The sequence below is a fragment of the Lactuca serriola genome, chromosome 5 (assembly GCF_051521515.1).
Source record: "Lactuca serriola cultivar US96UC23 chromosome 5, Lser_US96UC23_V15, whole genome shotgun sequence".
Lineage (NCBI taxonomy): Eukaryota > Viridiplantae > Streptophyta > Magnoliopsida > Asterales > Asteraceae > Lactuca > Lactuca serriola.
This window is the reverse complement of record NC_136412.1, coordinates 310,657,885-310,729,973: the sequence shown is the minus strand read 5'-3', so window position 1 is coordinate 310,729,973 and position 72,089 is coordinate 310,657,885. Positions and strand designations below refer to the sequence as shown.

Here is a 72,089-nt window from a genome sequence, read left to right as displayed (position 1 = left end):
CTCCTTCCTAGGGTCCCTTTACTGCCTCTTGCACCTAGAGCTTCGAACCCCAAACCCCATTGTTGCCCATTCAAGCTCCTAAGCCATATTGAGTGATTTGAAGGAAGAAGAAGAAGGGGAATCATTGAGGCTTCAAGAAGTGGTCTTGGATCTGAAGCTTTGGGGAACATTTCTGAGTATCTGAAGGTAATAAGTTGTTCTCTCTTTTAGACCTTCTATGGTTGTGAGATTTGGGGCTTTTAAGCCATGGTTTGCCACCCAAGTGAGCTAGAAGCCGGATCTGGAGTTGCTACTTCAGATCCAAGTGTGTTATGAGCTGGGGAAGCATAAAGTATCAGCCCTTGAGTCGATTTTGGAGCCCCTTTGGCCTTAAACCCTAGTTTATGGTGGATTGTGCCTAGATCTCCTTTTCTACACGTAAAGTTGGCAACTTTACGTGGGGAATAGGCTTGGGAAGGGTAGATCTACAGTTTGGAGTCCATGCATGACTAGAAAGTCCTCTGCATGTAAGTAGATCCGAATGGACTCGGCAAGTCCTTCGAGTGGACTCGGCGAGTAGCATGAAGATAAGGAGGAACTCGACGAGTGGGATGAACAGCTCGTCGAGTCGGATGAAGATGGGCATGAACTCGGCGAGTTGGATGAACAACTCGGCGAGTTGGATGAAGATTGCCTTGTGCTCGGCGAGTCTGTTCTTAGACTCGGCGAGTCAGGTCGCGTAGTCCCAAACCCTTCGAGTTAAGACTCGAGTCAGCGAGTCGAGCAAGGACTCAGTGAGTTGGACAGGACAGGATTCGGGAATCAGTAGACTCGGCGAGTCAAGGGCTGACTTGGCGAGTCAAGTTGTGATTGGAATGACTTTGAGCATAGGGACTCGGCGAGTCAGTAAGTGGACTCGGCGAGTAGGGTTGACCCGGAAGGTTGACTTTGACCAGGACTTTGACTTTGGCAAGAGTTGACTTGGTTGACCTTTGAAGGTCAGTTAGACTAAGTGTTATGTTGTTATTGGTAGCTCGGGGAGCTAGTGAAGCAGCAGTTCGGAGTCAGTGGTCAGGTAGCGGTCAAAGGGATTAGCAGAAGCAGTTCAGCAGTATCAGGTGAGTTTCCCTTTGTATGAATGGGTCTACGGCCACAATGCCGGCCCATGTAGTTATGAATAGAAGACCCGGGGGTTAGCCCTAGGCACAATATGCTAGTATGATATTCGGGACGAGGTCCAATGATAAAGGGCGGGTGCCCAAGGAATGGTTTATGTGGTAGTTTATACTTGTTGTCTGTGTGATACTTGTATGTGCCTGGTAGAGAGGTGAGTGTGGGCGAGGTCCCGTATCTCACCAATAGCAGAGTGTGGATGGTGTTCCACATCTCAGTAGCAGCAGAGCAGGGGCGAGGCCCAAGTTAGGGAAGGAGTGAGGGTGGGCTGGGCCCGTACCTCACTATCATCAGGAGTATGGACGGGGTTCCATGACTCATCAGTAGCAGGACAAGGGCGGGGCCCAGAGATAGGCGAGGCCTTGGAACAAGAGCTGTTATATATGTTTAGCTTATGTGACGTTATGTGATACGTGTATGTGCTATTATATGTTAGTGGGCGGGGCCCTGTGACAGGCGAGGCCTAAGTGAAACAGATCTGTATCCGAGCGGGGCTCGAAGCCATGCGGGGCCGTTGTAGCGGGCGAGGCCCGAGGTAGGGGGCGAGGCCCAGGATAGCGGGCGTGGCCCGGTATGTGCAGTATATGGTAGGGTGGGGGGACTCACTAAGCTTCGTGCTTACGGTTTTCAGTTTTGGTTTCAGGTACTTCCGGTAGCGGATGATGGAGCTCGGGATGTTTGCATGGCACACACCATAGTTCAGACAGCCTGGGAATGTTTACTCTGATAACGAATATGTATTTTGGAAACTAATACTTTGTTTATGTTTTGAAATGATGAAGTTGCCTAACGTAATGTTTTATTAAAAGAAATTTTTAGTCTTAAATTTTGGGACGTTACAAGGTGGGTTGCGGGTGGACTTACCGTGCGTTTCTGGTGGCTCACAACCCACACACGACGAACATAGCGCCTCCTTCGGTCTTCGGCATAACTCCCGGTTTTTCGCGGTGTCGCTGACAGCGGGTTGTGGTGGCGGCGTTTCAACGACACGGTAGCAAGCAGAAAACGGTCATAACCATGTGATGGCGACTAAGAGAGCTCCATGATGGTGGTGGCTATTGAATAGCACCTTTAGGTTTAGGGTTATCCCAACAAAAAAGATGGAAGAAGCGTCGGGTTCAATCACGAGCCTTCATCCAAACTTATTTTCCATTTTCCAAGTTCGGCGCCTCCTCCCCAAAACCTTTTTCAAATTAAGTCCAAAACATTCCGAACAACCCCTGCCCACAAAAATCTTTACAAACTGAATCCAAAATTTACCCTTTTTCCCTTTCTTCCCAAAATCTATTCAACACAAGTCCAAATGATACCTTTTAAACCATAAATTCCTGAATTTATAACATTTTACTCCCAAGGTTGACACTAATAAACTATTATATATTTAGGGTTCAATAAAATAATATTAAATATACTTCTCATCGCAGGGTTCATTTATTTATTTATTTTATTTAATCTTATTTATTTAAATCCCAAATTAAAATGTTACATACGATGCTCACACGGTCGAAATGTGGATGCTATAGACCTCCTAATGAATCATACAAGGTAAACTCTTAGAGTACCTTCTAAAACTAGCCATTTGACTAAAAGTCATCCCATGTCAAAAGTTAATGATCAAATCAACTACAGCTGCCTTCCAAGTCATGGCTAATTAATGGCCATGTCATGGTCGCTCAACTTGATCCCGATCAAATCTGCTTTCCACACCGTGGCAGAAACTAGAAAACATAGTCGTGAACAGACCAGTCTCCACACTGTGGCAAGAAAGTCACCATGATGTGGAAACTGTACATGGAAATATTAATGGATTAAGCTTTTAACTCCTAATCCCAAGAGCTCCAAATCTCAGATCTGAATCTCCAAAAGGTCTTGATGGATAAAGCTTCCAACTTTATCCATTAAGACACCCCAATAAGTCAAGATATTTACTATAAAAATTTTAAGGATTGCACCAAAGCCATAAACACCAAAATGATTCATGCAAGACCACTTTCCAACCAACACCATGGTCTAGAAGCCAAAATATGCATCCAAAGCATTTGGAGTACACTTAAACTCCAGAGATAAGAAGATTGGGACTAAAATGCTCATAAAAGACCTAGAACAAGATATAGAGTAACAAGGAGCAAGCCCGAGACTTTATGTAACATCCGGATCCCCAGGTATATTATTTTATTAATTTATTTTGGAGTTTGTGGAGGGACTTGGCGAGTTGGTGCTTAGACTCGCCGAGTAGGGTTGTGAATTCTTATCCGGATCATGACCGGACTTGGCGAGTTCATTGGAGGACTCGGCGAGTCCGCGTTATTTAATGAAACCCTAATCTCTCGGGTTTGGGACCTATTTAAAGGCCCTTAGGGCCGTCATTTGCGGCTATCAGTCCCTTGAGAGAAACCCTAGAGTGCTTGAGCGTTTTGAGAGAGAGGGAGCCATTGTTGACCTTTGAGGTGTTGTTTAGCAAGAAGAAGGAGGTTCTAGCCAAGAGGAAGCAAAGGAGGTTGCCATTCTGTGGATTGGAGCTCAGGGCATCATATTTGAGGTAGTAATTCGGTTTCCCTTCTGCTGTTATGATGATCATGTGGATTTAGGGTTTCTTGGACCCTTTTATTGGTTAGATTTGATGTCCAATTAGTCCCTTATTGTGATAAGGCTTTAGATCTGGATCCATAGAGGTCCAGAGAGCATTACTCATCAAGCTTTATGAAGAAAAATGGGGGTTTTGACCTTGGGTTATGATATTTGGGGCTAAAACATCGTATAGGATCAAGTAGATGTTTCATGTGCATCAAGATATAAACTTTACATGATTATCATGCTTGGGAAGGTCGGATCTATGGTCTAACGGAACAGATCTGACCTCAGGAGGTCATTTGGGTTTGAGCATGACATGGACTCACCGAGTCCAAGAACAGACTCGACGAGTAGGGTTAAGGTTTCCCTGTAAATCACATAGTTGGTGACTCGCTGGGTTGAGGAATGACTCGGTGAGTCAGAAGGGATCTAGAGGTCGTAAGTATGCGATGGAACTCGCCGAGTTGAGTCGGGGTGGCCCCGCGATTCAAGCCAGGTGTCACTCGTCGAGCAGGGGGAAGACTCGACGTGTTAATCAGGACCAGAGGGGTACGGGTGGACACGGGTGAACTCGCCGAGTTGCCCAAGGGCACTCGACGAGTCGGGTCAAAGGTTGACCGTTGACCAGGGTTGACTAGTGTTGATTTGATAGTGTCAGTCAAACAAAGTCAGGAAAGTATTAATGAGAGTTGTACTTATGATATAGGAGGACTATAGGTCAGGAGATCGGGCATGAGTGATTATCCGACATCAGCGAGGTGAGTCTTCTCACTATGCCTTACCCGACGGGGTAATTATGTGTGACTAGAAGGTCTTATGTATGATGTATATGTGATGTATGCTATATGTGATATGTTGTGATATGAGTATGATGATGTGTACCGGAAGGTCAAGATGATATGGACCGGAAGGTCAACAGAGTCTGGGATGGAAATCCCATGAGACACTTGGATCGGAAGATCCTATGGCCTGGAAAGGCGTATGTGCGGTACGTGGTATTTTAGGGAACTCACTAAGCATTCGTGCTTACAGTGTTATGTGTTATGTGTTTCAGGTACTAGCGTGGATCGCGGGAAGGCGCCAACTTGATCAGTACACACTTACAGATGTCATGTTTTTGAGATCTTGGGTTATGGATTATGTTATGTATTTTGTGGAAACATTGAATACTTGACTTTTGGATGATTTAACAACGAAATGTTTTATTAAAAATTAAGTGAAAAATCGTTTTAAATTTTACAGTGTTAAAAATTGGTATCAGAGCCTTGGTTTGAGGGATTCGGATTCACCTTCGGGTGTATTTGGACTCAAACTGAGGATTTGAGAAATTTTTCGTAAGATAAACAATTTTTCTGAAAGGTAAAAGAATTAAAAAGATATGCAAGGAAGCAGTGTGTACGATCAGCCAGCGCCCGAACGGTGATTTCCCAAAATACCCTTACATTTTGTGTTATGAGATATATTGAAATGTGCTATGCATGCTAGAGCAGGCTAGGTATTCATATTAGGACTAGAATGGCCTGATTTGTGATGCCTTAGCCTAGGAAGATTTCTGCTGTCATGAGATGCTTTAGAGTAAGTAGGTAGCAGTGAGGTGCTATGAGAGTCTACCGAGGGGTAGTTTATGTGTGAAAAGGGATAGAGTACTTGTGACCTGGGATCCTTGAAGGAGGACTTGGGGTGGATGCTGGTGCGGTGTGGACGGTAGTATTGGGCCCATACTACTGAAGACACCGGGTCAATGCACAGTCCAAGTAAGAATCCTTAGGGTACCAAGGAACAAGTAGGATGGGTTTATCGAGTGTAAGTATACTCGAGCGAGTCCCTGATATTTCTATGTTGTATTTTAGAGGTAGATCATGGTTGGGACAAGCAGCACACTAGAGAGTAGTGGAACGAGTGACGAGGAGATCCGTAGGATCATCCACGAGGAGGTGGCTGCAGCCATCAGGGCTGAGATTCCAGAGATGTTCGGTTCTATTATGACCACCTTGATTGAGACTTTTGATGAGCGGTATGCTACTCTTTCTGATGCTGCTGTTGCAGCAGCCTCAACGGCCATTGCTGCTGCCAGGCCGCAGGGGGGTGACTCGTTGTTGTACCGGGAGTTCAGCAACACGAAGCCACCAGAGTTTGACGGGACTCAGGATCCGATAGCCGCGATGAGGTGGATCTCTGATATTGAGGGGTGCTTCTATACATGTTCATGTCTGGAGCATCTGAGAGTCCGGTTCGCGCTGAACCAGCTTCGCTTGGGGGCGAAGGACTGGTGGAAGTTCGTGATAGCGCACTACTCTCCAGCAGAGCTTGCTGCGGTGACCTGGGAAAGGTTCACCGCTATGTTTCGTGATAAGTACGTTCCCCCGGTGGAACGGGAGTGTTTGGCTCAGGAGTTCTTGACCCTCAAGCAGGGTAATGAGTCAGTTAATGCGATTACCTGGATGTTTCACGAGAGGGCGATGTTCTGCCCTGAGCACGTGTCGACCAAGCAGGCACGTATGAGCCGATATCTGAGCATTCTGAGGAGAGACATTCGTGAGTTTGTGGCAAACTCATCATACCAGACATTTGCTAAGCTTCAGGAAAATGCCTGAAAGAGGGAGATTGAGTTGGAGACGCAGGCCAGGGAGGAGGCCGAGTCTCAGAAGGTGGATCGGCGACCGTCACAGTCTCAGCCGGCAGCCAAGCGGGCCAAGCCCGCCAATTCAGGATCTGGGGGTCAGAAGGGCCGCACTTGCGGAAAGTGCGGAAAGGGTCATGAAGGACTTTGTAGGGCGGGTTCTTGCAACAGGTGTGACAAGGAGGGGCATATCGCCAAGGATTTCCCCAAAGGATTCATGGTCTGCTTTCATTGCAACCAGACTGGGCACCGGAAGGCGGAGTGTCCACAGTTGCGAGGGACGACACAGGGAGCATCTCAGGGATCTGCCCCTGCTGCTGCGAGAGCTAGTGAGGGTAGGCCGGTGAAGATCGAGGCGCCGAAGGCGCGAGGGAGGGCGTTCCAGCTGACAGCCGAGGAGGTCCGTGCAGCACCTGATGTCGTGGCTGGTATTTATTCTTTCATATATTTATTTTTTATGTTAAAATATTGTTCTTATATCATGATATGCGTAGGTACTTTCCTTGTGAATTCTTTACCTGCTTTGGTGTTATTTGAATCGGGTGCGAGTTGGTCATTTGTCTCATTAGCTTTCAGTAGGCACATCGATATTCAGCAAAAGGTGATGAGTCGAACTTTGTGTGTTTCCATAGCTGACGAGCGGGCAATGTATGCCACAAATGTGATTCTGGGATGTGTGCTTGAGATCTTTGGCGTTGGGTTCCCAATAGATCTAGTCCCGATTGCAATGGGGGACGTATGTGTTATCGTGGGCATGGATTGGTTGAGCCGTGTTGGGGCAGTGATAGACTGCGAGCAGCAGCTGGTGACGATCCGAGATCCTAGTGGGGGAGTGCTGACAGTTTATGGTGAGGGGACTCGTAGTGATTCAACATTCTGTTCGGCTGCCAGAGCGAGGCAGAGTTTGCAGCCGGGCTACAAGGGGTTTGTATCCTATGTGATGGATACGTGTGAGGCTGTTGGAAGGCCGAGTTCAGTTGATGATGTTCTGATAGTGCATGAGTTCCCGGATGTATTTCCCGAGGAGTTGCCGGGTGTGCCTCCCGAGAGGCAGGTGGAATTTCGCATCGATTTGATTCCTAGGGCTGCGCCTATCGCGAAGGCGCCATATCGCCTAACACCGCCAGAGATGCAGGAGTTATCCTCACAGCTGCAGGAGCTGTTAGGGAAAGGGTTCATTCGTCCGAGCAGCTCACCTTGGGGAGCGTCGATTCTCTTCGTCAAGAAGAAGGATGGTTCACACCGGATGTGTATAGATTACCGGGAGTTGAACAAATTAACGGTTAATAACCGTTATCCGTTACCGAGAATTGATGACTTATTTGATCAGCTTCAGGGGGCATCTTGGTTCTCCAAGATTGATTTGAGGTTTGGATATCACCAGATGAGGGTGCGTGATGACGATATCCAGAAGACGGCATTCAGGACGTGATACGAGCACTATGAGTTCGTGGTGATGCCTTTCGGGTTCACCAATGCACCAGCAGCGTTCATGGATCTCATGAACAGAGTGTGCAGGCCGACGTTGGATCGCTCGGTGATCGTGTTCATTGACGATATATTGGTGTATTCGAGGTCTAGAGAGCAGCATGAGGAGCATTTGAGGGAGATCCTCAGGGTTTTGAGATCAGAGAGGCTCTATGCCAAATTCTCCAAGTGTAATTTCTGGTTATGGGAGGTCCAGTTCCTGGGACATCTTGTTAACCAGAATGGGATTTTGGTTGATCCGGCCAAGATTGAGGCGGTGATGAGCTGGGAGGTACCAAAGTCTGCCTCCGAGATCAGGAGTTTTCTAGGGTTGGCCGGCTATTATCGGAGATTCATTCAGGATTTCTCCAAGATTGTAGTGCCACTCACTAGTTTGACCCGGAAGAGTGTTGCTTTCTCCTGGGGTCCAGATTAGCAGACTTCGTTTGAGACTCTTCGCCAGAAGTTGTGTGAAGCCCCAGTGCTATGCCTCCCAGAGGGAGTTGATGATTTTGTGGTTTATTATGACGCATCTATATCTGGGTTAGGTGCAGTGCTCATGCAGAGGGGGCATCTGATAGCATATGAATCGAGGCAGTTGAAGCCTCATGAGGTGAGATATCCCACTCACGATCTAGAGTTAGGGGCAGTAGTGTTCGCCCTCAAGATTTGGCGTCACTATCTGTATGGGGTCCGGTGTACCATATACATGGACCACAAGAGTTTGAAGTACTTGATGGATCAACCCAACTTGTGTTGGATTAATGTCTAAGTCCATAACTATAATTGGTAAGACTTGACCCGACCCGACATGGTCCATTTGGGTTGCATGGCATCATGCACTTGGATAGACTAAAATGAGAGAAATAACACTTAAGGTTTATTAATATATTATAAGTTATAATATATTAATAAGATTATTTAATTAGTATTCATCAATAATTAATTTAGAATTAATTATGTGATCAAAAGAAGACTAATTAAATATATGGGTTGATTGTGTAAATCATCCATACTTATATAGTGGGCTAATGCTCCATGGATTATCAAGTTGGGCTAAAACCCATTGGATGCTCCATGGTGTATTTGAACCCATGGATCCATGGAAATGGATAGCCATGACAATTAGGGTTTACCCTAATTGTAACACACTATATAATGATCTCTTTCTTGGGAAAATTGGCGACTATGATATGCATGGAGGGCAAGCCGATTATTGAAGTGTTCTAATTTCTATCTAAGTTATTCCAAGTGCTTATGGTGTTGTGTGAACCATTTGAGGTGTCACACTTGGGGCACTAGGCACTCAAGCTTCATGAAGACAAGCACCAACAAAAGGTATGTTATTCTAACTTGTGTTATTCAAAGTTTTGTATGCTAGAATAGAACAATACCTTGGAAAGTTGATATTTGCAGGTATAATAGAGAAAACATAGATCCAAGGTATTTAGGGTTGCATGTACACTTAGGAGTGTTAGATTGCTCAAAACCCAACATTGGTATCAGAGCCTAGGCTTGTTTTCTTGTTGTACTTGCTTAAACTGCTTAAAAATCGACTTTTGGTGCTGTTTGCCCAGCAGACTCGCCGAGTCCATGAAGGGACTCGACGAGTCCAAGGCAAAATGCATCCAACTCACCGAGTTTGTTCATGCACTCGACGAGTTGGACCCCCAGACAACATATTTTCGAGTTTTGGTGCTGGAATTGGTCTAGAATCATTACCTTTGACTGTTTTGGGCTTATGAAACTTGTTTTGAATGTGGTAATGATTATGTTAAACCAATTTCAATGCTATAATAAAAGTTTCAAGTTTATATGTGTTCATGTTATTCTTGAAAACTGTTGATTATGAATGATCATGCTTATGAGTTTTGCTAGATCATAGGAATTGTGTGCAAATTGTTTGTTGATATAATTCATGATCTTGTTGAAAATTGTATGGAGTTCATAACTTGTCCTCAAGTTATGAATTTTCAAGAATTTTATGTTTCCTTGATTTATGAGTTAGTTTAGATTGATAATGAAAAAATTATGTTTTAGTTGTTTTCAATCCATATTAGCCTAAAAGAAGTTCATAAAATATGTTTTTGTAACTTGTCTTCAAGTTATGTGAAAAGTCATATTTATGAATCTCAGAAACTCATAAAAGTTTTGTAGGTTACATAAACTGTAAGAGTTTTTTTTCCATTAAATAGTTTAATGACTCCATAACTTGTCCTCAAGTTATGGATGTTGAAGAGACACTTCTTTAAAGTGTTTTTAAAGAATAAGGGGTTACATTAAAATGAAGAGTCTTCATTTTAATGAACCATTAAACTCATTAGTTATGATTTAAAGAGTCTTGAAATAGTTTCAAAACTTGCCCTCAAGTTTTGGAATTTGAAAAGTCACTCCTCATGTATACTTTAATTCCAAATTGAACATTGAAATTTTAAAAGGTTTAAAATTCAACCCTTATACTATTATTATAATTTTAATTATATAGATATGTATAAGAGGAAGTCAATCTTACCGTTAGTAGTCCTCATTCACGAAGCCGGTCTATAAGGGGGGGTATAAGGTTACTACCTATAAAATGACAGTTTAATGGGTGTCCACTCTCACCCACCGTTTCCTTGACTGGTGGAGGGTCGTTAGCTAAACGGGTAGGAATGGACTATAATTCTCCCTTCATTAAAAGTATAATGAAAAATACTAAGTAACTAAACACTTATAAATTCCCAATCTTAGTTACTTAGGAAAATGTGAAAAGGTGCTAGCCCATAAAATTACACTTTGTACCTTACCAAGTCGTTAGTGGAGCGTGTGTGGTTAACCGACACACTAACATGGACTAGTAAGAGTGGCAAAGGGTAACTTGACTTTATTATAGATCGGTGGAGCGTGTTTGGTTAACCGGCACATCCATTAGGTAATATTGTTAAGGGTACCAAGTCAATTTGTATGGTTATTCACACTTTGTTTGTGATCCTCGACATCCCAGTCACAAATTTGAGAGGGCACAATCGAGATTCAAACATGCCATTGAAAAGTTCAATGTATCTCAAAAGATCTAGGAGTTTTGAAAACCAATAAAACCTAATGATAAAATATTTCGTTTTCATGGTGGAAATTGGTAAATCGTCATTTACCTACCTTCAACTATTTTATAATTTGGATTACGGCATCCCTCTTCCAGTTATAAATAGGTTGTTGGGTCCTAGCCTTAATATTTCATATTGGGTGTTATATTAAGGACTTTAAATCAACTAACTTGAATTTCTCCCATTATAGATGTCTAGTTTAGACAGCTATGGTCTTCCCAAATCTTTAGGAACAAGCTTCCTAATGAAGATGATATCCCAAATGGCAATCAAGGTGAAAGATCAATCCCTTTGTTGGGCGTTTGTGGGACTAGAAATCATACTTCACTTCATCCACCTCCTCCAATAAATCTCCCTATCCCACAAGTTTTAAGACTTGATAAGTTCTAAGTCACTCAATCCCTATTGGCAAGCAAAGTCTATATGTGCTTAGATCTTGGGGATTAAGCCACATATTGACAAGTCGGGAGAGTCGGGTGTCGAAGTCTCGAGGTAGCTGGCTGCTGACTTAGTTCTTCAGTCACTCCCTGATGACAGGTCGCGACAAGACCCTTAATGATCTTACATATTTGCTTGATGATGCTAAATCAACAGTGATTTGGAGCATTAGTAAAGCAAATTGGATTGGAAGATCTACTTTCCAAACCTATTTGGACATTGAAAATGGTGACATTGGAGGTCCAGGAAAAAACTTTCTCTTCCCAATGGAAAGGGATCGGCCATAGTCAACTCGGTTGACCAAATGGTAAAGAGAAAGGTTAAGTCTGTGATATTCCCATGTACCGTTTCCAAAGAGTCCATATGATTCTATTGCCAAAGGAAAGACATTGGTTGTGAAGCTGCTAAATTTACCTGAAACATCTTAAGGATGGTAAAGTCAATAGGTTTGACTCTACTTCAGGTAAAGTCCATTGTCTAACTCTATTAAGTTTCTATTCTGAGATTCTTATTGCATAATGTGACGAGGTCACATGTTGATGTTTTAAGAATCAAAGAAAAAGTGAAGAAACTTAAAGGAAGTATATGCTGATTCTGATCGCGAAGATGGATTTCGATCGCATGGTTCGGTGATCAGAATTTTGAGTTGTTACTTAAGAGTTATGATATATTGCTTAGGAATAGATAACAACAAGTTTTCCATATGGATTGTAAGGATAAATTTTTCCGCAAAGTTTTAAAATAATAAAAGAAAAATGGTTTTGATTTTATTTATTTTAAGTATCCTTACAATGGCATTTGTGAAAAAAATTGTTGATTATATGTTTCCATTGATAAGCAATATGGGTAAATGGATTTGATTCTTTCATTAGTGGAAGTGTCATAATTTACCAAATAAGGAAAGATTCTCATCACCCAAGTTTCAGTTGGATAGAAACTTGGAATCATGCAACTTGTATTGTATGATCATGAGAATTTTTTTATATTTGGGAAATTAAGTCTAATTCCTTGTTCACATGTATATGTGAATCAAGTGAAGGACAAAGGGATCGGATACACTTGGGTGTGCGCTGATCAGGTCCACCATAAAGTTGATAAGATTATTCATTATGATTTACTAAAGTTTAGTAAATATGGTTATACTTACAAGTTTAAGTATAGTTCTGGATCATTGGAGAAGTTTCAATGATAGACATAATGAGTAAGAAGAATCAAATAAGGCAGAAAGATAAAAGTTTCTCTAATCTAAAGAGATGGGAGAGTACTTGACTATCTTGTTTTATGATTATCTTAGTGATTATGAAACCATGTCACAATTGAACCTCTAAGGACACCTTAGTTCATTTTGTTTGGCTAAGCAGAGGAATCGTGAATTGTTGAAATGGTTAGATCAAAAGATAAATTATACTTCGTTCCAAAATTAAATCTTAGAGTCATACTCCAAGATTAAGCCTTGAGTGACATAATCTTAAGAAAGGTTTAAAACACTTGTTAAATGTAGAGTAAAATGTGTTCTTACTCTTGTACATTTGAAATTGGTAAGTTGTGATGTTTTGGATAAAACAAAGACCAACTAAGACCAATTGTGAGAAGTGTTTAACTTGATAAGAATCTGCACTAACTCTTGAATATTCGTTTTTGTCAAGGAATGGTTCTTGACAAAGAGAATCTTATATGTCAAGAGGTCAGTGGGAGTCTTAAAAGGATATTAAGATAGATTCAAGAACTAATCAAGAGTTTTGTTAATCACTAGACCACGACTTGAAGTTTGTAACCTATTGTGTTGACATATTCTGTGCCCATTCCAGTTAAAGTTGGTTTTGCATTAGAGTTCTGAGAGTTCTCAACTGGTTGCATAAAAACTTGGAAGCAATGGCGGGCCCTTGTGCTACCAGGTGGCAAGAAATTAAGACTGCACAAGTTCAGTCCATATGAATTTAGATTTGTCATTAACCTTGTCGTGTGATTATGGTTATTTCAAATTCACATGGATAGGAACACATACACCATCAAAATCTAAGTGTCATAAGGTTTCTCTCTGATTCATGAAAATGATAGTGAGGAAACTCTTTCACTAAGTAGATTTAAGTGGATAGCAAGTGTGAAGTTTGCATTCTCATGTCGTTAGTGGAGCGTGTGTGGTTAACCGACACACTAACTAATGAGAATGGCAAAGGTTTAGACTCACATGTGAGCTATCTAAGGAAAGGTTTACACTCCAGGTGTATGATTTGATAAAGTCTTATCAAGGCAATCTAGTATCAGAAATCTGACTGATTTCTAGGTACATGTCAAAGCTAGTGGGAGCATAAAATGTTATGCTAGTTAGATAATAATCATTATGCTAGTGGGAGCATGATGATTATTTTGAAAGTTAGCAATGTTAATTATAGAAAACAAAAGTTTCAACTCGCTTTGAAAAAGTTGTTTTACTATAATTAAGGGAGAGAAATTTATACTTCATTCCAATTCTACAAGCTTAGATTGAGATTTTAATCAACTTTAGTCAAGAATATATATGAATGTTATGTTGGAATGGTTCAACATAAGGAATTTCTATATATGTTGCTTTCTCAAAATTCGATTATGATTACGGCATCCCTCTTCATAGTTCGAATTATGAGAACATGGCAAATAAAAATTTTATAGCATGAATCGTATCCCATATGCTTCGGATATAGGATCCATTGCATGTGTTATAATATTCATCCATTCTAAATTTTCCTAATGCTTAGGGCGTTAAGAAGGGAAAAGGGATTAGAACTAGATATGACTAAGATGATTAAGCAATTGTCGAGAACAATTTGGGGTTTTCCAAAGTTTGGTTACTCATGGACAATTGGAAGTATAGAGTAAGGATCGTATTGACATATTTTGGAAAGAGGCAACTCTTGTTCAAAAGTGATGGTCAAGATGGGAATATGGAATTGTTTCCATAGGTGGAAGTTATTCTTTGAATCTGTGTAAGATTAAAGAACTTAATGCAAAGCAGGATGTTCAAAGGAATGTACTTTGAATTTGAGACTTCATCTTCATGGAATTGCTTTCCATTGGAATACTTTGTAATGTTTGTTGCCAAGTCTTTGTGACTTGTGTGAATATCATTACAAGAGGATCATTGCATAGATTACGGTAAATGACAAGAACTTGGTATTCTTACATTTACAATAAGGATTGGGATTGTGAAATGAGAATCATTGAAGTCATGTTCAATTGATATACATTTCACAAAGAGATGACCATATGTAAACATAGTGTGCATACTTGGAGTATGGCATAGTTATTGTTTAGAGAAACATAGTATGCATGCTTGGAGCATGGCATCACTACTGATTCAATTCAAGTATTAAGTTGATTAATCAAAACATGAATAATGAGTGATCAATATGGTGCTTAGATAAAAGGTGTTTTATTTACGCTCAAAGTGTTGAGGCCATATAGGACTAGTATTATTTTGTGTTTCACTTTGCATGTTTTGACTTCCAGAATAACTAGGTCATTCTCCCGAATGACCAAGTTATTTAAACCATCCACAGTCGGTCATATGTTGGAAGTAGATATGAATCAAGACTGTCGTGAATTTGGCTTGTATGATTTGTCTAAAGTGCTTTAGACAATGCAATGGTTGCTACAACATTCATGAGTACTCATAAGGGCTGAGTATTGGATTCAACCCACGCTCATTTGGATTCACTTCATGGATTTTATCACGAGTGAATCATGAGATGATAATATCTTATATTCTTCAAACCTAGAGATATGAGTTGTTGCCTATCAGTTGGTTATACATTGATTGTACGAAACCACATTGGTAACTCGATGCTATAAAACATGCCTTTGTGTATGATTCAACAAGTAGTCAGTACAAGCATATGAGTCGAAGTTTATCCATTCCTTTTACCCTCAAAGGGATAAAAGCGATATATGTGGGCCCCTCGATGATTTAGTGATGACAAATGGAAGTGCTCGGCCGGGCCAGGACTGATTTGATTTGTTCAATTAGTCAGTCGTCATAAATCGGAAATCGGGAAACAACAAATGGACAGAGAGAATGATTATAATCCATGTCTCAGTCCATATGATATCTAGAATGGAGGAATATATGATCACTTATCTAATGGACAAGTCATTGACAGAGGTCAGAGTTCATCGACAAGGTTAGAGATCGACAGAAGCTTTTGAGAGCTACGATTACTAGTCGGGTTCTGAAGTCGTACTTGCAATAATAGTTTTAGACTTATCCAAGTGGGAGACTGTTGGATTAATGTCTAAGTCCATAACTATAATTGGTAAGACTTGACTCGACCCGACATGGTCCATTTGGGTTGCATGGCATCATGCACTTGGATAGACTAAAATGAGAGAAATAACACTTAAGGTTTATTAATATATTATAAGTTCTAATATATTAATAAGATTATTTAATTAGTATTGATCAATAATTAATTTAGAATTAATTATGTGATCAAAAGAAGACTAATTAAATATATGAGTTGATTGTGTAAATCATCCATACTTATATAGTGGGCTAATGCTCCATGGATTATCAAGTTGGGCTAAAACCCATTGGATGCTCCATGGTGTATTTGAACCCATAGATCCATGGAAATGGATAGCCATGACAATTAGGGTTTACCCTAATTGTAACACACTATATAATGATCTCTTTCTTGGGAAAATTGGCGACTATGATATGCATGGAGGGCAAGCCGATTATTGAAGTGTTCTAATTTCTCTCTAAGTTATTCCAAGTGCTTATGGTGTTGTGTGAACCATTTGAGGTGTCACACTTGGGGCACTAGGCACTCAAGCTTCATGAAGACAAGCACCAACAAAAGGTATGTTATTCTAACTTGTGTTATTCAAAGTTTTGTATGCTAGAATAGAACAATACCTTGGAAAGTTGATATTTGCAGGTATAATAGAGAAAACATAGATCCAAGGTATTTAGGGTTGCATGTACACTTAGGAGTGTTAGATTTCTCAAAACCCAACAACTTGAACATGCGGCAAAGGAGGTGGTTGGATGTGGTAAAGGATTATGATTGTGAGATCCTGTACCACCCGGGCAAGGCTAATGTGGTAGCCGACGCCCTGAGTCGTAGGGCAAAAAGTGCCTCGATATGAGACATTTGTATGAGATGAACTGTGATGACTCCGGTGTTGGACACCATTCGAGGGGCCCAGGCGGAGGCAGTGAGACCGGAGAACCATAAGAGGGAGAGGGTTATCGGGTAGGTGTCAGAGTTCGTTACCGACAGCTGAGGGCTTATGACTTTTCAGGGTCGGATTTGGGTACCGTTTGTGGGCGGGACGCGTACCATTTTGATGGAGGAGGCGCATAGATCGAGGTTCTCGATCCATCTCGGGGCCACTAAGATGTATTTGGACCTGAAGAGGGAATATTGGTGGCCATGTATGAAGAGGGACGTCGCGTGGTTCGTTGAGAGGTGCTTAACCTGTCGGAGGGTTAAGGCCGAGCACCAGAGACCGCATGGTAAGTTGTTGCCTTTAGAGGTTCCCGAGTGGAAGTGGGAACAGATTGCCATGGATTTCAGCACCAAATTGCCAAAGACCGCGAGGGGCATCGATGCAATTTGGGTGATTGTAGACAGGTTGACGAAGAGCGGTCACTTCCTTGCTATCAGTGAGAGCTCTTCCACTGAGAGGTTGGCATAGATGTATGTGAGGGAGGTGGTATCGCGGCATGGAGTGCCGATCTCAATTGTCTCAGATCGAGATGTGCGTTTCACTTCCAGATTCTAGAAGAAATTTCATGAGGAATTGGGTACGAGGCTGCATTTTAGTACCGCATACCACCCACAAACTGACGGGCAGAGTGAGCGGACGATTCAGACGCTTGAGGACATGCTTCGAGCATGCGTGTTGGATTTCATCAGGAGTTGGGACATGTATTTACCTTTGGCGGAGTTTTCCTACAACAACAGCCATCATTCGAGCATTGGTATGCCACCGTTTGAGCTGTTGTATGGGAGGAGGTGTCGAACTCCTATTTGTTGGGGAGAGGTAGGGAAGTGTGTGATGGGTAGTACAGAGATAGTGCTTTAGATGACAGAGCAGATTCAGCAGGTCAGACAGAGGTTGTTGACCGCTCAGAGTCACCAGAAGAGTTATGGGGACAGGCACCGATCCGAGCTCGAATTACAGGTCGGCGACTTTGTATTCCTGAAGGTCTCTACTTGGAAAGGAGTGATCCGATTTTGGAAGAGGGGCAAGCTGGGGCCCCGATATATTGGTCCTTTCAGGGTGATTGTGAGAGTAGGCAGGGTAGCCTACCGGTTGGAACTACCTGCAGAGTTGGGCAGATTCATGACACCTTCCACGTGTCACAGCTGAGGAAATGTATAGCCGACGAGTCGGTAGTGGTACCATTAGAGGATATTCAGGTGGATGCGAGCCTGAACTTTGTTGAGAGACCGGTGGCTATTAGGGATCGGAAGATCAAGGTTCTGAGGATCAAGGAAGTGCCTCTAGTGCAGGTCCAGTGGCAGCATCGGAAGGGGTCAAAGTTGACTTGGGAGCCGGAGCGTGAGATGCGTGAGCAGCATCCAGAGTTGTTTACAGAGTAAGACTTCGAGGACGAAGTCTGATTCTAGTGGGGGAGAATTGTAACATCCGGATCCCCAGGTATATTATTTTATTAATTTATTTTGGAGTTTGTGGAGGGACTCGACGAGTTAGTGCTTAGACTCGCCGAGTAGGGTCGCAAATTCTTATCCGGATCATGACCGAACTCGGCGAGTTCATTGGTAGACTCGACGAGTCCGCGCTGTTTAATGAAACCCTAATCTCTCGGGCTTGGGACCTATTTAAAGGCCCTTAGGGCCGACATTTGTGGCTATCAGTCCCTTGAGAGACACCCTAGAGTGCTTGAGCGTTTTGAGAGAGAGAGAGAGAGAGGGAGCCATTGTTGACCTTTGAGATGTTGTTTACCAAGATGAAGGAGGTTCTAGCCAAGAGGAAGCAAAGGAGGTTGCCATTCTGTGGATTTGGAGCTCAGGGCATCATATTTGAGGTAGTAATTTGGTTTCCCTTCTGCTGTTATGATGATCATGTGGATTTAGGGTTTCTTGGACCCTTTTATTGGTTAGATTTGATGTCCAATTAGTCCCTTATTGTTATGAGGCTTTAGATCTGGATCCATAAAGGTACAAAGAGCATTACTCATCAAGCTTTATGAAGAACAATGGGGGTTTTGACCTTGGGTTATGATATTTGGGGCTAAAACATCTATAGGATCAAGTAGATGTTACATGTGCATCAAGATATAAACTTTACATGATTATCATGCTTGGGAAGGTCAGATCTATGGTCTAATGGAACAGATCTGACATCAGGAGGTCATTTGGGTTTGTGCATGACATGGACTCGCCGAGTCCAAGAACAGACTCGACGAGTAGGGTTAAGGTTTCCCTATAAATCACATAGTTGGTGACTCGTCGGGTTGAGGAATGACTCGGTGTGTCAGAAGGGATCTAGAGGTCGTAAGTATGCGATGGAACTCGCCGAGTTCATAATTGGACTCGAAGAGTTGAGTCAGGGTGGCCCCGCGATTCAAGCCAGGTGTCACTCGTCGAGCAGGGGGAAGACTCGACGTGTTAAGCAGGACCAGAGGGGTACGGGTGGACACGTGTAACACCTGCAGATTCGGGCTAGTCAATTAAGACAAATTTAGCATTAAAAATGACTTTTTGATAGAAAATTATTTAGGATAAATAACCTTAACCAATTTTATAATGTATGTGACAAGGGTTCCGTACATACAAAGATGCTAAAATCTGACTTTTATGAAGAAGTGATACTTCTTCGAAGTTTCGCGATTAAACTGACACGACTCTGCATATCGTAAAAAATGAATTTTCGATAGATTAATTTTTAGCCTAAGTGATCTAAATTAAATTTGTAGTAGTGGTTAAATCATGAGCGTGCATATAAAGAATGTCCAAATCTGACTTCACAATAGGAAGTTACGATTTTTCGAAGTTTCAACGCAACAATATACGACTCAGAAACCTAAGTAGAGATTGGTTTACTGTTAGTAAAAACAATCTAAATGAGAGTTGAGGATCTCATCCATATGGTTCCGTCGATATAAAGACAGTCGAGATCGGATATCATATAAGACAGTTATAAATTTTTTAAGGTCTTTAACAGTCCAAGCCTGTTAAAAATATAGCTTTAAAAATAAAGTTAAAATTAGCTGACAAAGTCTAAATTAAAGTTGTATATCTCATCTAGAGCTTTTCGGGGATATAAAAAAACATCAAAAATGGCGCTCGTATGAAGAAGATACGACATTTTTGAAAATATGGAAAATCGCATGCACGAAGTGCGCTGCGCACACCCATGACGTGGCACTATGAGAGGACGTCACGTGGCATGGTCGGAAGCCACTTCCTATGAGAGAAATGTCAATTTGGACCCACAATAACGCAACATGTGGCTCCATAAGAGTGTGACACATGTGACCTTCTAGAAGGGGGTGAGGTGGGCGAATGGCGACCCAATACGTGGCAGAAGCCCAATGGAGCCACCCAGGCCCTAGTGTGTACATACTTAGAGTACGCGGTGCACATGGTTTTTCTTGCTTATAAATATCCACCTTCGTATATGCTTTCACCTCCACACCCATACATACTTCTCTCTCGAGCGATACATACTTCTCCAACTTCCGGTTTTCATCAAGAACCTCTGTAAATTAATCTATACTTAGTTCATGTTAAGTGTAACTTTTAATTATAGTCATAGTTGTTATTATGAATCTATAATTAAGGTTTATTAGTAACTCCAAGTTGTTATACTGATTGATCTACTTACAGGAGTGATGTCTTGGCTGGATTTAGTGAGGTGTTCAAAGTGGGATTTCCAAACAATATACTCTGTATATACCATACAGACCCTACCTCCGATATGATCCTACCTGGTTATTCCTTATTTAGATCTTGAAGTAGACTTTGGGATTGTTGAGGAATCTAAATCCTTAGGATAATAGTTCCATGAAGTATGAAATTAGACTCAGACTTAGCGTTATGTACATCTAGGTCCTTTGGAAAAAAAGTATCAGGGGAAGCTCTGCCCAATTCACCAATCACCAGACACTTTGTCAAGTGAGTGCATAGTCCATTTCTTGAACATGATTTAATACAAGTATTAATTAAAATATTAAATATCTGTTGGAAGTCATATGTGAATTAGGTGCTTATTTCCTGGATTATGTGTTAGGATATATAACGTGCTATGTGCGAGCTAGATATGGTTCTATTTTATGTTCGAATAAACAGATAATATTATATAATAATATTCAAGGTAAAAATTGTTGAGAATATAAATGATTAATAATACCTAATACTCTTATGGAATATATATATATATATATATATATATATATATATATATATATATATATATATATATATATATATATATATATATATATATACACACACACAAACACACAAAGATAGGTTAGTGTTGCCCAAGAATAGAGTTGGTATTAAAAAGTTGGTTTAAGCACTGTAATCTAGTCTAGGGATAAACTTACACTTATGGAAGATACCTAGTTGATATTAGGTAGTCTTATTAGGAGAATATGCGTAACCTAGGAATAGAGAGTAAAGTTTTGTTCCATGACATTATCTGGTGTCGATGTACGGTGATTTTTCTTTCTCTCTTTAGAACTTGGTTCATATTCACTTTCTCTCTCTAGGGATTTCATTCATAATCACTTTCTCTATCTTGAAAAATCCAAGTTCTTGTAATCTTTGTTGTTAATTGATCAAAGATGATGAGTTTGCATTATGATTTTTGGATCGTGACAATTGAAGATGTCAAATACAAAGTTAGTGAAAAGCAATTTTATGAGTTATTGTTGAAAGGCGAGTTTATTATAATTGAAACTTTGATTTCTTATGGAGACATGAAATATGATCATGGAAAATTTAATATTTCAACCTCTTTGTAAGATAGAAAGTTTGGCTCAAATTTCCATGAATATGTTATGTTGGCATGGTAATCAAAAGGAAGGAAAAGAAAAAGAATTATTCAAAATGGAATATGTTTCTCTTATTGAAGACCCAAATGATCTTCATGCTCCTAAGTTTGTTGAAGATGTTCTTGAAGAAGTTCATCATATTCATGATGTTCTTGATGTTCAAGACAAGGGAATTCAATCTGATTTTCATGAATATGTGAAAGTTTTTCGTTCAATTAGAGTTCAAATGTATCAAACTCCAAAAGATTTGATTCAAAATTGCAAAGTTGAAGTTGTCAAAAATGATATTGTTCTTGAATTCAAAACTTCAAGATCCAAAAAGATGAAGAAGATAAAGAAGAAGAAGATAAAAAAGAAGAACATTTGGGTTTCTAAACAAAATTCTTCAAATGTTGTCTTGAAGCCGAAATCAATAAAACAAATTTGAGTTCCAAAGCAACAATCATCAAATTTTGTAATGAATTCGAATTCCAAACCCAAAATTGTTGACAATTCTCAAAATCGTTATGAAGATGAAGTTAGATCTTGGAAAAATGAGAAGAATAGATTGTACAATGTGCATCGTGGGTGGTATAATATGAAATTTGGACATTTTCTTGTTCCAACCAAAGAACCTAGATCTTCAAGGATCGATTTGAGTATTGCAAATGGAAAAATGATTATCAAGAAGATTTCTCATCTCAAATGGATTCCAAAAAATTCATGTTCAGATCAATACCTTGTTCATGAAGATCCGATGATGAACGATTCAGGTTTTTTTGAAATCCAAATTCAATCTTATATTCAATTCATGCTTTCGTTTTTGATTTTTGATCGTTTTGATTTGTTGGAATAATTTGTTTCGATCCAATAAATTTCTTTTTAGATCAAGCCCAATCAAAAATAATTTGAGTACTGCTCATTTAATTCTAGCCCAATCCACTTTTCTTATTCTTTTACTCTTCATCTATTCGATTTATCTGCTCCAAAAGTACATGACTTTTTCTTGTTCGTCGATTCTATTATCAATTCCTTTTCTCATCATGATTCAAGTTTTCAAATTGAATTTTGTATCTCAGAATCAAATGAGTTTTTGATCTAAATCCCTTGATTGGAATTGAATGAGCGTTCGATTGGTGTTAATTGTAGTCAAAATCAAGTTTGATAGTACTGATTGTTCTTTCGAGATGTGCATCGTTGTGATTTCAATTGATGAGATCGAAAATTGATTCAAGGGGTTGTTGAGTCTGAGTTGAAATTGAAACTGATTTCGATGGTATTGCTTGGAGTCAAGTGAATTTTGGGTTTTTGTAGTTAATAATCGAATGTAGTTAAACTGATGTTAAATGTTCCTATTTGCGTATGGAACAAATTGAAAAATTAATTTCGGGTCGATGAAGCTTTAAAAGCCACAGATTTGAAAGTCCCTTGCTTGGAGTTGAAGTTGAATTCGACTGGAATGATTCATGGGTTTGATAGTCGAAAGCAATTCAAATCTCGATTTTCATTGATTTGAACTGATTCGAAAGTTAGTCTGGTATTGATTGTGTTTTGAAATCAATTGCAAAATCAAAACTAGGGATGTCAATGGGGGCAAACGGGACGAGGAGTGCATTCCCCGCCCCCGCCCCCGAAATTTCCCCGTTCCCCCGTCCCCGCCCCCGCCCCCGAAATGTTCAGCCTTCGTACCCCCGCCCCCCACCCTGTTCCCCCGCCCCGATTGATTTTGGGTTGCCTTTTTGGGCTAAAAGAAGTTATTTAGGCTAAAAGAAGCTACTTTTAGGTGACAAATAATTATTTATAGCAAAATTTTACATGTTAAAAATAAAAAAGTTATAGCATTTCAAAAACATTATACTAACAACTTAAAAACATGTTTTTTTGATGAATTTTGGAAGCTCATAATCATGTTATTGTTTATTATATTTATATAATTAATATGTGTAAATATATGTGTAATTTATTAATGGGGTCCCCATGAGGGTTTCAGGACGGGATTCCCTACCCCGTCCTATTCCCGAAATTAAAATGGGGGTTAACCTTTCCCCAACCCCCGATTTTTTTTTGAAAAACTTCCCCCAAACGGGACGGGCTCCCACGGGAGCGGGGTCCCACATGATTTTTGACATCCCTAATCAAAACCCACATAAGTCGAATGCAGATTGCTTGGAATCGAAATTGAACCATATTGAAATCAATTTTGGTTAATTTTCGATCTTGTTCTACTTTGCCTGCTCGCATTTTGGAGTCGACTGGAGTCGATTAGAGTCGAAATCGAGTTCGACTGAAGATTGCTTTGCTTGATTTCACTAAGTGATGTTGCTGATTGAATCGAAATTGATTGGAGTTCGTTTGAGTCATAAGCATTTAACATGGATTTGAAATGATAGAGTGAAACGTCTTTCGATTTGTATGGTATGATTTAGAGTGGAGATTGAATTCAACTAATGTTCTTGTTCACATCCTGGAAACGTACTTGGAGTCGAACTCAATTTTGACTGGTATTGGGTGTTGAGTACAAGTCGAATTCGTTTTGGGTTTTCTAGTCGAAAACCACGTTGCTTGTGAGTTGAAAGCAGTTGCGATACAAATCGATTGTTGGGGTTGCATTCAACTGTTGCTACTGCTTGTTCGCATCAGGATCAACTGGGCAAGAACACAACACTTTTCAATTCAAGTCCTTTATCTTTCAATATTTTGGCAGTTTCTACCGTATTTCGAATTTGGGTTATTTTATGTGAAGAGTGAAGTTGTTTCAATTCGAATACCTGAAGTTTCATAATTTAGACAATTTATACCCATTTTTAATTGGGGGTATAAATTTGTGAAGTGGGAAGAATTTTCGGATTAAGTCCTTACAGTTGATGCGAATTAACACTTTATGCCCAATTTCGCATTTGGGGGTAAAGTTTTGCATTTGAAGCTGATTTGTCGCAACGAGTCCCTACGGAATTTGCGAAATTGAAAATTTTCACCCAGTTTTCAAATTTCTTGCAACTCTTATCCAAAAGTCAAAATTTCCACAAAATTTGGAAAATTTTCTTGGATTTTCGTGATTGTTTTTGGTGGACGATTTTCGCAGATTCATTATTGTCACACATCGAGGGGGGGGGGGGGGTTGTCATGTTTATTCCTCGAGCGTTTCTCATCATTTGTGGGTTTTATATTCATTTGTTGAATATAAAAGGGGGAGACTGTAGAAATGGGTATTCGAAGCTTCTCAGATATTCCTTTTCAAAGCAGTTTTAAAGATCAGTGATACTTCGAGGGGGAATTGGGTCTTGATCGCTTGGAGCTCATTTGGAAATTGAAGACGGCTATAACGACCCAAAGTTCAAGTCCAAAAATTTCGTTTCTAATTAATTGACTTGTAAAAACATTCATAAGAAAACACCATCAAATCATAACTTTTCATAAACACCACAACTCGTGTCTGAAAGCCATTCACAAAAGCAGGAATAATGTCGGAGTACAATCCCAAGAAACTCTAGTGCGGAAAACCAACATGTGTGTGTATGATGTGCCGCTACCACGCCAGCTCCTTCCCCTTCGCTGAAGAGGTACCTGAAACCAAAACTGTAAACTATAAGCACGAAACTTAGTGAGTTCCCCCATCGTACCACATACCATACAATCACATAACATATATACTGCCGGGAAATTCTGGGGTGCCCGACCTGCCCGGTACGGCCATTCTGGGGCGCCGACCTACCCGTATGGCCATTCTGGGATGCCGATCTACCCGTGCGACCATTCCGGGTTGCCGTCCTATCCGTGGCAAGCCATTATGGGGTGCTGACCTACCCGTCGGTCCTAACAACCGACTCTCGGGGACTATTTCACCCCATACTGCTACTATCACATATATCATAACATAACATACTATTAGACTTTGGTCCTAACAACCGAACTTGGGGACTGTTCCCCTCCTACTACCACTATCACATATAACTCCTACTGGTGGGCCGACATTGTGGCCGTAGACCCACCGCTACTGGAAGGTAACTCGACGAGTTCCTCTTCTATAAGAACATCGAATGATCCTTCATCCGACTCGCCGAGTTGTATGAACAACTCGTCAAGTTCACCTTCATCTGATGAACAAGTCTGACCTCGACTTGCCGAGTTGTATGAACAACTCGTTGAGTTCATCCTCAATATTAAGGAGATTTCCTTGGACTCAACGAGTCTGTTCTAGCACTCGTCGAGTCCCATGAACTCTAGGTCTAAAACTAAGTCCAATGCGTTGGGTCACTCTTTCTGTCCTGCTACAACCCTTCTAACACCCAACTGAGTTCTTTTGACCCTCAACAGATGTGGGACTCAAAGCCTTGGACTCGTCGAGTCCCAGGAACGGACTCACCGAGTCGGTAACGTCCACACTATATATCCTCGATTTCTGATGAACAACATTTGATCAAAAGATAGATCCAAGCTTCTACAATCGTTCTAGCACGTAAAGTTACAAAACTTTACGTGCATGCATGGGAGTTTGAGCTCAAAAAGACATAAAATAAGCTCTTATGATGCATGGGACCTTTCATGGGTGAAAAAGCAGCCCCCAACTGCCTTGTGACTCCCTTAATGACTTGATTCAGAAGCCCAACCCCCAATCATGTTTGCAATCATGGTTGGTCATCAAAATGTCTTATAAAATCCCTAAATCTCCCCAAAAAGGGATCTAACAAATGAAAGAGCAAGGTTACAACTTTTTACCTTCAATGAACTGTAGAAGGTGCAAAAACTCGGGTTCCCTTGGTCTTTACTCGCTTCCTCAAGCTTTTATCCTTCCTTGTTAAGACCACAAGCACCAAAACCCACCAACAAGGCTTAGATTGCTTCAATAACGGCTAGGGTTTCAATGAGAGGTGTTCTGGGAGCATAAGAGACGTTGTAGCCGACATAACATTGTTTAAATAGGGTGCAGACCCTCGGATTAGGGTTTTTCTCTAGACAGGGTCTACTCGTTGAGTCCGGGACCCGACTCGCCGAGTCCATCGCTTAAATACTGTGTCCCATCCCACTTCTTCTTGGCGAGTTGGCCCTTCAACTCGCCGAGTCCAAGGCCAAAAATGAAAAATACTTAGATAAAAATAGAAGAAATATGTACCAAGAACCAGGTGCGACAAGTCTCCCCTACTTATTTTAGACTTCGTCCTAGAAGTCTGTTGCTTGCTCCTGAAACAACTCTGGTTAGTGTTCCATCATCTCGTCCACCGGCTCCCAAGTCTATTCCGAGCCCTTCTGGTGCTGCCAGTGCACCTTCATGAGTTCCACTCTCTTGTTCCTCAGATCCTTCAACTTTCGGTCGAGGATCGCCACATGTCACTCGATGTAATTCAGGCTGCCATCAACCTGAATGTCCTCCAAGGGTACCACTGCTGAGTCCTCCACCAGCAACTTTCGCAGCTGAGAAACATGGAAAGTGTTGTGTATCTGACTGAGTTCGGCTGGCAGATCCAGCCTATACGCCACCTTGCCCACCCGGGCTATAACCCTGAACGGTCCAATGTACCTGGGGCCAACTTGACCCGTTTCCTGAATCAAATAACGCCCTTCCATGGCGACACCTTCAGGAGAACTATATCCCCGACCTAGAATTCCAGGTCTGATCGGTGCTTATCGGCATAACTTTTCTGCTGACTCTGAGCAGTCTGAAGCCTGCTCCGGACCTGTTGAATCCTCTCTGTCGTCTTGAGCACTACTTCAGTGCTCCCCATTACCCTCTGGCTAACCTCGCCTCAGCATATCGGGGTCCTGCACCTTCTCCCATACAACATCTCGAAGGGAGGGCGGTCAATCCTCGCATGATAACTATTGTTGTAGGAGAACTCTGCCAATGGAAGGTAGGTATCCCAACTACATCCAAAGTCCAACACACATGCTTGTAGCATATCCTCCAGAGTCTGGATGGTTGGCTCGCTCTGACCATCCGTCTGCGGGTGAAAGGCGGCGCTAAAGTGCAGACGAGTACCCAGCTCGTCATGAAACTTCTTCCAAAACCTGGAAGTGAACCGCACATCCCTATCTGAAATCACAGAAACTGGCACCCCGTGCTGCGCCACCACCTCCCTGATTTAGATGTCAGCTAACTTCTCGGCCGAGATGCTCTCCCGAATCGGAATAAAATGGGCGCTCTTGGTCAATCGATCGACGATGAACCAAATCGAATCCACTCCTTGCGCGGTCCTGGGAAGCTTTGTGATAAAATCCATCGGGATGTCTTCGCATTTCCACAACGGAATATCCAACGGTTGCATCTTGCCGTGAGGTCTCTGATGCTCGGCCATGACCTTCCTGCAGGTTAAGCACCGCTCCACGTACCATGTCACATCCCGTTTCATGCAGGCCCACCAATAGTCCAGACGAAGGTCCCTATACATCTTCGTCGCCCCGGGTTGAATGGAAAATCGGGATTTGTGCGCCTCCTCCATCAGAACCTGGCGCACCCCCCATGGTACGGCACCCACACCCTACAGTGTAGTGTCAGTAATCCTTGGTTGTCATAGTCGAAAGAGGAGACTTGCCCCACTATCCGCTCGCTCTTCCGATGTTCCTCCTTCATAGCCTCCTGCTGGGCCTCCCGAATCCGCTCCAACAGTGGAGTCACCACTGTCATCCTCAGACAGATATCCCTAATCGGCGCTGCCTTGCGGCTAAGCGCGTCGGCCACCACATTGGCCTTTCCCGGATGGTAAAGGATCTCACAATCGTAATTCTTCACCACGTCCAACCATCGATGCTGCCTCATGTTTAGATTCGGCTGATCCATGAGGTACCTCAAACTCTTGTGGTCCGTATAGATGGTACACTGAACCCCATAGAGGTAATGACGCCAAATCTTGAGGGCGAATACAACAGCCCCCAGCTCCAAATCATGCATCGGGTAATTAGCCTCGTGAGGCTTCAGCTGCCTCGATGCGTAGGCGATGCCATGCATTCTCTGCATCAGTACTGCGCCCAAACCTGAGATGGACGCATCACAGTACACCACAAAATCCTCCATGCCCTCCGGCAGGGCTAAGATTGGTGCCTCACACAATATATGTCTTAGTGTCTCGAATGCGGTCTGCTGCTCAGGCCCCCAATGAAGACCACTGCCTTCCTTGTTATCTTGGTCAGGGGTACGACAATCTTGGAGAAATCCTGGATGAATCTCCGATAGTAGCCTGCTAATCCTAGGAAACTTCGAATCTCAGATGGAGACTTCGGAACCTCCCATCTCATCAGGGCATCCACCTTGGCCGGGTCCACCGAAATCCCGTTCTGGTTGATGAGGTGCCCAAGGAACTACACCTCGCACAACCAAAACTCACACTTGGAGAACTTAGTATACAAGTTCTCCCTCCTCAAAGTCTCCAACACCTCCTGCAGGTGCTCCTCGTCCTCCTCCTGCATCTTGGAATAAACCAAGATATCATCAATAAACAATATCACCGACCGGTCTAACATCGGTCTACACACGTGATTCATGAGGTCCATAAATGCGACAGGAGCATTGGTGAGCCCGAAGGGCATCTCCACAAACTTGTAATGGCCATAGCGTGTCCGAAACGGAGTCTTCTGTACATCCTCCTCTCTGACCCTCATCTGATGATATCCTGAACGTAGATCAATCTTGGAGAACCAAGATCCTCCTTGAAGCTGGTCAAAGAGGTCGTCAATCCTCGGGAGTGGGTAACGCTTCTTCACCGTTACCTTGATCAGCTCCCAATAATCTATACACATCCGATGCGACCTATCCTTCTTCTTCACAAACAGAATCGGGGCTCCCCAGGGAGAACTACTCGGTCTAATGAATCCCTTGTCTAACAGCTCCTACAGCTGTGTAGACAACTCCTGCATCTCAGGAGGAGCCAACCGATATGGTGCCTTGGCTATCGGAGCCGCACAAGGGACAAGTTCGATCCTGAACTCCACCTGCCTCTCCGGAGGTATCCCAGGCAACTCCTCGGGGAAGACGTCTGCAAACTCTCGCACCACGGGTACATCACCCACTGTTGCCTTACCCACCTCCCGGGTGTCCATGACATAAGCGACATATCCTACGTATCCCTGCTGAAGGTAGCGCCTTACCCTCACTGCCGAACATAAGGCTGGCCCTCACTGTGGTCTCTCACCCTGAATCACCAACTCTTCCCCTCCTGGGGCCCTGACTCGCACCAACTGCTGTACGTAATCTATCACTGCCCCATTGGGGCTCAACCAATCCATACCTATAATCAACTTGTTCCCTCACAAAGGTATGGGAACCAAGTCTACCAGGTAACGCTCCTCGAACAATCTCAAAACACAATCTCGGAAGACCTCCGATGCTCACACTGACCGATCATCCACAATCTTGACCTCTAGAGAGCAATCCAACATGCCCGAAGACTTAGGGAACTTCTTGCTAAGCGCAAGAGAGACAAATGATAGGGTAGTACCCGAATCAAACAATACCTGAACTAGGATACTATTCACATGGAACGATCCTAAACAGAGCACATACATAACATATCAAAATCACAGCAGTCTATCATAAAAGCATAAATAAGAAGTCATACCCGTCACCACATCGGGTGCAGTACGTGCCTCCTCGGAAGTCAACTGGAATGCTCGACTCCTCACCACCGGAGCCTCTGCCTTGCCCTGCCGGCCATCAGTAATCCGCAGGGTCGCTGGAGCTGGCGCCTTCACTGGCGCTGATGCTGTCAACTGGGAGCAGTTGGCCTTCTTGTGTCCCCTTTGGTTGCAGTGGAAACACAACAACTAAGACGTCCGAATAACTGGTGCAGGGGAAGTATAATCCTTGCTGAAGTGCCCCGTCTTACCGCACTTGTAGCAGCCCGACGATCCCAATCTACATGCCCCCTCATGTGGTCTGCCACAATTCCTGCAGCGGCCCTGTCCTGACTGGCCTTTCGGCCTACCGTCTGATCCCTTAGGCTTCTTGCCCGAAGCCCCAGTCGTCTTTCCCTCCTCTATCTTCCTCTTCCGACATGCTCCAGATCGATCTCCTTCTCCCCTGCCCTGGAAATCATGGAATCCAGGGTAGGGCACGCTGAAAAACTAACATGCTCCTGAATGTCGGATCGCAGCATGTCATGCTAGCGGGTCCTCCTCATATCCTCATCTCCTGCATACTAGGGCACCAACAATGCCTTCTCCCGGAACTTGGCGGTGATCTCCGCCACAGTCTCCGTAGTCTGCCTCATGTCCAGAAACTCTCTGGCTAGCTGCTGAAGCTCTATAGCTGGCACAAAATCCGACCTGAATCTGGTCACAAAGTCTGACCACGTCATAGCCTCAACATCCGAGGCTCCCAATGAGTCACCAACAGACTCCCACCAGTCTCTAGCTCTATCTCTCAAACACCCTGCTGCATATCTCACCTTCGACTCCTCAGGGCAGAAGCTGGTCAGCTGTGTAGACTCAATGTCCGCAATCCATCGTCTGGCAGCGATGGGGTCCTTCGCCCCATGGAAATCTGGCACACCACTGCCCCTGAAGTCCTTAAAGGACAATGTGCGGGACCCCGACTGGCTAGTCGCCATGTCACTCCTAAACGCCCTAAGGCGACCTCCATCAGCTCGACAATCCCTTCCTTGATCTACCCAAATACGATCGGGGTCGCATCAAGGATGCCTCTGGTGATCTCATACACAATGAACTCGCATAGCCTCTCATCCACTGGTTCGGAGCCTGAACCCGAACCGGATCCCTCTCCTGAGCTACCAACTACTGGCCTCTGTCGTAGTACCACCATTCTAAAATAAATAGAGACAACCGTTAGTGATGCTGATACATCAAGAGGGATCACATCCACTACAAGTTCCCCGGTCTTGCCTCAGCCTTCCTCAATTCGGGTACGGATCCTCTGCTTTCAGTCGTACGGGCTCATACTACCTTCCACATCTATCCGTACTTTCCTCAAGGACTGCCTTGACTCCACCAAGTCCCTTTTTTCCCTTGCTGATCTCTGCTATTCTCATCCTAGGCTTACCCTAGGGAAAATCTCTGACTCCACCCAGACCGGCCCTCAGCTGCTGAAGGCCTCCTAGTAATGCCAATTAGTCATTACCTGAATACCATCACATGTAACGGGGCTCGGATAATCCCTTGAGTAAAAGACTTGTCCCCACAACGGTTAGTCTCAAACAAGAGCTGCGCAATAGGGCCAAATCCAGCACTCTGAGATTATTCAATCCTGATCACATGTGGCGTGACGTATTCACCTAATGGATAACTCCCATCATTCCGAGTCCCACAAAGCACGAAGCAAGCAACAATCAGACGCAGGAAAACTACTTAAGCAAATCTGTTCTCATAGTGAGAAACTGTATTAGCATACAATGCTGAGCTCATACTACCAGGCATAACCTGAACAAACTATCCTATTACTGTCTACTCAATACTAGCATGCAATCCTCATAAGCTGAACCACATAAAGCAGGCACATAAGGCATCATTCCTAGATCCTTAGTCTTATTCTAGCATGTTGTTCTACTAAAACTGATAAACATAATATAAACATTGTATGGGTACTTTGGGGAAAACTTACTTGAGCTCGGCCGGTCGCGCACATCACACATCTTGATCTTTCTTAAAACTCTTTAACTTAGCTTTCAGAAAATCATTTTCTTTGTAAAAATCTTTTAATCCCTTGGTTTGAGTCCAAACACCGCCGAAGGTGTGTCCGAATCCCTCAAACCAGGGCTCTGATACCAACTTATAACGTCCCAAATTTCAAGTCCAAAAATTTCGTTTCTAATTAATTGACTTGTAAAAACATTCATAAGAAAACACCATCAAATCATAACTTTTCATAAACACCACAACTCGTGTCTGAAAGCCATTCACAAAAGCAGGAATAATGTCAGAGTACAATCCCAAGAAACTCTAGTGCGGAAAACCAACATGTGTGTATGATGTGCCACTACCGCTCCAGCTCCTTCCCCTTCGCTGAAGAGGTACCTGAAACCAAAACTGTAAACTATAAACACGAAGCTTAGTGAGTTCCCCCATCGTACCACATACCATACAATCACATAACATATATACTGCCGGGCAATTCTGGGGTGCCCGACCTGCCCGGTACAACCATTCTGGGGCACCGACCTACCCGTACGGCCATTCTGGGGTGCCGATCTACCCGTGCGGCCATTCCGGGGTGCTGTCCTATCCGTGGCAAGCCATTATGGGGTGCTGACCTACCCGTCAGTCCTAACAACCGACCCTCGGGGACTATTCCACCCCATACTGCTACTATCACATATATCATAACATAACATACTATCAGACTTCGGTCCTAACAACCGAACTTGGGGACTGTTCCCCTCCTACTACCACTATCACATATAACATATCATGCCAGCATATAAACATATCAGGTAGTAGCAAGCCTAGATGATATCACAAAGACAATCATCTAACATACAACTCCTACTGGTGGGAAAACATTGTGGCCGTAGACCCACCGCTACTGGAAGGTAACTCACCTCGAACAAGTAGCTGCTGATAATTCGTGTGGGAAGTCTCTGTCTGTTGCTGCTCCGGAAATCCTCCAGCTACAATCCCCACAAAACACTTAGTCAGAAACTGACATCTACTCTTATGGTAAAATGACTATTTTACCCCCAATCCAGTCCCAGTCAAAGTCAACTTCAAGTTGACCCGACTCGACGAGTTGGGCCGTAAAATCATCGAGTCCCTAACCCTTTACACGTCCTCTTCCATGACTCGACTCGTGAAGTTTGGCGATGACTCGACGAGTTCCTCTTCTATAAGAACATCGAATGATCCTTCATCCGACTCGCCGAGTTGTATGAACAACTCGTCGAGTTCACCTTCATCTGATGAACAAGTCTGACCTCGACTCGCCGAGTTGTATGAACAACTCGTCGAGTTTATCCTCAATATTAAGGAGATTGCCTTGGACTCGCCAAGTCTGTTCTAGCACTCGTCGAGTCCCATGAACTCCGGGTCTAAAACTAAGTCCAATGCGTTTGGTCACTCTTTCTGTCCTGCTACAACCCTTCTAACACCCAACTGAGTTCTTTTGAACCTCAACAGATGTGGGACTCAAAGCCTTGGACTCGTCGAGTCCCAGGAACGGACTCACCGAGTCGGTAACGTCCACACTCTATATCCTCGATTTCTGATGTGCAACATTTGATCAAAAGATAGATCCAAGCTCCTACAATCGTTCTAGCACGTAAAGTTACAAAACTTTACGTGCATGCATGGGAGTTTGAGCTAAAAAAGACATAAAATAAGCTCTTATGATGCATGAGACCTTTCATGGGTGTAAAAGCAGCCCCCAACTGCCTTGTGACTCTCTTAATGAATTGATTCAGAAGCCCCAACCCCCCAATCATGTTTGCAATCATGGTTGGTCATCAAAATGGCTTATAAAAGCCCTAAATCTCCCAAAAAGGGATCTAACAAATGAAAGAGTAAGGTTACAACTTTTTACCTTCAATGAACTGTAGAAGGTAATATGTAAACACATTTAATAAATTAAATGGTCAAATTTGTAGAAAAAATAAGAAGCTGCCTAAACGTGAATAATACGAAAATATAATTACCCTCACAAGTCAGTTTCTCATTTTCTTTTTTTAAAAGCATGTTGTATGGTTCTATCATCTATGAGTTATATTGATACTATGGTGAACCAACCCCTTTGTCTTTAATTTCAAATGATTCTTAATTAATTAAAAAAAATTGGTCGTAAAATTCAAAGGAAAAATAAATTTTATGTTGAAGTCCTTTGACATATTTTTAGTTAATTTTGGAGGGAAACCGAAATGAAGCATTGCGACTGTTCACGAAAGGCACAATTGTTAGGAATTTCGACTATAAAAACAAATGTTTTACCCTCGTTTTTATTTTTCACTTTTCATATACTTCAAACATAATCATAGAAAATGTTCATTCTCGGAATCATTGCTTGTAATTCTTAAACTCGAGAAGCTCCATGGAGGATCTTAGCCATTCCAGCCTAACAACGATTATAGTGGGAGTTAATTGTCCTTAAGGATAGTGATAGTATTACATTTTCTATTCTATTTTTCATAATCCAGTTCTAACATATAATTGTAATGAGTGTTGTTGTATGTACCCCTTACTTCATAGAATTCTTCCAAGCATTTCCTTTTTTTTTTTTCTAAACCATTTTTTATTAAACATATTTTGTCTTTTTCTAGTTTTTTGTTTTGTATTTTTGTTGTCTTTTTTTATTATTATTATTATTATTATTATTATTATTATTATTATTATAACTATTATTATTATTATTATTATTATTATTATTATTATTATTATTATTATTAAAAATTGATTTGATTAGATGTTTTTTAATAGTCTGAATGAAAAAAAATAATATATGAATATTCCGAACAGAAAAATAACACATAGATAGTTCAGAAGGAAAAACAACACAGAGATAGTCGAACAAAAAAAATAACACACTGATAGTCTAAATGACATTAATAATAATACAAAAATAATCCGAAGGGAAAAATTTATTTTCGATAATAATAATAAGACAAAATTGCAAAAATGGTCCCTGTGGTATGCATTTTTTGGGGGTTTTAGTCCAAACCCCGACTTTTTTGGATTAGTGGTTCTTCTGAGCTAGTTTCATTGCGTTTTTGGTCCCTCTGAATAGTGAAATGACTATAATACCCTTGGGGTATTTCTTTTCCATTTATTTTCATTTCTTTTTAAATCTAATATTAATTTATTTATTTTAATAATTACAAAAATAAAAAGGGTCTCTCTCTTTATCTCTCTCTCTCTCTCTCTCTCTCTCCCTCTCTCTCCACCGTATACCCCCATATAATCTGCTATATACCTGAAGAGTTAAAGCACTTGTATGCTTCGTAACCAAGAAATTGGTCAAGTTGACAAGATAGGCTAAACCGGAATTAAACAACAGACACCACACAATGTTGACATCTTTTCTGGCAAGAGCTATAGTAATCCCAACCACATTATCTTCCATTAACAATGTTGCAGTAAGCAGGATCACAACAACTACTGGAGCCATGTACAACAAAAGATTCATGAAATTTAGCTTCTCCCTATTATCATATTTCAAATCAATCCAATATGTTAATATGTTATGTTGCTAATCAATCAGATGCAATTACAAGAGATCGATAAGAAGAAGAGAAGATTACTCTTCCAAGGATAGCAAAATTCCTTGAAGCACTGGATTTAATGCTCTTGAAGCTGTGGCGCCAAGACAAATAATGAAACCAAATAAATGGAAACTCGGTTCACTCTGTCATCACGAAATGAAATAATCAGACAGATGAGGATTTTGAGTTTTGAGAATTGAGAATTGAGAATGAAATTAGGTATTTTTACCCCACTAGCAATGACAACGTCGGTGACGACATGGATGAGAGTTACATAGGAAACGGGCAAATACCTAAGCGATACATTTCCGCAAACGACGGAGGCACAAAACACCAAACTGAGGGCGAAGATCTTGAAAAACTGAACCTTAGACCTAAGAGTTTGGAGATGCACCATCTTCATCCAAACAATGGCAATGTAACTGAGCAAAGAAGAAGCGGTCATATGACACATGGTGAGGAAGATCGGGTAATTGAATCCATATTTGTTGAGTAAGTATTTGTTGAGAAGGAGTACTCCAATGTTGGATGTGTACCATGATAAGACGAGGCCGATCGTAAACCACTATGTATGTGACTTTGTGCTGTCTCCCTTCATTAAATCGAAGGATGGAGGTTGCAGGGTTTGGTGGGATTTGAGTTTTGTGGGTTTATGTAACACCCCGAGTTCAGAAGTGCAAGTTCAGGGTTCATGGTGTAATTGAGGAAGATTGACTCGGCGAGTCTATGGATAGACTCGGTGAGTCGAGTCGCGATTTTGGTCACGTGCTTAGTGACCAACTCGGCGAGTCGGCGGCTAGACTCGGCGAGTCGGTGCTGGAATGAGAAACCCTATTTTCAGGGTTTACACCCTATTTAAAGAGCCTTATGTTTTCCCATCAACCTCTTTGCTGCCCATTTGAGATCCAGAAAACCCTAATTCGTGAGGAAACCCCATTGTGAGTGAATTAGAGCTTGGAGGAGGATCCTTGGTATTGAAGCTTGGAGGTTTGGAGGCTTGTATCAGGAAGCTTGGGAAGATTAGAAACCTATAGTTTGTTGGACTCATTTCAAGGGTAAGGAACCATTTCCTTAAGCTATTTCTTCATGGATTCATGTATGGTGATTGATATGAGAGCTAATTCGAGATAGAAGTTTAGATCTAAGGATGCTACTTCAGATCTAGGCTTGTGATGGTCCTATATGTCATAAAGTTCATGTTTAAGAGTTATTGGTGAAGCCCTTTTGTCCTTAGCCTTAGCCCTAGAGTGTTTTGAGCTTACATCTCCTTGGTTTCATGTAAAGTTTGCAACTTTATGTGAGGGCTAGGCTGTAGAAGAGTGGATTTATAGATTTGAGTCCCTGCATGGCTTGAAAAGCCTCTGTATGGGATGAGAACTGAAGAGACTTGGTGAGTTCCATGGGTGAACTCGGCGAGTTGGATGAAGGTGGGCATGGACTCGACAAGTTGGAAGAACAACTCGGCGAGTCTATTGAAGATTGCATTGGACTCGGCGAGTCTGTTCTTGGACTCGACGAGTCTGGTCGTGGGGCCTAACCTTTTCTGGTTGATCGGTGAATCGGTGAGTCGAGGGATGACTCGGTGAGTTGAGCGTGAAGGGATTCAGAGTTGTTGGACTCGACGAGTCTTGGGGCGACTCGGCGAGTTGAGTCGCGTCATGGGAAGTTTTCAGAGCATATGGACTCGACGAGTCAGCGGGTTGACTCGGCGAGTAGAGTCAGTCAGGAAGGTTAACTTTGACGGAGGACTTTGACTTTGACCAAGAGTTGACCAGTTGACTTCCAAGGGTATTTTGGTAATTATTGGTATTTATTGAGTTCAGCCATTTGGTATTGATTAGTGGTGGAGTTTGTATCGGAGGTTGGAGTAGTGTGATCTTATCTTTTCAGTCAGCAGTTGCGAGGTGAGTTATCCTCACTATACCAACAGGGTCTAAGGCACCAAGGCCGGCCCTTTATCGGATGGAAATCCGGGTAGTTGTTACGTTATTGCTTTGCTATATGTTTGCATCCTGGTAGTTAGGATGGTGTATGTTAGAGACCTGGTTAAGGTCGGAATCCTGGTATATATAGGATGATATTATGTTAGTGACCGGTTAGGTCGGTATCCTGGTTAGAGTGTGCTATGTATGTGATCTGCTAGATCGGTCGGTTAGTGATGAAATTGCTATATGATTATATGTTTATGTGCACATGGTTGGTTGACTAGGGTTGGGTTGAGGCGGATCCTACTTTGTGCTGTAGGCCAACATACCCAGGGCGGACCGGATATTCCGAAGGCCCAGCGAGTGGTCTGGATAGGCTGTAGGCCCCGCGAGGGCGGACCTGACATGCCGAGGCTCGGAGAGTGGACCATGCCGAATGAAGGCCCGGTGCGGGCGAACCAGTCATAATGTAGACTCACAGAGTGGACCAGGTGGGTTGAAGGCTCGGTGCGGGCAGACCAACCACACTGCAGACTCGATGTATATGGCTAGACTCGAAGGGTGGACCAGGTGGATTGAAGGCCCGGTGCGGCGGATCAGTCACACAGTAGACCCGAAGTGCATGGCTTTTCTGTTATGATATGATATGTTATGTGTATGGTATATGTGGTTGGTATTTTGGGGGTAACTCACTAAGCTTTTTGGGGTTACAGTTTTCAGTGTATTGTTTCAGGTTCTTCAGGAGATCGTGGTAAGGCAAAGGCGTGATCGTACCGCTCCTCATGTTTTATGTACTTATGATGTGGTTCTGGGAAATACTCTGATATTAAATGAATTGAAAACCTTTTTGTAATGAATTAATGAAAATGGGTTGTTTTTGAAAAATTCAAAATTGGTTGTAAATTTTGGATGTGGGAGATCTGGGGAGTTTGGTGAGGGTTCTGGATGGATCTGATGGACGAATTTTGCAATGTGGATTTTAAGTCAACTGTGTGAGAGAGAGAGACCCAAATTAATTAATTATTTCCTTTTTCATTTAAATTAAATAGAAAAAAATATAAAAAACATATCATAAGGGCATTATAGTATTTTCAGTTTTCTGAGGGACCAAAAACGCAGCGAAACTAGTGCAAAAGGACCACTAATCCAAAAAAGTCGTGGTTTGGACTAAAACCCTAAAAAAATGTATACCACAAGGACCATTTTTGCAATTCTGTCTAATAATAATAATAATGATAATAATAATAATAATAATAATAATAATAATAATAATAATAATAATAATAATAATATATTTATGAAAAATAATGAAAACAAAAAATAACAAAAATAAATAAAAAACATAGTAATAGTCCAAAAAAAATTAATATTACGTATTCATTAAAAATATTAAAAACAAAAATAACAAAAAAACATTAAAAAAAAAGCAAAAATACAAGAAAAAAGAAAAAAAAAAGACAAAAATGGGAGGTAGGAAGGGAAATTTGGAAGGTGCATAAAAAACCCCAATTGTAAGGTGTGGCATCCTCATTTTCACGGTTAGAAAAGACCGATTTTTGTTTATGCTTTATAAAAATAAGAGTAATTCTTTTAATAAAAATGTTGCGAAATTTGTTCCCAGTAAAACATGATAAATACATTATCAAAGCATTTCCGAGGAAATATATTTTTATTCAGTTTAAAACATTTGGGATGTCATCGTCAATACAGAAACATAAACATAAACAGAACTTACATTCATTTACACTAGTTATCTACATCTCTTTAATCTCTCAGTGTAATGTGACTTCATATCAACACCTGTAATATAAATAAACTGAGTGGGTCAGGTTGGAAAACCTGGTGAGTACATATGGATTTCAATCACACGATGTTATATCATATATATAATTTAGAACTCACAAAATATACAATTTCACCATATATACATAAGCAACTCTTACCCCCGTTAATCCTTACAACGAGACTATCCATACTCTCGGGCCTTAAATTTTACCTCTTACTTAACCCATAATCTTGGATCTAATTCCTGCTCTCAGATTAATAATTGTGCCCATTCCATACTCTCGGATTAGGGACACGTATATATATATATGTGTAAATCCATTCTCCCGGATTAACGACGAATGACTATGTCCTATCTATACTCCCGGACTGAGGACGACTGACTATATCTTAATCCATACTCTCGGACTAAGGACAATTGACTATGTCTTAATCCATGCTCCCGGATTAATGATAGTTGACTATGTCCAATTCATACTCTCGGACTAGGGACAATAACTGTGTCTAATCCATGCTCCTGGATCAATGACATATACTAAAGTTCTATTCTCTGAGTATAACTGACTTGTACTCATAAGAAAATACTACCCAATATTCCTCATAATTAATTTAGGTTTACTCTTTATCCTAAATCATCATATATAACCAGGTATGTTCTTTAACACGTATTTCAGGAAACATCAATTAATTTGCACATAAACATATAATTAATACTTCAATCAATACTTGTATTAAAATCATGTTCATGAAAGGGACTATGCACTCACACATAAACTCTTCAACAAATATTTAACTCTTTAACATATATTTAATACTTTAATTAGTACTTGTATTAAAATCATGTTCATGAAAGGGACTATGCACTCACCAGGTTTCCCAACCTGACACACTCAGTTTATTTATATCACAGGTGTTGATATGAAGTCACATTACACTGAGAGATAAAGGAGATATAAATCACTAGTGATAATGAATGTAAGTTCTGTTTATGCTTATGTTTCTGTATTGACGATGACATCCCAAATGTTTTAAAATGAATAAAAATACTTTTCTTCAGAAATGCTTTGATAACGTATTTATCACATTTTACTGGGAACAAATTCCGCAACATTTTTATTAAAGGAGGTGCGCCGATTTTTATAAAACATAAACAAAATAAGTATTTTTTGGCCGTGAAAATGGGGATGTCACAGTTGGTATCAGAGCATTAGTTTAAGCGAACTAGGAATATGGATTTATTTCTAGACTTAAACTTAGAATGCTAAGCGATGATCGTGAGGAGTGTGTCCAATGATATGCATTGTATGATCGGATCTATGGTCTGTTGCCGACCAAATCTAGAAATTTTATGTGCTTAGGTTTCTAAACGTTTAATTATGATATTAGAACTGGCATGTAACTTTTTGGAATAATAAGGAGGAGTGCGCGTCTAATTCTTCCTCTATTTATATTCTCGTCTCGATACACCGAACGCCTGCTTTGGTGTATAGAATGTCATGATAAGGACTCATAGCAGACTAAGCAAATGGAGGAAATGAGAAGGATTATGATAGTGAATGACACTTATTGGAAGATATCGTAAGAGATGTATCTTTCCTTTAGAATGCGTCTAATAAGTAATACGTCTAGTACGGGAGAAGTACACATTCGATTATCAGAAGTAAAGAGCTTTTGGTATAATCCATGAAGTTATCCCGTCATATGTCATTTCCACCACCAACCGAGTTGAAGCAAAATTGATGATGGAATATACGAATGGAAGAAGTCCTAGTAGAGCCTAGGGAAAATTTTGTGATTGTTTGGACACATTTGTATTGTTTTTGTGATAATAACTTGGAAAACTGCGAGACAATACTTGGGACGAGTATGAGTAGGTGTGAATGGTAGTAGATGCCTATACTATCGGAAGCACAGGACTCGCATTTGGATCAGGGAAGGTCACAAGGTTACCAAGAAACTAGTAATTGGTACCGTTTTATTCAAGAATATCGTTACCAATCGTTTTGGTAATGACTAAGAAGGTGATTGTTATACCAACCCTAGCGGTCATATCAAATTGAGTCCGACTACGATAAGTATGATAAATAGTTCAGAGAATCAAGTCCGATGTAGCAACTGACTTAAGCTAAAAGCCTGAAGAGAAAAACAATCAAAGTGATCAGTAGAGGTATCGCGATAGTTGCTTGTAGCTAGAAATGGTACCTTTTAAGATGAGATTGGAACATGAACGAAAGTATAGTCTGTTCTGGAAGACTCTAAGAGACCTGAGTCTAAGCGTGGGAACATACGATGATAAGTCATTAGAATATGACACATCGGTCCATTTTAGTAATAAAATAACTTATCTTAAGTTTGTTAAGAAGAAGAAGCAATCTCCAGTAAGGATCGAGATTGTGACTTGAAGGTCATAATATGGAGTCTAACGTGAGATAGGGAGCAAGTGCAAGACCGAGCACCGCCTGCAATCAAGAAGTCTTAGAGTTAGATATTCGTTCGAAGAAACATCAAAGTTACAGTTCTTACTTAGGATGAAGAGATAACATATGGAGTCATCATGTGAGCATATTTCGTTGATGATTCCGGGACGTAATAATCCTAAGGGGGAGATAATTGTAACGTCCGTAGATCTGGTCTAGTAAATTTAGAGATATTAGGGGTCGAAAATGACTTTTCAACAAAAGATTATTTAGAATACATAATCTTAACCAAGTTTTATAATATGTCTCAAGGGTTCCGTACAAATAAAGAACGCCGAAATCCGAGTTATAACGAAGAAGTTATGGCCCGTCGAAATTTTACGACAAAACCGGCACGACATCGGGAGACGTAAATAGTGAATTTTTGATAAAGGAATTTTTATCCTTATCGATCCAAATAAAAGTTGTAGTATATGTTAAACCGAGAACATACAAAAAAAGAACGTCCAAATCTGACTTCGTATGAGGAAGTTATGAATTTTCTAAGATTTGGCATAACAGTGCACGGCCCGAAACTCGAATTTTAGTTCGAGCGGTTTTTGGCCTACGCGACATAAATGAGAATTGAAGACCTCATTAATAGGAACTCAACGGTAAAAAGACGGACAAAAACAGAGTCCGTATGTAGAAGTTATGAATTTTATGCGGACATTTAACAATATAATCTGCTCGTACTGTTAAATTTAAGATCGGTCGAGAATTAGCCAACGGAGTCAAAATGAAAGTTGTAGATCTTATTTTTACCTACGCGTGGATGTAAATAACGTCAAAAACAGAGGTCGTATGTGAAACTTACGGATTTTAGAAGTCGAAAGTGTGTTGTGCGAAAATGGGTGATGTGGCACAATCTTGGCCATTGCTTTCTCCCTAAGTCTTGCCACTAGATGGTGACATGTGGCACCAAGTTCATCCATTTTCACCCTATAAATAGAACCTCTCCCACCCTCATTTTCTTCACACCTTTCCCATTCTTTCTTCTTTTTACTCTCTCTCTAGAACCTCTCTCTAGCCTCGAAACCCGTCGAAAAGCCTAGGGAACCTCCCTAGCACGAGGCGGAAGCCCCAGAGTGCTCGACGGCTCCGAGAGGAAGAACTTTTCGGCTTGGGAACGCTGCTCCAAGAAAAGTCTGGTTTTCTATAAAACCCGTTGTAAGTGAGCTACGCCTACGCTATTTTTAATATATCGTTTATTTAATTATACTAACGTTATTAAGAACTTATAATAAGTAATTGGCTATTATTATGGGTTATATAAGTATTGTTTAACGCTTATATAATAGTAATAATAGCTAGACTATTAATTAGTCTCAGCGAATAATAAACTAAACTCTAGTCGTAATAATACTAGGTTCCGTCAAAGGAAATTATTTTTTTAGAAACGAAGCGCTGTCTGAGATCGGAATCACCACCTTATCAAGTGAGTGCATAGTCCCTTTCATGAACATGATTTTAATACAAGTATTAATTAAAGTATTAAATATATGTTAAAGAGTTAAATATTTGTTGAAGGGTTTATGTGTGAGTGCATAGTCCCTTTCATGAACATGATTTTAATACAAGTATCGATTGAAGTATTAAATATATGTTTATGTGCGAATTATTTGATGTTGCCTGATATACTTGTTAAAGAACATACCTGATTATATATGCTGATTTAGGATAAAGAGTAAACCTAAATTAATTATGAGGAATATTGGGTAGTGTTTTCTTACGAGTACGAGTGAATTATACTCAAAGAATAAAACCTTAGTATATGTCATTGATCCGGGAGCATGGATTAGACATAGTCATTGTCCCTAGTCCGTGAATATGGATTAGGCATAATTATTCATCATTAATCCGAGATTATGGATTAGTCATTCGTCCCAAGTCCGAGAGTATGGATTAGGTAAAGGCGTTCATTTCTGATCCGGGAGTATGGATTAGGTAAAACGGCTAATTTTAGGTCCGAGAGTATGGATAGTTTCATTGTGAGGATCGACGGGGTGGAATAAGAGTTGTTTATATATATATGGTGAAATTGTATATTTTGTGAGTTTTAAACTATATATATGGTATAACATTGTGGGATTGAAACCCCTATGTAATCACCAGGTTTCCCAACCTGACCGATTCAGTTTATTTATATCACAGGTGTTGATATGAAGTCACATTACACTGAGATTTTAAGGAGATATAAATCAATAGTGATAATGAATGTAAGTTCTGTTTATGTTTATGTTTCTGTATTGATGATGACATCCCAAATGTTTTAAAATGAATAAAAATATTTTTCTTCGAAAATGCTTTGATAACGTATTTATCACGTTTTTGCTGGGAACAAATTCCACAACATTTTTATTAAAACAAGTACTCTGATTTTTATAAAGCATAAAGAAAATCGGTCATATCTAGCCGTGAAAATGGGGATGTCACATAAGGCTAGAGGGAGTGACTCGCCATGGACTCGCTATACCACCCCCTCACCTTTGCTAGAGGAGTCGCCAAAGATGGGCCACTACACCCTTAGCGAGATGAGAGAGAAAGCAAGAGAAGATTGTGATTGGTGGTTGAGATTTGTACAATAATCGAAGAATACTAGAAGAAAATAATAAGAAAGTAAATTACTAAAATCGTCCCTATGTTTTGGTCAAAATTGCACGTTTGGTCCCTAACTTTTTTTTGCGCTCGGATCGTCCCTGTGGTTTGATTTAGTTGTGTTTTTCGTTCTTTACATACATAAAGTTAGCGACCAAATGTGTAATTTTGACCAAACTATATGGAAAAAAAAATGTAACAAAATCAAACCACAGAGACGATTTGAGTGCAAAAAAAGCTAGGGATCAAACGTGTAATTTTGACTAAATCATAAGGACGATTTCAGTAGTTTACTCTAATAAGAAAGATGATGAACCTGGGTGATTTTAGGCCTTCAATGGACTATAGTCGAAGCTTTAATATGTTATTTTGTTGTTGTTGTGTTCTTTTAATCAGAAAATTGGGGAAGATAAAGTTGTCGTTTTAACAAGAATTAAAGAGGAATATAAAGAAGTTACACATTTGGTCTTTAAAATTTCAGCAACTTTGTATTTTTTGTCCAAAAATAGATACCTTTTTATTTAATATTAAATTTTTGTGTTTTATAAACATATAATTTATTTAATATTAAATTTTTGTGTTTTATAAACATATAATTTATTTAATATAAAATGTTTGGTTATTAAATAATATAATTTATTTAATTTTGATAAAAAAATCAACGAGTATTAGGAGTGCTATCACTCCCTATGAAATGCTAACGAAAAAATGCTAATGAGATGACACGTCAAAAAATGACATGGCAGCAAAAAAATGATGTGGCATGGTTATATAGCCACTTTAAATAATCAACAATAATAAATGAAGATCCATTTTGGTATGTGTCAATCTCATGAGTTTTGACACTTGTCATTTTATGATATTTTTGAAATAAATAATATTCACATGTCAAGTCTTAGGTTTTTCAAATTTTAAAATTAAAAAGTCACTTAATATTTATACATTTATATATGTAAAGTATTAAATGTCATAAATATGATATTAAATTGCAATTAATATATTTCTTTATTTCTTATTTCAAAATTTTATTTTAAAAAATATTTATTATTTACAATTTAAAATTTAATTTCTTTTTAATCTGTGTAATAGATAAGTTTGACACCTAGTTTGTAAACATACTATCATTGTTGGATCCATAATATGCATCAAATGATTATATGATGAATTTTATTCGGAGAATCCATTACACCGGTATACCCTTTGCATACAATATTTCAAAATTTCAGCACAAATCTCTCGGAATGTTGAACCTTTCCAACACTTATTTAATTATTTGGAACACATGCAATAAGTTATTAATTTTATTCCTTTTAGCTTGAAGACTTGGTTCTGATAGGTGGCATATGAAGGTTGAGATGTCATAATCATTATACATCAGTTTTCCACATTAAACTAAGAAAAAATATCCTTTTACAAACAGGATAATTGTTTAAGATGAAACTTGTGTACGATGATGATAGGATATATCACACAAATATTAATCAAAAGCAGTTAAGCATACATTTTATATGCATATAACCATTTTATATATACTTGTAATACATATTCATCCGAAAACTCTAAAAACTATATAGGCCAGAAAGATCATGAATTCTATACCGATTGAACATTAATGCTTTTTCTTTTTTGATTATATATCATGCATGCAAGTTAAAGAAAAAGAACGGAACTTATCACGTTCTGTTTATGGTGAATAAATTCTAATCATTTAGACAAACGGAGTTACATATGATACAAAATTGTTATTTTGTATTGCAGATGACACAATGATCAAGAATCAGTCTAGCAATGATGCTTCCGTCTTCTATCCTCAATCCACGACTTTGCTTGTTCCAGAGGTGGACACCATAAGATGAACTGCATAGTTGACCCAACTTGGCTTCGATCCATCTAAGATGCTTCCTGTTTACCGGAGGTGTAAAATAGCCTCCTATACGTGTCCAATCAACTGGATAAAATGCCTTTGGAGGTAATACAGTAAAATTCAACTTGAGTGTTGTAGCTTCTCTTTGGATCACTCTTGATACGAGATAAGGTCCATTATAACCCCATTTGTTGCCATTAAATGTTAATGCGAATTCCTCCATGAATTTGTATAACAAAGGATGGTGCTTGTCGAAAATCAATACAGCATTATTCAATCTAGTCCAGTTCCCAGACGTGGCTGTGCTTTGTGCACCAATGGAATTGCGCACACTGCTAAAATCTTTCAATATGATGAAGTCTGTATCCACGTAAACACCTCCATACTTGTAAAGAATCGCCAGTCTGATCAAATTTGACAGGTTCTGTGCTAATGGAATTGTACCAGTTTCTGTTTTCCCATTCTTGATATGATCAAGCCAAGATTGTGCTGGGGTATTCTTGAATAAGAACTCCAAGTCTGGTGTGATGGCTTGAACTCTAAACCCACGATCAATGAATGGTTTCAAGATTCCAATCCCATAAACGGAGTCCATAGTGTTTGATAGTATCATCAAACAGCTTTTAGGGTTAGACTTCAACAAAGCATCTATAGCAAGAACTTCTCTATCTCCAAAAACCCTCAAAGATGGTGATATCCAGGTCATAAAGAACCTAACCTTGCATCCATCTTTAAAGAATTCTTGAGCCCGGTTCTTGAATCTTCGAGTCAACGGGGTTGACTTGAGAATATCGAACTCAGGAAGCTTTTCTTTGAATATCTTTTCTTTCCTGGTGTGATTGAACAGTGAAACCGACGGCTGCTTGTGATCATCTTCTAAAACAGTTTTTTGAGCATCTTCTTTAAACATGTGGATCGGTTTATGGATGGAATAGGAAGTCAACTTTACATGTCGTACGATGAACGTCGGATTGTTTAAAAGAGGAGGATGAATTGGACTTATGGTTAGAGGTAAAGTATGAATAGGATGATAATTAGAAGGGAGTGTATGTGTAGTAATTAATATGTAGGTGAAAAATATTGCTGCAATGGAGATGGCGGATAAGACATGGAATCCGGCACAGCGACTGAGGCTTAGCCGCCGTTGCTCCGCTCTTTTCAGAGAAGAAGTTTTTATCATCGAATATCGGATTAATTGGGTATTGGCTATTTTCAAGAATAGAATGCAGGAGACTAATGAAGTTCCTCAAACTCTTAGTTTTAATTATACTTTTAATTTAAGTGGAAGAAACATGCGGGAATAGTTTATGTCTCTGGTATGCATGGAATTGGTCGTTGACGAATGCAAATAACAGGTGGACATGTGAAACTTATAATTCCGTATCCGATATTTTTTTAGGGTCGTGATTTTTCGATCGTATATTTTTCATTCCTCCACTGAAAACATTATATATTGACATTTATACCCTTTAGTTTAATTAATAAATAATAAAGAGAGAAACGTAATTTCCAAACTCAACCCTCCTTCCTCCTTTGTTGATGTTTCTTTAGCCTTCTCTATACAACATGCTTCTTCATCCCACTCCTTGATCTAAACTTTCTGTCGTGATGCTCCAAAAATTGACGCTCTCGTCCCGTCGTTCATCCAAAAATCGATTGGTGTATACGTGTTTTCCTGTTGATATGCTCGAATCAATCGGTTTATGTGTGTATTCATCTACAATTCCCATTGGTATGCTTAATCAAAGGGCCATCTTGACCTATAATATCCATTTGTTTGTCTACAATTCCCGTCGATATGTGTTCATCTATAATTACTAACTAGAGTTTGGACTGTCCGTGCGATGCTGCGGAAGTCCAGTATATTAGAGAACGCAACACAACATGTATAAGGTTTGTGAGAGAAATTTTGAGACAATTTTTAACATAATTAATTTCAACCGTAGCCCAAAAAATTATGTAATGAAACAAAGCGTAACTTTAATGTGCAAGGTAACTCATTTGTATCTCGTCTATATAATATAATTTACAAATATTAACAGTGTCGTAAAAGTTTATAACGTTTAAATAAAAAGTAATATTAATAAAAATAAAAAATATAAAAAATTTATGTAAGAGACTAAAAATGTAACTTCAAAATATAGTAAGGGACAAAAATCGCGACTTGTAAAATACAAATAATTTAAGTTTAAATTTATAATTGGTAAAAATTGTTAAATAAAAATTTCTTAAAAGGAGAAAATATAAATATGAAAATTTGCTATGACAAAATACTAAATCTCTATTTTAAAAAGACTTATTTTTTTTTATTTGTCTTAGATGTACTATAAAATATGTAACTTAATCTGATTTTAGACATTTTGAATCCATACATACATAGTAAAGGAAAATGAATAGTAAAAAGCTCTTACATCATACATATATATATATATATATATATATATATATATATATATATATATATATATATATATATATATATATAACTAGGTTCAAGTATTCTAACTAATTATTGTACATCTATCGTATACTATGAAAATGATAAAAAAAATATGTTGTTTGATAATATAAATACGTTCAATCTTACATAACAATTGTTATTAACACACATTTTCACTAATTAAATTGTCTATAAGGTTATTATACACTTAGTATTATTATTCTCATTTCTGTCAGAATGTTTTATTGGGTCATATTCTGTCAGAATGAAAATGAGTGAAAAATGATGTGTGAGAACACAAAAAAAATTAACGAGAATGCATTAAATGTCAATATTCTTGTAAGGTTGAACGTATCCGCCTTGCTAAACAAATTATTCTCTTAGTAATTCTCATAGCATATGATAGATGTACAATAATTAGTTTGAATAGAATAACCTAAGCATATATATATATATATATATATATATACATATATATATATATATATATATATATATATATATATATATATATATATATATAACGTGTGTGTGTGTTAATTTGACGGAGAGAAAGATTGTTTTTTGATTAAAAAAATCTATTTTTTTGGTATTCTAATTGATTTATTTAATGTTTCAACCATCTCTGATGGTTTTTACAAATGTTGCTTTTTTTTTTTTTTTGTTTTCAATGTTGTGGATGTGGATTGAATCATTTGTTGTAGTTACAAAGGAGGGAAGACTAGCATTACAGTAGCAACAACAAGAAGAGTTATTATATCCGGCGATCCAGGCTGAATACTTCGTAAATAAGAGTAAATTTTCTCAGGCACTCTCGAATTATAGTTGTAGGGGCTTGAGAGAGTGAGAATGTGAGATAGTTTGGATAGGCGAAGGGGAGAGAGAAAGAGAGGCCACATATTCTCTTATGTAGCAACATTAAGCTTCAATTGATTGCTTCCACATCTCACACCATCCACTAGTTTTTCAAGTTCTAATATCTTCAACACCAGAGGATCGGTTGAAACCAATGTTTGTACTATTGACATTCTTCTTCCTCTCCGTATATATAACCACCTTGCCAAATGTTTGAAACTCCCCCATGAATATCGCTTCTATCTATGTCATCTGATGTCTTACTCACGTGGAATATCTTGACCATGTTCTGCTCATATCTTCAATTCAGCGTTCTTTGTTGTGGTTCATCTCCCCTTTAAGGTGACAAATATATTCCACATTCAGTTGCACCCCTAAATTAAAAACACATTTCAGCTGATGGTAATTGGAGTTCGTTAATAGGTGCTTGGAGTAGTTTTTATGGTGTGTTACTTCCAGCTGAAGAAGCAACCCTGAAGGAAGAAGAAGCATCATCATGCGTTATTCAGAGTTTCGACAAAACCTAGAATCTCTCTCTCTTTAATACCTAGAAACTAAAATGGGGGTATAATTGTGTAATGCCCACGTTTCTGGCTAAGAATAAACCGAGAGCGTGCATATAGAGAACGTCCAAATCTAACTTCGTTAGAGGAAGTTATGATTTTTCTAAGATTTGGCATAATAATATGCAGCTCGGAAATCAAATTTCAGATTGATCAGTTTTTAGCCGACACAATCTAAATGGAAATCGTAGCTCTCGTTAATAGGAGCTCAACGATATAAAGACAGACGAAAACAGACCTTGGATGACAAAGTTATGAGTTTTTAACGGACTGTAACTGTCTAGGCTTGTTAAAATATAACTTTAAAAATGAAGTCAAAATTAGCTGATGGAGTCTAAACGAAAGTTGTATATCACGTCGCTACCTACACATGGATATAAAGAATGTGAAAAACGGAGCTCGTATGCGAAAGTTACAGATTTTAGAAAATAATTAATTTTCTTAATTAACTTCGGAGGTGACACATAGCTGAATCAGGACCGTTGCTTCCTCCCCACGCCTTGCCACCGAATCGCGAAATGTGTCCTGTATGCCCAACGTACCAGGCTTGGTACGCCTCGCATACCGAGTACGCCCAGTGTACGTCGATATTACGTCCCGCGTAATGCAAATTTCCGGCCTATAAGTAGAGGCGTAAATCACCTCATTTCCTCACACCAAATCCAATATTTCTCTCTCAAATATCCTCCTTAGCCCCCCCCCCCCTCTCCCTCCCCCTTCCCTAGCACTTCCCAAGTGTTAGAGGTGAAACCTGGAGTGCTAAAAGACTCCGAGAAGAAGACATTTCGGCTCAGAAGTTTTGCCCATGCAGAGCCCGACTCCTAGCTAAAACCCCTTGTAAGTGAGTTATGCTTACCCTACTTTAAGTATAACTTATGTTTAAGTTCATTATAGTTATTATGAACCTATAAACAAGATTTATATGTGATTCAAAGTCGTTATATTGATTGATCTATTTACGGGAGAGGTGTATACAATGGTCACGTTGGGCTTGGTTGTTGGATTTCAGAAAAACTATATGCCGAAATGGTCATGCCTCCCAACTGTCCTGCCTGGCTGATCCTTGCTTGATAGATCATGACATAGACCTTGAGTTAATGATAAATCTAGACTAATAATTAGTGCAATAAATATTAGACTAAAATCTTGTGATAATGATATTAGGTTTCGCCGAAGGAAAATAAAATTGTTAGAAGCGAAACGCTGCCCGAGTTTAGAGTCATCACTTTAACAAGTGAGTGCATAGTTACTTTCATCTTACACATAGATATGAAGTATTTAATATAAATTACGTTCCATTTGTGCATATTATCCGTGTTTTATTTGATGAACAAAATATACATGTTTTATTTGATTTAAACTGTATATGTATTTTATACCTATAATTATGATCGGCAAAGATGGATAGATACTGAAATAAATGATGAGAGGCCTCGATGTTTAAGTTGATTCAGTCATCTAGCAGAGTATAGATGACGACCACGGGCTATCTAGACAGTCCAGTGGAATGTTGGCAGGCTCGCAACCTGTAGGTGTTTAAACTACGTGTTCACCAGTTGTACTCCATACCCCTCATGGTTGCCTTGTTGACATATATTGCTAAGGAATTCCCTAAGCAGTGTTGTCCACCCCGATGAAAATCCTTAGGCTAGGTCCCTTAATTTAGATGCTTTAGGGATAGAAATTGAGGATAACAGGAACGGGTAATCAGGTTGATTGATTTGATGAAATTAATAAACTTAATTATTGTGGGTTGAAAACCCTATGTGCTCACCAGGATCCCAAGCATGACCCACTCAGTTTCTTGTATTACATGTAGTGGAAATAGAGCACATGAGTGATGATCTGATGAGAGATCAATAGATTATAGGCCATTAGAATAATAGATGTTGTAAGGCCTATCCTATTTCTGTTTATGCTTATGTACTGTATTGACAATAACATCCCAACGTTTTTAATATAATGAAAACCCATTTCTTCGGTAATGCTTTGATAATTTACTTATCATATATTTAGGAACAAATACCGTAAAATATGTCTTCAAAAGGATACTCTGATTTTCAAATAAAGCATAAACAAATCGGTATTTTCTGGCCATGAAATTGGGGATGTCACAGTTGGTATCAGAGCATTAGTTTAAGCGAACTTAGAATTTATAGGATTTCTAGACTTAAACTTAGAATGCTAAGCGATGATTGTGAGATGTGTGTCTGCTATATTTAGGAAATATATCTAAATAGACACGAGCACTAGATTATTTTAGTAACGATGCCTAAATTACTTTTACGTGCTAAATGATTTATGATACCTTATATGCATTATATGTTATTATTTGAACAAATCTATGGTCTATTGCCGATCGGATATTGAAACTTTATGTGTTCATATTTCTAAATGTTCGACTATGATATTAGAACTGACATGTAACTTTTCGGAGTAACAAGGAGGATTTAAACGCCTATAAAAAATAAAGATCTAAATTCGCCTGCTTTGGTGTATAGATCGACATGGTGAGAAACCGAAGTGTATTCGAAAACGCTAATGGAAATGCAAATGCTAATCAATAGCCTGTGATTGAGCGTGCACCAGAGGTAGCAGTTGCACCTGAGCCAATCAAACTGGCATGGGTACAAGCAATGATGCAAATGATATTGGATCATCAGATGGAAGAGACAAGGCGTCTACTTCAACAGAATAAGGATGAACCTACTGTACCCATCGTACAACCAGAGCTGAATATTAAACAATCAGATGAAGGAAACTATATTGTACCCATCGTACAACCAGAGCTAAACATTGAACAATTAGATGAAGGAAACTATAGTCAGAGTGTCAGTCAAGCTGAGCCACAAATGGTTAGAAGAAACCACCGCAATGGAGTATATAAAATACGTGAATGCAAGTACAAGGATATCATGGCATCCAAACCACCGAGTCTTTTTGGATGCCCAACGCCGGTGGAAGTCATGGATTGGATCTCCAAGATGGAGATGAAGTTTGAAAGTTGTGACTGCATTAACAAACAGAAGACCGTTCTTGTAGTTACATTATTAACGTCAGGGGTGCTGAGCTGGTGCAAGCTACTAGTTGATACCATGACTAATGGAGAAGCTAGCAAGATGTCTTGGGAAGGATATTTGGTGCAACTAAAATTGCAGTATTGCTCTGAGCGGGATCTACTGGAGATCAACAACGAATTTCAAAATCTAAAGAAGGAAAGAATGAGCATCACCGAGTATGCTGCAAGTTTTACGGAGAAAATGAAGATTGTTCCTTATTTGGTTCCAACTAAACTCTCTAAGGTCAACAAGTTTGCCAATGGATTACCAGCAGAATTTGGTCCAATGGTCAAACAAGCAACCACCTTGAAAGTCGCCATCTGGGTAGCTAAGAATATTGAGACCCGGATAAGGGAGAAGGTTCTGGAGAGAGCTGAGGTAGGAGAGAAAAGGAAGTTTGATGGATTTTCAAGGTCCAACAAGAAAAGAAAATTCTCGAAGTCTGGACCCAGCCGACTTGTGGCTCAAAGCATCCACTACTACATTCGCTTTACCCAGATGGTAAAGAATCTCGCAATCATAATCCTTGAATACGTACAACCACCTACGCTGCCTCATGTTCAGGTTCGACTGATGCATAATATGCCCCATACTCTTGTGATCTATATAGATAGTACAATGGACCCCATAAAGATAGTGTCTCCAAACCTTGAGGGAAAAAACCACTGCCCCCAACTCCAGATCATGGGTAGGATATCACGTCTCGTGCGGCTTCATCTGCTGCGAAGCATAAGCTATCACCCATCCTGTGTGCATGAGGACTGCCCCCCAGAACAGTGATGGAAGGATCAAGAATACCACTAAATCCTAAATTCCCTCCGGGAGGGTCAAAATCGGGGCCTCACATAGCCTCTCCCGAAGGGTCTCAAATGCCGACTGCTACTCAGGGCCCCATCGGAAATCCACCCCTTCCTCGTCAGACGGGTAAGGGGTACCGCAATCTTGTAGAAATCCTAAATGAATCTCTGATAATACCCTACCAAACCTACGAAACTCCTGATATCCGAGGGAGACTTCAGAACTTCCCACTGAACTACAGCCTCGATCTTGGCCGGATCGACCAAAATCCCATCCTGGTTAATGAGGTGCCCAAGGAACTAGACCTCTCATAACTAGAACTCGCACTTCTAGAACTTGGCATAGAGCCGTTATCGTCACAAAACCCCTAGAAGCTCGCGAAGATGCTCCTCATGTTTCTCTCTCGTCTTAGAATACACCAATATATAATCAATCAACACAATAGCGGAACGATCAAACATCAGCCTGCATACCCGATTCATCAAATCTATAAACGCCGCGGGCGCATTAGTGAGGCCAAATGGCATCACCACGACCTTGTAATGCCCATAACGACTCTGGAATGCGGTCTTCTCCACGTCCTCCTCCCTCACTCTAACCTGATGATACCCAAACCTCATATCTATCTTGGAGAACCAAGATGCACCCTACAACTGATGGAAGAGGTCATCAATATGCGGGGAGGGGATAACAGTTCTTCACTTTTAACTTATTCAAATCCTGGTAATTAATGCACATCCAGTGTGAACCATCCTTCTTCTTGACAAACAGTATCGACACTCCCCATGGAGATCTACTCGGTCTAATGAACTGCTTGCCTAGCAACTCCTGCAGCTGAGATGACAACTCCTGCATCTCAGACGGTGCCAAACGGTATGACGCCTTGGAAATTGGAGCCATACTTGGCACAAGGTCAATACTGAACTCGACCTGTCTCTTGGGAGGTACACCGAGAAACTCCTCCGAGAATACATCTGCAAACTCCCTGATAACCAGGACCTCTAAAACTGAAATCTAATTTCCAACACACATATACACCACATAAGACAAGTAGCCAGCACATCCATATTGAATATACTGACAATCCCTGGCCGCTGAATAAAACCCTGAACCCATCCTGGTGCCCTCTCCATAGATAACCATTTCTCCCCTACTTGAGGTTCGAACTACCACTCGCTGGCCCTCACAATCAATTATAACACCAAACCGACTCAGCTAATCCATGCCCACAATCACGCAAAGATCCCCCTCCTAGGAATAGGTATTAGATCGATCAGGTAAGGTACCCCAAGGATCTCCATTACGCAACCCTGATACACTGATGACGCAGAAACCCCATGTTCATTGGCGATAGAAACCCTTGACGGACACTAACTCCCCAATAGGCATATCAATCTCTCTACTGAACGAACGAGATACGATGGACCGACTCGCACCCGAGTCAAACAACACAAGAGCAGGCAAAGAGTTCACTAGGAACGTACCTAATAGAGGCACATATATAAGCATAACACAAAACATAATCAACAAGATAACGGATAGAAACATACCATGAACAACATCTAGAGCTGCTCTGGCCTCCTCGAGAATGAGTTAAAAAGTGTAATCTCGAGCCCTCAGGGGCTCCGCCCTCCCCTGGCGCTCATATGTGATCCTCAAAGTAGCTGGTAGCGGGGCCTGCGCCGGATTGGAGGCGAACAATGGACAACTGACCTTTACATGGCCAACCTGATCAAAATGATAGCAAATCCTGGTATTCAGAGCTAGGGCCAGATGGCAATCGCTCGCATGGTGCCCCTCCTCGGCACATTTGTGGCACACATCTCTTGATCAACAAACACCATCATGAACCTTACCACACTTCCCATAAGTGTATCCTCTCTGACCCGCAGATCTAGAATCAGCGGCCTTGAACCGCTTCGGTGCTAGTTGCGACTACGTCGGGGCCGGTGTCTACTCTCTCGTCTGAAGCTCTATCTCAATCTCACGCCGCCTAGCGGCCTCTTGCATCTCCAACAAAGAATCATATCGATGGGTGGGAACAAACTGCCTAATATCCATCTTGAGCATGCTCAAGTAACGGGTCATCTGAGCCTGCTCCGAATCAAACTCAGGGAAAAACATGGACCTCTCTATAAACATCCTGGTGATCTCCATCACCGACTTTGTCCCCTGCCTCAGGTCCAAAAACTCATGGGCCAACCTTTCACGCTCCACCCGCGACACAAATCTAGTACGAAACATCTCGGAGAACTGCTCCCAAGACACAACAGCTCTCTACTCAGCAAAATACGATCCCATAACAAGTCTTCTCTAATCCTTTGCCCTGGACCTCAGGAGGTTCAGAGCGCACATGACCTTCTGGTCATCTGGGCAAGAGCAGGTGAAAATGCATCCCTCAACATCAGATAGCCATCTCATGGCTATGATCATGTAGTGAACTCCATTGAAAGTCACGGGCTTCATATTGTCGAAGTCCTGATACTGAAAAACCGCCTAACACCAATCCCTGTAGCCGCGATAGCTGCGGTGGCTATAGCAGCAACAGCCTCAGACAAAGTAGCATATCTGTCATCAAAGAACTCCATCATCACGGTCTGGATTAACCAAAAAAGCTCCAGTATCTGACCCCAAACAATAGCCACAACCTCCTCATGGAGGATCTCCCTAATGTTGTCCTCAGACACAGCTGGCCCACCCCGACTGCCAACTCCCGATCCCAATCCAGATCCAACTTCAAATTGTCTCTTCATCACCATACTAAAAATATACCAGGGAGATATTAGATAACATGCATATCATAACAGGGAACCAACTCCTAATAGAGCCCTAGGGTTTGTGACTTCCTTGTTACGCGTACGGGTCCTGTGCTTTCAGTAGTATGTGCCCATACTACCTTCCACACCTAACCATATTTGTCTTACATGATCATCACAACAACCCTAACGATACACACTAGCATGCTCATAAACTCAGACCAAACAATCGACATACGCATGTGCTTTAGCCTTACTTCCTAGAGGAACAGTTTACATAACTCACATGGCCGGCTGACCCCACACAACTCACCCTACCACTAACTGCCACATGACCCTCCCTGGGTGCCAGATGACTATCGCATGAATACAATCACATGTTGTACAGTTTAAACAATCTTAGGCTAACAGATTCAATCCCACAACGGTTAGACTCAGACAAGAGTTGCATAGCAGGACCAAATCCTTTATCCTAAGATCATTTAAACCATAGCATGTGACTTAGAATATTCACTCAATAGCCAGTTCACACGTGAAAGATGAAGGGTTTTGAGCATTCTAACACTCCTATGGTGTACATGCAACCCTAGATGCCTTGGATCTATGTTTTCTCTATTATACATGCTAACTTTCAATTTTCCAAGGCATCATTCTAACTAGCACACTATGGAGTATATACACTACAAAAATCTAGTTTGATGACTTACCTTTGTTGTAGTTTTGAAACCTTAAGACTTTAAGAGCCTAGTACCCCAAGTGTGATGCATCAAATGCTTCACATAACACCACCAACAATGGATGACTTGAGAAGAGATTGTCTTGCACACACAAAATCGGCTAGCCCTCCTGTATCTCACTTAAGTGCCGATTCTGGTAGCCATGAGGTTTCTTATATAGTGTGATACAACTAGGGTTACACCATGCAAACCCTAATGTGCATGACTTTCCAGATTACTTAGGCTCCATGGGCTTTCACCTCCATGGAGTATCCATGGGTCACCACATGGGTTTAGCCCAACATAAAGAACTATGGATTATAAGCCCACTTTATAAGAATGAATGGTTTACAAAATCAATCCCCATATATTTAATTAGTCTCTTTTGATCACAAAATTAATTCCAAATTAATTCTTGATCAATACTAATTAAATAATATGATTTCATATTAATATATTAGAACTTAAAATATATTAATAAATCATAAATATCCTCTTCTCAAAAGTCCCTCCTTCAGATTGTTTCGGTGACATGCAACCCAAATGGACCATGCTACTCTAAGTTCAAGTACATGCAAATTATAGTTATGGGCTTAGACACTAAATCCAATAGTGTACCACTTGGATAAGTGTAATAACTATAACTTCAAGTACGACTTAAAACACTGACTAGCAATCGTAGCTCTTAAAACCCTCTGTCGAACTAAGATGCTCCATTTTAGATAAGTGATCATATAATCCTCTATTCTTAAGATATCAGCCGGAAAAATACACGGAACAACGTCATACTTATTGTCCAACAGTTTGTTTCCCAATTTCCGATTTGTTTGACATACAACTTAATTGAACACATCAATTTAGTTTTGACTGGGCCCAACACAAAAGTCAAAACAAAATCATCGAGGGGCCCAAGATATCGCTTTTAATCCTCCAAGGACTAAAAGGAACAGATAAACTTCGACTCATATGCTTGTACTAACTACTCATCAAATTGTACACAACAACACGTTTTATAGCATCAAGTTACTGAAGTGGTTTCGTACTATCAATGAACAACAAACTCATAGTCAACAACTCTTATCTCTTGGTTTGAAGACTTATTGATGAGAATTGTTATCGAGATTTACGAAAGCAAAATATGATTTGAGTGATTAAAGAGTTAGAACACGAAGAGTAAATATTAATCAGATCTTATATTGATGAAGACTGATTACAGAACAAGCAGAAAGGATATATTTGCGTTTACAAAAATTATCCTCTACTTCTATCCTCAGTCCCTATTTATAGGGAACATGAGTGTACAAAAAATATACTAAGTCTAAACATTACACTTCGCACAAATATGACTTAGTAAAATAACATAAAATGCGAAACTATACAAACACTATATTCGACTTTTACAATTTTGCTTCTACAATCTCCCCCTTTGTAAACAGTCGAAGCTATTCAGTCCATAAGCATTTGAACAGCAGAGTGAATTATCTTTCGCACTTCTCCATACCAGGAAATCACCTTCTTGAGTTCCTTCTTGTCTCCTTCATTGTTCTTCTTGCAATTGTTCATACGAACAATAAAGTGCGTATATTGCGAAGAAGTATATCTTTCCACCTCTGAGACTTTAAACAAGAATTTCTTAGGCTTCCCCTTCGTATCTCTTACTGAAAACACCATGCCGAAAGGTTTCAGGCATATCTCCCCAACAACATATTTTGATAATGCTGACTGAGATAAGGTTTCTTCCCAAGGAATGTTCACTTCTCTTCCCAACACATTCGCCAATTCTTCATCAGTAAGAGCCAAACAGTCGAAGTAATTGTCGATGTATGTCTTAACATGTGCAAAGCCTATCTTGAACACTTCAGTCTCAGAGCCTTTGAGCTTATTCTCTTCCATATGCTTCAATATCATAGCCACCTGAATCAAATCATTGCAGTTCATCAGAGGAAAATCAGCTACAGTAAAGTCATACTGCTTGTTGTCTGCTCGAATAACAAAGTAACGAAAATTTTGAAGCATGTCTTCAAACATCGCATCTTTCTTGATTGTTAGCACCTTTTTGATCTTCATTAAAGACCAAACTTCATCCGGATTCTTCCCCAAAACAGCATGAAATCTGATTTTCATGTGTATATAATCATCAGGATTATCAAACTTCTTGCTAATTTTGTACTGAGCAGTAATGAAGAGCATTTCATTGATTGGAAAATCTAGCTGACAGTTGTCTGGATTCGTAATATCATAACTTCTCTTTGGCTTCTTCTCGAATTCATACATTTCCCTCCCCACAACTTTTGACTCAATGGTTTCGTAAGAGTAAAGCTTCGTAGGATCTCCTTTGTTCATCGTGGGAGGATCACTTGCCCTTTTACTCATGATGCTTTGTACTTGCCTCATTCTCTCCAACTCTGCCTCAGCCTCAGCTTTCTTCTCCTCCTTTGATTTTTCATACATTATCCCCTTTCTTTTCCCCACTACATCTGTTTGAGGTTTTGAACTTGAACCTCCTTCTTTTTCCCCAATAGAAATTCCTTTGGCAATCGGTCTTGTGGTTATTGTAGTTGAGGAAATTGGCTTCGTAAGTATGGGAAGAGTAGTATTAAGCTGGGTAGATATAACCTTTCCCACTGTCTTCGCATCCTCCTCTTTACTTCGATTCTTCTCTCCCCCTTGCACCCCTATGAAAGCAGGTGGGGCACTTTTTTGTAGTAAAGAGGTAAAATTGGCGATTGGTGCTAGAGATTTATGAATTGCTTGTTCTAAAGTATTAACCTTTAGAGACAAGAACTCAGGAGTGAGAATTTGTGTAGATGAAGATTGCGAAACCACCGTTTTGAGCTCAGTCACCAATTTGATCAGTTGATCAAACTTCTCCTGGGTATCTTTGTTAGTAGCTTCAAGGATAGGAACATCAACAACGTTTTGCACTTTTGAAGAATCATCATCAATCTTCTTTTGAACGTCGACATTTTGAGAATGAATATCCTTGAGCTCCTTCACAAGTTCGGTTTTCAACTCTTGAAGCTTAAAGTTGACATCTTCCCGAACTTTCTTCACATCCTGTACAAAGAGAACATGACGTTCTTTTGCAACAGTTTTCAAATCCTGGACCACCGAAAAGAAATTACTCCATTGAGCTTTAATGCGAAGCTCATTATTTTTGTCAGACGAATCAACCTTCTCTATTATACGCTTCTCAGCTCCCTTGAGCATTATATCAACCTCCATTGCTGAGATAGAAGACATCCTGCCAGAATCAGCTTGCGACTGAATTATAGCATTCAGCTTATGATTCAGGATTTTAAATTGTTTTCCTGTCATAAGCATATGATCAGGAATTTCCTCCTCTTCTGAATCAAAATGAATGTCTTCAAGTACTCCTCCAAAGGCTCCTCCTTCAGCTTCATTATCAGACAAAGGTTGCGAAGGTTGAGGAGTTTCTGGTGATACTGAGGGAAAAAGGGTTGTAAATGGATTTTGAAGTGGATGATCAAAAATTGATGAGGTTGTGGATAGAGTTGTAGATGGAAAGGAAACAAGTGGTAAAGAAATGGGTAAGGTGATTGGTAATGTGGTTTCAACACTCGTGATAGGTGCCCTCGTATCAGATACGTTGACAACCATGTCAGAAATAGGTACCTCCTCAGAAACTGATTTGGTAGTGACTATTTCGAGTGGTTCAGTGAGTGGTATTGTTGTAGATATTTGCGAAGTAGGGGTAATCGAAATTATTGGTAAGGAAACATTTACCGTAGACGTCACCGGTGGAGTTTCTGGAACTATCTCTTCATCAGATGATTCATTGCGAACCACCAGCTTCCGTCTTTTTGTTAGAGTACGTTGCATGTTTTTCGCAACGTCTTCAGCTCTTTGCCTTTTCTTTCCTGGAGAGACCGGAGCTAGAATACTGCGAATGGTAACCCCTTTACTACTCACCTCAGTTTTGCGAATCTTTTTCAATACCCCATACTTGGAAGGTATTGTTTCTTTCTTTGATTGAGATGAAGTTTCTTCAATATGAACATCTTCATCCTGAGCCTATTGCGAAGATGGACCTTTCGCATCCTTCTTTGTGGACTTCTTCTTCTTTGATGATCCAGCAACCTCTAATAACACTCCAGTCGGCACCGATTGATCAATTGTTTTCAAATATCTCACCAAGACCTTGTGAGTTTGAGAGACCTTGCGAAGCATCGCATCTGGAATGCGAGCAACATGAGTAAAAAATGCCTCATCATCTTCTACTACCTTCGGAAATTGATATGAAGAGAAGTCAGCAACTTCAACATCCTCAGGGACAGCTATCCCTTCTCTTCCGTACACCTTCTCTAGAATCAAACTCCAATACCTCGCACACGAAATTCCTTTTTCAGAGTTTGTATTTTCTAGACTCTTGACAAATTCCTTCCGCAACTGGGTTGCATAATCTACACCGATATCGTATTACAAGTCCATAACCATGGCATAGACTTCCATTCTCCCTCTATCCAGTCCAACTGTTCTTCCTGTTAGGCATCAGAGAAAAATTCCAAATAAGAAATTCCATATGCACGGCAACCTAGACTTTCGAAAGTCGCTTATCTTCTCAAGCTCTGGTTGATGGCCCATCTCATTGAACATATGAATGATTTGAGAGTTAACAGGTTTGAAAAATGGACGATTGTTCGGAATCTGCAAGAATTCAACAAACATCTTCTTGGAAAGTTTTCCCCGTTTGTTGTTTATCAGGTTGAAGGTTATCACATCAGTTGTATGGTTGTATGATGTTGTTGAGGCTGCCAAGGATAACCATGTCATCAGAACGGAGAATGAACTAAACATGGCAGTTGACAGAGGTGATCGTTTCAGGGCAACGATGAGCATCTTCAATTCTTCGGGATAAGAAGAGACATTTGGATCAACTTGATAATTGGTGCTTTGGATTTTCATCAGGGATTGAGAAAGAACTTCATCAGTGTTGGATTGAGTGGCTGCCATTGTTAGGGTTTGAAAGAGATGAAGTTGAACAAGTTTGAATCTTTGGAGGTTTGTGAGAGTTCTGTTCGCGTAACCGTATATAGTGTTCTTGATCCCCCTTTTATAGTTTACCCAAAATTGATTTGAAATTAAAGCGGGATGCATTTAATGTTATCCGATGTGGCACCTTGAAAATCGGATCATTACTGTAAAAGATAACCATGCTGTAAAAAGTAACTGTCCCATCTCCTTGAAAACCGGATAGAATACCAACCATCTTGAGTACACAGCCTGTCAAGTTTCCCGTTATAGAATCTGAACCGTTAAAACCCTTCGCATGGAGGCAAGGCTCTTTCACTTTTGGGATGTAGAGTGAAGTCATATTCCAGATTTGCGAAATCATCATCCTGAGTTGGTTTTACTCAGAACCTCAAGGATTTCGTGTGTGCATTGTGTCAACAGAATAAGATGAGAAACAAAAAAATTTGGAATTCTGTGATATCAAAAATTCAATTTGACATGAATGCAGTTAAACCCCAGGCAAAGGTTGATTCGTTAATCATCAAGAGAGACAATCAAAAGCTTGTGTAGTATCCCGTGAATTAAAATCGAATACATTTAAATAAGTATCAAAGGGCTTCTTTTAAAAGATATTTTGGGTTGGTTTCAAATTTCATTACATATCAGCCTTAACATAAGGTGATAAATTATAAATGAAATTACTTGTATGACCAGTGTAGTCAGTGACAAGTTGGCTTTTGAAAATATTTATCATGACTAGGATTTGTGAATAAAACTCACACGGAAATCATATTCAAAAAAATTTGTTCTGGATCTTGTTGGGTAACAAACATCATGGGTTGCGAATATTTGATCAAGACCACACATGCGAATTGAATATGATTTGGAGTTTCGAAATTTTGATACTGAAACAAAGGTTTCGTTAAAATCTGGAATGATGTTCCCCATCAATTCCTTAAGGTTTATGATGTTTGGGTTTCACTTTCATCACGGTCTCATGATGTTAGATCATAAACACAGACTTGTGATTTGTCTAGGTTTTGATTGGTTTGATCAAAGACCTCAAGGACAAATCTCTTCGAAAATTTGGATTGAAAGAATTGTTTGGTATAAAAAGATTGGTTAAGAATCGAAGTGTACCTCTGTTATAATGGACAAAACAGAAAACTCTTAGCTCATTTGAGAAGAGTAAGGTAGCTCTTTTGACTTATGCGGATATAAGCCTTTTGGGAAGAAAATTTCATGTGATAATTTCATTAAGGCTTTCTTTTCTCACACATAGAGTCTTGTTGAGGATTTTGGTCTACATACAACAGCATGCTTCTAGGGACATCCTAACTAGTTTTAAAAAAAACTTGATACCTTCCCGTAGAAACACCTAAGCATGACCTCTTCGCATTAAACCCTGTACTTAATTCTCAGCACACAATATTTAAAGAACAAAGAAAACAAAAATATTTTTGTGATTTTTGAATTTTTCAAAATTAAAACCATAACAAAATAAAATCTTTTTGGATTTTTAATATTTCAAAAACAAAAATGAATAAACATAAAATCTTTTTGGATTTTCGATTTTTCAAAAATTAAAAACTACAAAATGAATTGTAAACCTAACCTTAGTTGTTATGATCACAAATGCGAAAAGATGTGTATGCGAAGCCATGCGAAGCCTCTGGATGAACAATAACATCTGAACAAGTTTGACTCATAACTGCTGAACGAGACTTTCATGCTTAAGTTTTTGGAATTGAATTTGCATCAATCATTCCCAATCCTGTCAAAATTCTAACAAATGATTTTTCATCAAGAGGTTTTGTAAAAATATCAGCAAGTTGTTCAGTTGTTTTAACAAAATGAATTTCAATATTTCCATCTTCCACATGATCTTTGATAAAATGATATCGAAGAGCAATGTGTTTTGTCTTTGAATGTTGTACTGGATTATGAAAAATGTGAATTGCACTTTGCGAATCACAATACAAGGGAATCTTTTTCATGTTTATTGCATAGTCACGAAGTTGACTCTGAATCCAAATAATTTGCGATGTGCAAGCAACAACAACAATGTATTCAGCCTCAGCAGTTGATATAGTCACACAAGTTTGTTTCTTCGATTGCCAACTCACCAACTTCCCATCCAATAGTTGACATCCACTACTCGTACTTTTCCTATCCAAAGTACATCCTCTAAGATCAGAATCTGAAAAAGCTTGAAAGAAAAACCCCGTTTTCGAAGGATACCAAAGTCCTAACGAAACTGTTCCCTTAAGATAGCGAAAAATATTTTTCACTGCAGTCAAATGAGGTTCTCTGGGATTAGCTTGATATCTAGCACAATTGCAAACCGAAAACATAATATCAGGTCTACTTGCAGTTAAGTACAATAAAGACCGTATCATGGTTCGATAAAGTGTTAAATCAACAGCAGAAGCATCTAACGAAGGAGTTAGTCTTGTTCATACTGCCATTGGTACTCTTAGTTTCGTGCTATTAGTCATTCCAAACTTTTCAAGCAAGTTCTTCGTATATTTTTATTGATTGATTAAGATTCCATCCCTGTTTTGTCTTATATTTAAACCAAGAAAATTATTAATTTTTCCCATCATGCTCATTTCAAACTGACTTTTCATTAGATTTTCAAATTCAATTGACAATGTTGGGTCAGTCGAGCCAAAAATAATATCATCAACATAAATTTGAACAAGCATTAGATGATTCCCAACTTTCTTGCGAAATAATTTGGGGTCTACTGATCCTTGTTTAAATTTAGATTGTTTCAAGAAATTTGTTAGTGTTGCGTACCAGGCTCTTGGTGCTTGTTTATTCCATATACAACCTTATCTAGGATGTAAACATGATCAGGATGTTCATCGTTTATAAACCCTGGTGGTTGTTCAACATACACTGTTTCTTCTAATTCTCCATTTAAAAATGCACACTTAACATCCATTTGATAAACATCAAAGTCTTTGTGAGTTTCATAAGCTAAAAATATGCGAACTGCTTCAAGTCTTGCAACAGGTGCAAATGTTTCTTCATAGTCTATTCCTTCTTGTTGCGAATAACCTTTAACCACTAGTCTAGCTTTATTACGAATAATATTGCCATCTTTGTCGGTTTTATTTTTAAAAATCCATTTTAATCCGACAATTGAAACATCAGAAGGTTTAGAAATTAATCTCCAAACCTTGTTTCGTTCAAATTCAGCCAGTTCAGATTGCATAGCAACAACCCAATCTGAGTGTTCCATAGCATCCTATACTGTCTTTGGCTCTATTTTCGAAATAAAGACATTAAACATACATAGTTCTTGGTTCGCATTCAGTACCTCATTTTTCGCACGAATTTGAGCTCTTGTCAACACACCATCTTGTGGATTACCAATTACCTGATCTTTTGAATGATTTCTTGTCCATTTCTCAAGTGGTGGAAAATTAGGATCAAATTCCAATGGTGCATCTTCATACATATCTTCATTTTCAGATACTTCAATAGAAAAATTATCATTCAGTTCATGAAACTCATCATTTTCATCAAGATTAATTGTCTGTGTTTCATCATGCTCCCCCTCAACATGATATTCATCTTGATGATCCCCCTCAAAATGATGTTCCTGTTGATTTTGCGAATGCTCCCCCTCAACTTGATGATTCATAATTTCATTCTCCCCCTCGAAAGTTGGCTGACAATCTTCATGGATACTCGTATGCTCCCCTGCCATACGAGTATCGGGCATACTTTCGCAAGTTATTGACCTTGTAGTAATTGTCGAATCATCAGTATGTTTTGAGGATTCTGATGTTTGATTATCAGGAGCATTATTTTCCGCTTCAATTGCCCTGTCAGGAATTCCGAAAATTAAGTCATAATCAAAATCATTTATTTCAGAATTTTCAATTTGAGTATTTGAATCAACAAGTATTGATTTATTTTCAAATTTACTATCCGTTCGTTTAATATAGTAATCATCAAACGTTAAAGTAAAAGTTTCTTCAACTTTTCTGGTTCTTTTATTAAGCACTCTGTATGCAACTGAATTATGCGAATAGCCTAAGAATATGCCTTCATCAGCTTTAGCTTGGAACTTTGACAAATTATCTTTGAGATTCATGATAAAACACCTGCAACCAAAAACATGAAAGAATTTGACATTAGGTTTCCTATTATTGATTATTTCATATGGAGTAACATTGAATCTTCGATGAATGAATGATCGATTTTGAGTAAAACATGTAGTGGAAACTGCTTCAGCCCAAAGATATTGAGGTAGATTCGCATATGTTAACATGGTTCTGGCTGCTTCGCATAGAGATCGATTTCTTCTTTCAACAACTCCATTTTGTTGTGGAGTATATGGTGATGAGAAATTATGCGAAATGCCTTTGCTTGTGAGAAAAGAATCAAAAGTTTGATTTTTAAACTCAGAGCCATTATCACTTTTAATTTTGCGAACATTCTTTTTCAGACTAAGCTCAATCTTTTTGATAAAATCAATCATCATCTGAGCAACTTCAGATTTTAACCTGAGAAAAAAATACCCATGTGAATCGAGAAAAATCATCTACAATAACTAAAATGTACCGCTTTTTATTGATTGTAGCAACAGTCGAGGTCCACATAAGCCAATGTGAAGAAGTTCCAATGGTTCTACAATTTTTGTATCAATCACAATCGGATGACCTTTTCTATGTTGTTTTCCTTGTTCGCAAGCTGCACACAGAGAATCATTGTCAAATTTTAGTACAGGTAACCCTCGAACTAAATCTTTAGTGACAAGTTTGTTAATATTGCGAAAGTTCAAGTGTGACAATCTTCTATGCCAGAGCCAGTTGACATCATTAGATGCTTTTGTTAGTAAACACACAACAGGTTTTCCCACAATTGGTTTGATGTCCAGTGTAAACATATCACCATATCTTTTGGATTTGAGAAGTACTTCATTTGACTTCGCATTTGAAATGATACTTCCTTCTTCATTAAATACAACTTGGTTTCCAGTACCAACAACAAGTTGTGACACACTTATCAAATTATGTTGAAGTCCTTCAACATAAGCAACTCTGTTCACAGTGAATTGTCCATTTGTGACTTTCCCATAGCCTTTCACTTGACACTTGTGATTATTCTCAAATTTGACTACTCTTGCATTTTCCAAGCTTCTATAATCTCGCAAGTTTTCCTTTCTTCCAGTCATATGACGAGAGCAACCACTATCAATATACCATTTCGTATCATATTGCTCGTCACACATCACCTGCATTTATTGGAAAAGTTTAGGAACCCAAGACTTGTTGGGTTCATCTTTAGTAGAATGAAACAAATTCTTTGAATCCATTATATCAACATCATCAGATCTAGATATTGAAATATAGTCGTTCAATAGTTTTGGATTTCCATTGATTGTAATCTTATCCTTCACAACATTCGCATTTTTGATAACTGGTTTCCATTTTCGAACTGTAACTTGCGAATGATGAGATGATGAACTAGCAGTGGAAGAGTTATTTGCGAACTTGTCAAATGCATTCTTGATTTGTTGCTCTGAAAACTTCCCACTTTGATATTTTCTGCCTTTTCCTTTAAGCCAACGATTGATTGTATTGACATCAGATTTTCCTTTTGAATATGAAACTTTGGTTGGTTGTGAAATTGAAGGATTTGGAAAATTTGGTTGTTTTGGTGAAAACTTCCCTTTAGCTATGTTGAAACTGTTCAAATGTGATGAAGTATTCGTGAATTTGTCAACATTTCGAAACTTTTGATTGTTCACAAATTTTTGCGAAGTCTCAAATTTTCTATTGTTGTCATATTTGCGAACATATGGAATTTTGTCAACAAAATTTATTGGTCTGTGAAAACTTGTATCTGTTTGTGTGTTTTTGCCTTGAAATTTTGATGATTTTGGTTTGGAAATTTGTTCTTTTTCGACTTTTGATTTATCATTAGACACAACTTGCCAGAAAATTGCTTTTCTTGCTTTTCTTTTTGAAACATTATTCTCTGTTGAATAATTTCCAACCATCAATTTGATTTTATGAGAATTTAATTTCACTTCAGCTTTTGATTTTTCAACTTTTTCAAAAACTTTTTTTGGTTTTTCACCTTTAACCACCCATTTTTGTAATGACCTTTAACCAATCATTTTGTTGAATTCAGGATGAATTTTCTCAGCATTTCCAGTAGTGACAAAAACTTGATTTGGAAAAATGGTTTTATCAGTGCAAATAATGTGCGCCTTTGTCATTTAAAATTTTGTCAAATTCTTTTGTATTATCAAACACTTGATCAACCACAACTCGTGGAGGTATTTCATGTGAATCTTTCACTTCTTCTTTGTTTTCTTCATTGTCATCAGATTTCCAGCTTTCAACTTCCACATTATCAAACTTACAATGTTGCGAAGTTGAACGTTTATCAATTTCATCCTCTACTATCAAATCAACAATAATTTCTTTATCTTTAATCTTAGATGTGATATTAATGATTGACAATTGAGAACAATCAACCTCTTCTTCCTCTTCTATCTGATTGATTTCACTCACATTATCTGAATTGTCATCAATATCAGCATAATTGAATTGAGATGCAAGAGATGAAGTTTCTGTTTTCTTTAAGATTTTCACTTGTTCACTCTTTGTCAAACTTTCATTGACAATGTTAACCAACTCATCAGCATTCAGAAATTCATCAATTTTGACAATACCATATGGATATCTATCATCAGGTATTTTGTCAAATTGAGCAATAATACTTTCGCAATCATAAGAAACAACATCAACTTTTTCACGTTCATACTCAAGAAAAGGTAAAAGTTTCCTATGTTGTTCTTTGCTAATGTCAGAAGAATGATGTAAAGCAGTTAATTTTGCATACAATCGTTTGGCATAATTACAATATATGTTCCTTTGTGCTAGCAACAACCTAACATCATTTGTAAGATTATTCCTATCACAATCTACATTTTTGAGCTGTAATTCAAGTTTGTCTACTCTGCTTCTTTTTATTTCTAATTCTCTTCATGTCTCTCCTAGTTGCATATTTAATTTTTGAGCTTCAGTACTAGCAGACACAATTACAGAATCAAAATAAGCCACAGTATCATCAAATGAAGTGAGTTCAGCATCATAAGCAGATAAAGGAATATTAAAAGATTCAAGTATAAGACGTACCTTGGTGGTCATGGGTGATTTGTCTGTGGCTTTGGATACGAAGCACCTCCCTGAAATTTCCTCTTCGCAATCTTCAAAACTTGCGAACATTGCTCCATGTGTAGGATGCCTCATTTCCTCATCATCAGATCCTGAAGACCAGATCTGATACGTACCACTCTCTTCATCATCAGTTTCACCTTTCGCAACCAGAGACACTCCTTTGGTCTTAGCACGTATCTCTTCAATTTTTTCAGAATAGTATGCTTCATCTTTAACTTTTTCCTTCTTCTCTTCTTTCTTTCGCAACATGCAATCGGCTGCGAAGTGATTCGCACCATTGCAGTAGTGACAATAGATTCCTAAGTCACCTTTCAGCTTCTTCACTTCTTTTGCATCTTTTTGTTTCTCATCAGCTTTCTCCAATTTCTTCCTCTCCTCTCCTCCAGTTTTTATGACTCCACTCTTCGCATCAGTAGCCTTTCCTTTTGGATTAAATGGCTTCTTGAAAAATTTCTTAACTCTATTGTTTGAGTAGAATGTCACAGCTTCATCATCCGAATTCATCAAAAATCCTTCATTATCTGAATCATCTTTTTCATTCACATCAACTTCAGATACCTTTGAAACTAGAGCCAAAGGACCTCCAATACTCTGTTTTGATTCTTCATACATTTCTGAAACTTCACTTTCATGTGTTTTCAGTTGATTGTAGAGATCATTCAAATGAGTTGTATCAAAGCTCTGTTGATTCTTAATCATCATGCTTACACTTCGCCATTCCTTGCGAAGACCCATAATGAAAGTTAAATTGAACTCCATGAGAGACCTAGTGATTCCATACCTATTGCAGCGAAACATGAGCTCATTCAGACAATCATAGTAATTTTCAAGAGTTTCAGCATCCTTTTGTCTGAATTCCTTCAGTTCAACTAGATATTGCTTCACAGAGTTGATCTTCGTCTTTTCGCTACCTTGATACTTCTCTTTTAGAGTGTTCCAGATGTCCTTTGCTGTTTTACAACTACGGATGTCATTATAAACCACAGGAGGAAGAGCACCTCTTAGTTCCCTCATGCACCTCTTTTCATTATTCTTCAACCGTTTTTCTTGATCAGCAACTTCAGCAGATGCACCAGATGGACCAATTGGTTGAACATTATCAGGAGCTTGCACTGTTCCATCGATACAATTCCAAAGTTCTTCATCAATTCCATTTAAGCAATCTTCCATTCTATCAACCCACTGATCATAGTATTTTGGAATTAACATCGGAATTTTGGTTGAGGAACCAAACAAGTGAGAGAAAGAAGTCATTGTATTCATGTTGAAGTTCGCCATTGATGAACACATAAATTTTCAGAAAGCTTGAAAAACTTGATGAAATTGAGAATTGATCAATTGAATTGATCACAAATCACTGATCGATTACTCGACTAAACAATTCAAAGACAGAATCAATTCAAATTTGAAGATCAAATTTGATTTTCAAAACCAAAATGCGCGGAAAATTTTGAGTAAAGTTGCAACTCAAAAAGCAAATGATTCTAACACGAAAATCAGATCGATGCAGTTTGAATCCTGCTCTGATACCAATTGATGAGAATTGTTATCGATATTTACGAAAGCAAAATATGATTTGAGTGATTAAAGAGTAAGAACACGAAGAGTAAATATTAATCAGATCTTATATTGATGAAGACTGATTACAGAACAAGCAGAAAGGATATATTTGCGTTTACGAAAGTTATCCTCTTCTTCTATCCTCAGTCCCTATTTATAGGGAACATGAGTGTACAAAAAATATACTAAGTCTAAACATTACACTTCGCACAAATATGACTTAGTAAAATAACATAAAATGCGAAACTATACAAACACTATATTCGACTTTTACAATTTTGCTTCTACGCTTATATGATATTATCGTCTCACGATCACTCGAGATAAATTCCATGAACTGATACAAGTGAGCGCGGGTTTAATCCAATACTCAGACCTTATGAGCACTCATGAATGTTGCAGCAAACTTTGTTATGTCTAATACAATTCAGACAAATCTACAAGCCAAATTCATGAGAGTCTTACTTCAATACCTACTTCCAACGTATGATCGACTGTGGATGGTTTGAATAATATAACTATTCTGGAAGTCAAAAATGCAAAGTGAAACAATAGTAAATTATTGACATAAGACAATACCATACTAGTAAATAAAAAACACATTTTATTTAAGCATCAAATGTCAATTACATTTCAATTATTACAAGTTTCGAAAGCTATCTAATCATTAAAACTAATATCATCCATCAGCCCGATGCGCCACGCATGCTGCAAATGCTTAACCTTACTAGTCCCTTCGTGACGGGATCTGCTGGGTTCTTATCAGTCTATACCCTTTTTGCCACGAGGAGTCCTTCTTATATTCGATGTCTTATGAAGTGATATTTTTTGTCGATTTGCGTGGATCTGCCATGATCCCTTGGTTCCTTGGCTAAGTCAACTGCACTCTCGCTGTCAGAGAAAATCTACATAGGCTCCTTTATTACTGGTACAACTCCAAGGTCTCCGATGAAGTTCTTCAGCCATATTGCCTCCTTTGTCACCTTGCTTGTTTCTATGTACACTGATTCACACGTTGAATCAACTACTGTCTCCTGCTTGGAACTTTTCCAAGTTATTGCTCCTCCATTCAAGGTAAAGA

General features: G+C 39.4%; 1 protein-coding gene and 1 pseudogene across 1 annotated transcript; both read right to left on the bottom strand.

Moving 5' to 3' along the window:
- Positions 1–33,765: 33,765 nt before the first annotated feature.
- LOC145050751 (putative sugar phosphate/phosphate translocator At3g11320) lies at positions 33,766–36,046 on the bottom strand (annotated as a pseudogene).
- Positions 36,047–45,862: 9,816 nt separating this feature from the next.
- On the bottom strand, positions 45,863–47,292 carry LOC145051804 (uncharacterized). Its single transcript, XM_078999627.1, has one exon. The coding sequence runs from the start codon at positions 47,254–47,256 to the stop codon at positions 45,955–45,957; it is 1,302 nt and encodes a 433-aa protein (XP_078855753.1). The 5' UTR covers positions 47,257–47,292; the 3' UTR covers positions 45,863–45,954.
- Between the last annotated feature and the right edge of the window lie 24,797 nt (positions 47,293–72,089).

Coding starts and splice junctions, on each gene's coding strand:
- LOC145051804 (XM_078999627.1), bottom strand. CDS start 47,256: ATGATAAAAACTTCTTCTCTGAAAAGAGCGGAGCAACGGCGGCTAAGC.